At 43.2% G+C, this 72,089-nt stretch overlaps 1 protein-coding gene and 1 long non-coding RNA gene across 2 annotated transcripts; one reads left to right on the forward strand and one right to left on the reverse strand.

Annotated features, from left to right (window-relative positions):
* Positions 1-22,384: 22,384 nt before the first annotated feature.
* On the reverse strand, positions 22,385-25,918 carry LOC123161150 (uncharacterized). Its single transcript, XR_006480563.1, has 3 exons — positions 25,862-25,918; positions 25,699-25,763; positions 22,385-22,641 (listed from the first exon to the last, which is right to left on the reverse strand). It is a non-coding gene; the product is annotated as an uncharacterized lncRNA (long non-coding RNA).
* Positions 25,919-48,213: 22,295 nt separating this feature from the next.
* On the forward strand, positions 48,214-54,032 carry LOC123161797 (ethylene-responsive transcription factor ABI4-like). Its single transcript, XM_044579613.1, has 3 exons — positions 48,214-48,768; positions 51,698-51,706; positions 53,898-54,032. The coding sequence occupies exons 1-3, from the start codon at positions 48,214-48,216 to the stop codon at positions 54,030-54,032; spliced, it is 699 nt and encodes a 232-aa protein (XP_044435548.1).
* Positions 54,033-72,089: the final 18,057 nt, after the last annotated feature.

Consider the following 72,089-nt stretch of genomic DNA (forward strand, 5'->3'; position numbering starts at 1 on the left):
CCATGTACATTATATTGTTGCATCATGAAATTACTAGTGATTGTAGGTATTGTCCAATTGGGTTATTCCAGGTAATGATTGCAAATGTAGTCCATTCTAGTACTGACTCACATCTAAAGGTCTTTTACTTGCCTTGTGTATTGTGAGTCTCAGATAAGTTTAGAGGACAACCGATGATGTTCTTGAAAGGTTCAGCCCTATTGGGTATGTAGAAGTAACAAGATGTTTGAATTTGGCGCTAGGTTACTAGATAACATAGTTACTAGGTCAAATATTTTGCTAACCTTACACTAAATACCTAAAATTGCATCTTTCTTGTATCTTTTGCTTTCTTTGTCATAAGTTACATATGCCACTTTTGGCAATAGATTTGGTTGTTGCCACACAAACCAATTGTGTAAAACCCTAAAAGCTCAATTGCGGAAAGCTTCATACGTGTGGATACCGTTGCCAAACGAAGTCATTTAAATGGAAACCCTAGAAACCAAAAACTCATTTTCATGTGAAAAGCTTAGCACGCATTAAACGCATGTGCATTCGTGAGCAATATCCACATCTGATTTGTTACTTTGTCTTTATATCAGTACTAACCATGCATCCAACTAATTTATGACATGTGTAATTTTTGAACATTGTGCTTTCACACACACACACACACACACACACACACACACACACACACACACACACACACACACACACACACATGCACACACGCGCGCGGGGGCAAATATATACTTTGATGATTGAATACATTGCATAATACTATTGGCATCATATTTTCATACTGACACATATTCTACACTATTTTGGTTCTTCAAATTTAGCAGAATAGCGTATTAATAACAAAATTATTTATTTCCGGGAGAAAACATACTACTCAAACACAAAGGTGTTACAATTTTTAAAGTAAACCGAAGAATTATGAAATATTGCAAATTAAAATTGAAAGAAAGACAACACGGTCCTAACTTGTCTACCATATCGCGCAGACTAGTGAGCAATTAAGTAAATGTCTCTCATAAACTTTTGTCCTGTACCACTGCGTAGGAAGTTGCATTGTACACAAGTTTGGCATAATTGATCCCGAAACTCCATAATAGGAAACATTTTTCCAATAATGGTGGATAGATGAAATAAAAAGGAAAATAAAAGTAAATAAATTGCAGCAAGTATTTTTTGGGGTTGTAGTATATATAAAGTGAATGGACCCGGGGGAGGGCATAGTATTCACTAGAGGCATCTCTCTCATGAGCATAGTACGGTGAGTAAACAAATTATTGTTGGGCGATTGATAAAATAGCCCATAGTTATGACGATTCTTCATGGCATGGTCAATATATAGGCATTATGTCCGAGACAAGTAGACCCACATCCATCCGCATCAACTACTATTACTCCACCCCTTGACTGCTATCCAGCATGCATCTTAAGGTATTAAGTTCATAAGAAACAGAATAATGCTTGAAGCATGATGACATAATGTAGACAAAGCAAGACCAAATAATATGTTTGAGCCCGGTCATTTTACCCTTAGTAGCAACAATATAAATACATATCCTACAACTCCTCGTGTCACATAGTAGGGACACCGCAAGGTTGGACCTACTACCAAGCACCTCCCCCACTTAAGATAAAAAAATCTAATTGTCCAAATGATATAGATAGATCGGAGAGCAATACAAGGCTATAAAATCACACATAATAAATCTCATAAAAGACTAAATTATTTTCAATGAATAATCTGATCATAAACCCACAATTCATCGGATCCCAACAAACACACCACAAGAATTACATTGAATAGATCTCCGGAGAGATCATTGTGTTGAAGATCAGAGAGAGAAAGAACCATTTAGCTACTGCTATGGACCCGTAGGTCCTGTGGGAGCTACTCACACATCATCATGGAGGCAGCAAGGTTGATGAAGATGGCCTCCATGATCAATTCCCCCTCCTGTAGAGTACTGAGGGAGGCCTCCAGATGGGATCACAGAAGAACAGAAGCTTGTTGTGGCGATAAAAATGTTTCGGGTCTCGCCCTGGGGGTTTCTGGAATTTAGAAAAATTATAGCGTTGGAATTAGGTCAAATGGAGGTATGTGGGTCCCACAAGCTCATGTGGTGCCCCCCCCCCCGGCGCGCCCCTTGAGCTCGTGGCCCACCTGCAAGTCTTCTGGCCCTCCCCTGAAGCTTTTAGGGTCTCTTCTGGTCCATAAAAAATCACCATAAAGTTTCATCGTATTTGGACTTTGTTTGGTATGTTTTTTCTGCAAAACAGATAAATAGGCAAAAAATAGGAACCAGCACAGGGCACCGAGTTAACAGGTTAGTTCCTAAAAATGATATAAAAATGGAATAGAAAGCATACAAGATTGACTATATAATAGCATGAAGCAATCAAAAATTATAGATACATTAGTCTATCATCCACTGCTACTTGTGAAGTGTGATAGGTGTTGGGATTCGCCCGAAGAGGAAGAGTGATGTAGTATAGTAGCAGAAAGTATTCCCCTCAATAGAGAACCAAGGTTTATTGAACCAGTGGGAGATTCAGGCAAGCAAAGATAAATGGTACTGCACACACACACACACACACACACACACACACACACACACAAAGCAAATACTTAAACCCAACACGGGAAAGAGGGTCATTAGTCCCCTTGTACTCATTAATTGCAAGAACTAATTCTGGTAATGGTAGATAGATAAATTGCAAAACAAAATAAAATGAAATAAATTGCAGCAATATATTTAGAGTTTTAGTAATATGAAGTGAATGGACGCGGGAGCCATAGCTTTCACTAGAGGCATCTCTCTCATGAGCATAGTAATGCTGGATACACAAATTACTAATGGGCAGTTGATATAAAAGCGCATAGTTATGTTGTTATTTATGGCATGATCAGTACATAGGCATTACGTCCGTGACAAGTAGACCGAAGCGATTCTGCGTCTACTACTATTACTCCACTTAGAGAGCGCTTCTATGCTTGCCTCTCTAGGTATTAAGTTCATAACAAACAGAGTAATGCTTGAAGAATGATGGCATAATGTAGAAAAAATGAGATCAATCAATATGATTGAACCCCATCGTTTTACCCTTAGTCGCAACAATACAAATATGTGCCTCATTACCCCTTCTGTCATGACGTGAGGACACCGCAAGATCAAACCTATACTATGCACCACTTCCACTGAAGATAAATCAGTCGAGTTGGACAAACTAAATGGATAGATCGGAAAGCATTACATAGATGTAACAATCACACATAATAAATTTGAGAAAAGACTTAATTACTTTCAATGAATAATTTTATCATAAACCCAAAATTCGTCGGATCCCAACAAAAATGCACCATAAAACTATTACATCGGATCAATCTGCGAAGAGAACATTGTATTGAAGATCAGAGAGAGAGAGAGAGAGAGAGAGAGATCTAGCTACTGCTATGGACCCGCATGTCCTGTGAGGAACTACACACGCATCATCGGAGAGGTAACAAGGTTAATGTAGACGTCGTTCATGATCAATTCCCCCTCTAGCAGAGTACCGGAAAAGGCCTCCAGATGGGATCGCGGGAGAACAAAGACTTGCGATGGCGGAGTAATTATTTTGGGTCTCGATCTGTGGGTTTCCAACTATATGTGAATTTATAGGCCAAGAATTAGGTCAGTCAGAACAGCAGTGGTCCACAAGGGGGTAGGGCGCGCCCCCACCTTGTCGTCATCTCGTATGGCTTCTGGTCTTCTGTCAAAGCTTCCTGGGTCTCTTTGTGTCTAGGAAAAATAGTCAAAAACTTTTATCGTGTTTGGACTCTGTTTGATACTTATTTTCTATAAAACCAAAAACAAACAGAAAATGTCAATTGGCATTAGGTACTAGTTAATAGGTTAGTTCCCAAAAATGATGTAGAATGGTGTACAAAGCATACAAGATTGATAACATAATAGTATGAAATAATCAAAAATTATAGACATGTTGGAGACGTATCACCCACCTATAAGCCTTTTCCTGGTACTGATAGCATTTTAGTTTGTTAGGAGCATTCACCACTATAATAGAATAAGAGCCAAGGATCAAGGGCACGTGAAAATCATCAGATCCATACTTTCATAGTCATACCTTGCAATCAGGTTATTTTACTATGTCATAAACAAAGTTTCCTTGTAACCTTTAGACCTGAACTATAATGACCACTAACAAGCAATCAATGATGGCTTCACTAGTTTCAGTCTTGAAGGACGTATGAATGTTGATCTCTATCCAGATTTCTCGGGGTGTCGCATCTGCGAACTCCGGTACATAGGTGACTCTTAACATTACAATAAATATGAAATGGTCAAGAAAGTCTTATAGTAACTCTTGTAGGTGATCTCTACCAGTATTGTCGCGTCTTCAAGATATTAATTTGATTCAACAAGACGACGAGAAACATTGTAGAGTAGCAATCATTTATTACCATATTTAAAGTACAAAGTAATTTGTCGTGTTTTACATAAAAAAATTATTTACAATATATTAGGGCATTTTGTTGCTGTATACTATTCTTAGATTTTCATCCACCTGATTTTGGTTGTATCATAAAATTATTAGTTTGTAGTATTGCCCACTTGGGTTATTAAATAGATTTATGATTGCAAACTAAGTCATTTTCTTGTATGAGTCACATCTAGAGGACTTCTCATTTATCTGGTGTGGTGAGAGTCTAAGATAAGTCTAGAGGACAACCAAGGATGTTCCTGGAAGGTGGGGCCTCTTGGGAATGGAGAAGCATTTTAGATTTTTGTGCCATGATAAAGATAATATAGTAACTAGGTCAAAGTATATGCTAACCTTAGAGTACAAACCTGAAATTGCATCATTCTTGCATCTTATGCTTTGTTATCGTAAATAACACATTGCCAGTTTTGCCAATAGATTTGGTTTTTTAGCGCCAAAATCAATTGGATAGAAGCCCTAAATTGTTGACAGGAAGAGGTACTATAACACCCCCCCCCCAGACCCTAATTGTTTATTAAGTCAATTAACTTGCGATATCATCCATGCAGTAATAAAGCCCAAGGGAAATTAAGGATAATCCAACTTCCAAATTCAAATTTAAAATGCAAGTCGGAAATAATTTCTCCCATAACAGTTCAACCAAAAACATGTTCAGTAATATTACAAATAATCCTGTAATTATGTTAAGGAAACAACATCACCTTTTTCCCCAAAATGCCCCTACAGGCATTTAGAGTGGCTCAAGGCATCATTTAAATTGGGCATTTTAAAATAACGGAAATATTTATTTTTCCCAAATCATCCCAATTTGTGTGTGGTCTCAGAAAATCAATGTGTTCATTTGTTTTCCAAGTTCATTCATAGCAAAAATCGTTTGGTGGCCTTAACCTAAATAGTACAAAATAAGTTGATAAAATCACACAAAAAAGAAAAAGAAAAACAGAAAAGACCCACTGTAGCCCTCATCATCCAGACACATCCCGGAGCGTAGAAACCGATTCGCCCTCATCGATCCACGGCCACCGTGCTCCCCTGAGCCTCGCAAGGGTGTTGGGGAGTTGTGTCGTCTTCGCCTGCGTCCTTTCAGAGGAGTGGTTCGAGCTGGGGCACTCCACATCGCCGCCCTCGTCTTCGTCTTCTACCTCGGGCACCGATGATCGCCGTCATCGATTCATCGTCCCTAGCAGTTTCCGAGCCCACTAACATGCCCTACAATGTCGATGTGAACCCTCTCCTTTCGGCCTCTCACGCATGCTCTATCTAGCTCGTAGCCGTATCCGAACCTCGCCAGTCGCCACCGCCATGGCTGTTGCACACATAGACCCCGAGATCGCCCGCTTGCCCAGTCACGCCAAAGCTAACGATCTGCCTCATTTCGTCTGGTTCGGGCCAAAAACCCACACACATACCAGGCCGAGCGCTGCCGCCGCTCAGCTCCACTATCCGCTCACCTCCGTCCACCCCGTAGCCTCCCGTTTGTCTCTTCGGATGCGCAGGAGTGCCAGCTGCCTGTATGGCCAAGCGACGCGTCCATTCGGCCCCTGTAGCACCGCCCCGAGAGGACTTCGCTATAGGTAGAGGTCGCCGGCTGTTAACTCCGGATGGCTAACGTGGTGTCATTAGTTTATGCGCTAATGACCACCTATGAGTATGACTAGTGGCCCCTGTGCGCTTTACTAAGACGTGTTCAGTAATTTTGTTTAAAATGCCAGTTAATGATAGATGGGTCTCATTGGACCCCGTTGACCAGTCAACAGTCCCACTTGACTACTCACTGGGCAGTCAACTGTGCCCGCCCTATCAGCCTCTAGTGCCCCTTTGCTGGGTACACTTTTGGGTACCCATAGCAATTTCTCTATTTAATATTTTAAATTAAATATAATTCTAGAATATTCACAAACTCAATTAAACTTTGAAAATTCATATAAAATAATCTATAACTCAAATGAAAACAAATTATATATGACAAATGATCTTAAAAATATAACAAATCTTAATATGTCATCAACATGCATGACAAACCCCTCTAACATAATGAACCTTGACATTTTGCATCATGATTAACTAACCGAATAATACCTGGAGCTAGAAAAATATTGCATATATTCCCTCTTCTTTTAAAGGATTTAGTGGATGCATTAGAGCATATCATCATCACATGTTGCCCTATCATGCCTCTATGTTGCATTTGTCTGCATGTTATTTGTTGTTCCCACCCCTCTTCTTCCTTTCCGGTAGACCTCGAGATTACTATTGTCCCTGAGTATGAATACGTCGACCACGACCAGTCCTTGATCATTCTGATATCGGCTATTCTTTCTACTTGCATTAGAGTCGATTCAGATATGAATTATGAGTAGACCCTATTATACCGCATTGCTTGCTTTTGTTAAAATGGTGTTGATACTTTACATGCAATCCTATTATGCTGAGTATAGATATGTTAGAGTCTCATCAGTGGCCCTACACTCTTGTCTGTTTGCCATGATATACTATCGGGCCATGATCCCCTCTAGGCGATGATCATAGATATAGACTATATTATTGCAATACACATGATACGTTAAAGTTGGGCTGGCTCATAGAGTACACGCGAGTGATTCACTATGGAAGAACGACAGGGCAGACGGAGACCATCCAGAGGGAGGTGGCATGGGCCCTAGTCGATGTCCGCAGTTATTTCATAATAACAAGCTTAACAAGATTTAGGTATTTGATCTGAGACTGCCACTAGTATATACACACTAACTGCCTGTGGGATAATGGTTATGGGGACCTCGGCATCTTCAGTTCCTCCGAAAAGCTGTCAGATGTCATAGTTCAACGGGCTGATTGTTGAAGTGAGCGGGAACTGCCTGCTGTGTACAGAGGTGGCACTACTAGGAAAAACCTTACCAGTAGCGTGGGCGCCGGCGCTACTGCTATGGCGCTATAGCTAAATATTAGCAGTAACGTGTTTTCTACCCCACGCTGCAGATATGCTACTAGTAGCGCTACTTTCTCCACACACGCTACTACTATCGTATGTACTAGTAGCGCTGCTTTCTCCACCCCACGCTAAAGCTAATTAATTAAAAATTAAAAAAAATATTCAAATGCAGTATTCATGGATGGAAATTCAGATGCATTTGCTTCACCAACAATGATTAGTAGTAGCATCAACATAGCCTCTAATTCAGCATAGGAGTTGCAAGTAAGGGAAAATTACCACCTACACTAGCTAATAATCATCATAGCTAGTCATTACCACCAACATTGTCTAATCATCATAGCTACATAGTGTAGCACATCATCATCATCTTGAAATTCATTCTATCTAGCTAATCACTCCTACTGCTCTCTCTCAGGTAAAATAGCATAGAACATGTGGAGCGCTCCTGATTCACCATATTGAAGCATGCAGATGAACATGTCTCCTAATTGTGGGCTACGCTTCTGATTGCTGCCCCTAGTACTTCTCTGCGATCCTTCACAATTTTGTTCCAGTCTTTGACTACTAAGACTTGCTCGCTTCTAGAAATCCTGAATGCACTCATGGGCAATGTAGGAAGTCTTGGCCGTATGCTAACCATGGACATGCGACCTTTAGCTTCGATCCACTGAGGCACAACTATCATCAGGAGTCCCAGTTGAAGAACATCGTAGTAACATACTTAGCAATGAAGTTTAGCGTAAAAAATAATGTATGCAAAAGATGCACTAAGGACAAATAGTAAAAATCTTACCATCTTTCCTAAATAGATGTGACCGTAGTTCAGTACGAACACTATTGATTGCATGTTTTAAGTACTAAGATTTCTAAGTCCAGGAAAATAATTTCACTAGTGCAGAACCGGGCTATAGCACCGGTTCGTAAGGGCCTTTAGTGTCGGTTCTGTAACCGGCACTAAAGGGAGGGGGGACCTTTAGTAACCGGTTCGGCACGAACCGCCACTAAAGTGCCACCACGTGGCACGAGCCAGGGCCGGGTGCGGGGAGACCTTTAGCACCGGTTGGTAACACCAACTGGTACTAAATGTTTGGGGGGGTTTTGGTTTTATTTTTTATTTTTCCTTTAGTTTTGTGTTTTCAATTTAATTTAGAGATTTTTTTTACATTATAATTAGTTGTTAAATCATTACGTGAAAGTACCGCAGATTAGTTTCAACTGGATGCATGCATGGATCCTAGCTAAGTGATCAAAGTATATATGCCATATCCATATTACTTGATCACTTATATTAAGTGAGCAGGTAATATGGATATGGCATATACTTGATCACTTAGCTAGCTAGGATCCATCCAGTTGAAACTAATCTGCGGTTTCTTTCATAAATGATATAATAACTCATTATAGTCGTCATTGCCACTATTTAATCATCATAGTCATTACCGCTATCTAATCACCACCAATACTAGCTTAAAGAAGAAACATTCACTTTTGTACCAGAAGGAAAGATATCATCGAGTTCAACATAGTCATCATTATAAGCGTTCATATATAAGACCACAAAAGCAAATCACTCTTTGAGATTAAGTTCAGGACGAAGAACACAGACATGAAAGGACAAGTACTAAGAGCATGCTAATCACTCCTGCTGCTCGCTCTTGGGTAAAATAGCATAGAACATGTATAGCTCTCCTGATTCATCATATTGGAGCATGCAGATGAACCTGTCTCCTAATCGCGGGTTGCGCTTCTGATTGCTACCCCCTAGTACTTCTCTGCGACCGTGGACAATTTTGCTCCAGTCTTTCACTATTAAGCATTCCTCGCTATTAAAAATCCTGAATGCACTAAAGTGCATTGAAGGATGTCTTGGCCGTAAGCTAACTATTCTCATGTGACCTGTAGTCTGGATCCACTGAGGCACAACATTAATCGGGAGTCCTTGTTGTAGAACATCGTATAGTAACATACTTAGCAATGAAGTTTAGCTTAAAACATAATGTATGCAAAAGAAGCATTGAGGAAAAATAGTAGAAATCTTACCATCTTTCCTAAATAGATGTGACCATAGTTCAATACGGTCACTATTGTTGCACGTTTTGTGTACTAAGATTTTCAAATTCAAGAAAATAATTTCTCTTGACAGCATCAAGATCCTCAAGCCATGAAACATAATGACTTATCCTCTCGCAGTTTAGTTCAGCCCCGGGATAGTGGACGGTCCTGTCTACCAAGCGCTGGACATGTTTGCTTGAATGAAAATAAGTTGTCAATAGAAATTAGTTGTCAACTATTTTTAAACAATATCGAAGACATAAATATGGTTGAGAAACTCACATAATGGTAGAACTGGAGGCGTCTGCACATCGACCCAAATGTCTCTATTACCTTCAATATCATCTTCGGGACGAATATCAAAGGTGATAAACATATCAGGCTCAAATGCATAAGCCTTGCATAGTGCTTGCCAAGATTTGCATTCAAATAGGTGTAGGTGTCTTGATTGTATAATTTGACGTTGAAGGTATAACCATGCTCGGTCTTCAAGTAAACTCTCTTTACCTACATAGTTTTGTTAGAACTGAAACCTATCTTATCCAAAACAAAAATTCTTGCATGGCAGGGGATACGCTAGTAGAATAGTGAAAATTTAAAATAATAAGTTGAAGCAAATGAAGCATATATAAGTCATGCTTAATTATGAAAAAGATTTGTCGTTGTGACTTACTGTATCCACTTCGAAGGTCTTATCCAGCTTGATGCTGAAGCGTCTATCATCAACTAGGAAATTTTTGTCGCACAGGCCACGTTGGTCTTCGCAGTCTTCGCACATAATGAAATCGGTTTTATCGTCAGACGACATTTCTTATGTTCATAGGTGAAACATTAAACACTTATTAGTTATATTAATTCAACTAATTTGGTATAGTTGAATTAATTTGGCCAGGCCAGGCCAAGCCTTTAGTACCGGTTAAACTAGTTCTATTAATTCAATTAGCTAGTTCAACTAATTAATTCAACTAAGCACTTACTAAAAATATACCTAAATAAAGTAGCTCCTAATTCAACTAACTAGTTCAACTAATTCAACTAAACTAGTTCTATTAATTTTCTTACTAAAAATAAAGTAGCTAGTTCTATATACTAAAATTTTAATTAGATGATCAAATCTCATATACCTAAATTTAATATATATCTAATTCATCTAACATTAATATAAATTTATCTATAACTAAAAGTATAAAAAACTAACTCATCTAACATTATATAATTCATATAATCTAACAGTTATATAATCTAACATTTGACATTAAACATGTGTGTGTGTGTGTGTGCGTGTGTGCATGTGCACAGAGGCCTCCAGCGAGCGGCAGGGGGCCGGCCGGGCCGCGCGATCGATCTTACAGTGGGGGGGGGGCGGCGACTGCGAAGGGGGCGGCGCGGGGGCGGCGACGGGGCCGGGGGTGGCGCGACGGGGGCGGCGACGACAGCGACGGGGGCGGCGCACGGGCGGGGGCGGCGACTACGACAATGGGGGCGGCGCGGGGACGGGCGCGACGAATAGATGAAGATGATAACTGAAATTTCCGTAAGTGTTGCTTATATAGGGAGGCCTTTAGTACCGGTTGGATACAGGAACCGGTACGAAATGTCAAATTTGGCCAGGCCAAGTGGCGGGAAGCGACCCCCTTTAGTACCGGTTCGTGGCTCCACCCGGTACTAAAGACCCGCCCTTTAGTACCGGTTGGAGCCACGAACCGGTACTAAAGGGGGTGCACTCCCCTTGCGCGCTGCAAAATGTTTAGTCCCACCTCGCCGAGCGAAGGACAGCCGCACTGGTTTATAAACCCAGCCGCGGCTGCTCCTTCGAGCTCCTATCTAATGCATGCCTCTAGGCCTAACTTTGTCGTGCTGCCCTATGAGCCTACTGGGCCTTATGGGCTTTTTGCTGTATTTAGAGTTTTTTTTGTTTAATATTAGTGTGTTTTATCATTATATTCAAATTTGTAGTGATTTTTCAGTTCATTTTGTAGTGCTTTTCAATTTCATGGTGATTTAGCTCTAAAAACAAATCAGTAAATGCATGAAAAATAGCAAATTATGTCAAAAAGGATTGAAAGTTGATGATGTGGATTTGAATTGTGCATCTGAACGCAAAAAAAAGTTCGGAGTTGTAATAAGTTATTAAAATATTGAATAGCCGCTGTAACAGATGAGTTTTCGTCCGAAACCCTGATACTTTGAAAGAGATTGTCCAGTTTGTACATGAAGTGCATCCAGTTTTTGCCGTAACCCTCTCTACTTTTTTGCACATGTTATGCGGGTGAAATGATGATACCTTGCCAAGTTTTAACCTTTTCAGAGTTCATTTTGTAGTGCTTTTCAAGTTCACGGTAGTTTAGCTCTCAAAGCAAATTAGTAAATGCGTCAAAAATAGCAAATTATGTCACAAAGGATTGAAAGTTGATGACGTGGATTTGAATTGTGCATCTGAACGCAAAAAAAGTTCAGAGTTGTAATAATTTATTAAAATATTGAATAGCCGGTGTAACAGATGATCTCAGAGACCATTAGCCAGCTTATCGGACCAAACGAAAGCTGAAACACAAGGCATGTTAATTTCTCATACCACTCAGTACTCATTATAAATACCCCATATACACAAGTAAAGCACCAACCTGGTAACATCCAACATAAAGAAGTAATGCATAGTCGTTCGAACCGGCTCTTGTGTAAACATGTAAAAAATTTACATAAAAATACATTGATCAGTACCGCCTTTCAGCCAAAACACGCTACTGCTACAGAGAAATACATCAAAAATACATTGATCATCAATGATCTTTTTGTGTATAATCTGAATTTCCAATATGAGTCCTCACCGGTTTAGAAACTGGAGAAGACTCATATTGTGACCACAAATTCTACACATAGAGTTCAATGAAGACCAAGTGGTTGTGATAGTTTGAGAAGTACATATTTAAGGTGGTAAAAACTCTATTAGCGAAGCGACGTGGGACTAAAAAACCGCTGTCAACTAGGAACCTCTAGTACCGGTTTGTGGCACGAACTAGTACTAAAGGTGCTGGTGGGCCCCCAGCCTGACCACAGCCTGCAACTACCACTTTAGTACCGGTTCGTGGCGCGAACCGGTACTAAAGGGCGCCACGAACCGGTACTAATGATCTCCGCCCCCCTAGCCGTTGGGACCGGCACTAATGATCACATTAGTACCGGTTTTGTTACAAACCAGGACTAATGTGCTTCACATTAGGCCCTTTTTCTACTAGTGTTTGTCTTGACAGTATGAAGATCCTCAAGACATGAAACATAATGACTTATCTCCTCGCAGTTTAGTTCAGCCCCGGGACAGTAGTAGGTCATGTCTACCAAGCGCCGGACATGTTTGCTTGAATGGAAATAAGCTGTCAATAGAAATTAGTTGTCAACTATTTTTGAATAAACAATATCCAAGACATAAATATGGTTGAGAAACTTACATAAAGGTAGAACTGGAGGCGTCTGCACATCGACCCAGATGTCGATATTATCTTCAATATCATCTTCCGGACGAATATCAAAGGTGATAAGCATATCAGGCTCAAATGCATAAGCCTTGCATAGTGCTCTCCATTGTTTGCATTCAAAATGGGTGTAGGTGTCTGTATTGTATAATTTTGCGTGAAAACTATAACCATGCTCGGTCCTCAAGTTAACTCTTTTACCTTGTAGTTTCCATAGTACTGAAACCAATCTTATCCAAGACATATATTCTTGCATGGCAGAGGATACGCTAGTAGAATAGTAAAAAAATTAAATTATAAGTTGAAGCAAAAGAAGCAGAAGTCATTGCTTAATTACGAAAAAAGACTTGTTGTTGTGACTTACTCTATGCACTTCAAAGTTCTCATCCAGGTTGATGCTGAAGCGCCTACAACCAACTAGGTGAGGCCTGTCGCACAAGCCGGGCTCGTCTTCGTAGTATTCGCTCATACCGAATTCCCTTCGCTATCGTTATCATCAGACATTTTCTATGTTCATATAGTTGAAACAGACGTGCATTCAATAAGCAAAACTAAATCATAAAACGACTTAGTATTCAAATTAGCATGCATTCAATAAGAAAACTAAATCATCTCTTGCATCCGTACATCATTGAATATTATCACTAATACATCTCGAATAGTATCATACATATAACATCACTAATACAGCTAGAACCCTGGCGAACGACGGGTATCGGCGCGGGCAGTGGACACCCAAAAAGAAGGAACCATCACAGGATCATAGCTCCAGTGAGATCCCTGATGAACCATCCAGGTACTGTCGAACCTGCCCTCCAACGCAACCATGTAGCGACGGACGTGCTCATCCTCCTCGCTGACACGGTGAGATACCACCTCTGCGGTGGACGAAGCCCTCCCCACCATCACTGGCACACGCGACCGCCGCCAAATAAGCTCCGGGTCGACGACGGGCTGCCTCCTCACCAAGCTGCGCGCCCCGGAAGGTAGCACCTCCCAGTACCAGCCAGGCGGAGCCTAGTCCGGGACATGGCCCCTATAATCAAGCAAGCCTCGTCCGCCGAGTCGACGACGAGGATGCGGGCCAGGCATCATCGACGTCGAGAACAAATGCTTAATTATGAAAACAAAATTAATAAACACTTAGCAAAATTCGACATGACCTTTGCTAAAAGCAGGACATATCGAGCGCCTGAAATTTGCTATAACGTAAACGAATTGACATTCTGGCAAAACATTGGCCACTCGGAAAAATATGACATGTCCAAAACGTGACATGTTCAAAAGTTGACATGTCCACTGCAAATTTGCATATAACAGGAAAAATTGCTTTAACTAAAAAAATAACAGCAATTGCTTTAACTAAATAAATACCTAGAATTTGTTAACTACACCTAAAACAACTAAAACACCTAGAATTTTGTTAAATACACCTAAAACACCTAAATTCTATTAACTACACCTAATTAAAAATCTAGATAAATTAATTTCCTAATTTTAAAACCTAGCTAATTTAAAAACCTAGGGTTCATACAAATTAACTAGGGTTCACAAAACCTAATCTGTCCTAGCTAGGGTTCGATCATAACCTACATTATTCTAAGAACCTACATTTTTTCAACTATACAGGATTCAAAATAACTACTCTCTCATAATTATAACTAGGGATGGAGGGAGGAGGAGGAGGAAGGAGGGAGGAGTACCTCTTGGTGGAAGAGGGTCGGCGCGGGGGGAGCGGGGAAAGATGGCCGGCGCGGGGAAGGGCGGCCGGCGGGGGAGGATGGCCGGCGCGGGGGAGGGCGGCCGGCGGGGAAGGAGGGCCCGCGCGGGGGAGGGTGGCCGGCGTAGGACACGGGGGGTGGCAGCCGGAGCGGGGGATTGAGGGATCAAGTATGTGAGTGTGAGTGTGTGAGTGTGAGAGAGGGGGCGCGCGGGGGCCGGAGCAGGGAGGAAGCAGAGGTGGGCTTAGCAGCAGCGTGGGGGAGGAGGTCCAGCGCTATAGCTAAAGCTGCAACAGGGGGCCGAGTGCAAGGCCCATTAACAGCAGCGCTAGCCGAGAAATCACGCGCTACTGCTAACGTGCGCTTGCAGTGCTGGTTTTGTCCGGCGCTACTGCTAAGTAGCAGTAGCGTGGGGTATATAACCAACGCTACTGCTAAATGTCTACCTATAAGCATTTTCCTAGTAGTGTGGGCTTTGGTCCCTGGCCAGTCGCGCAACATGTAGGAATGCTTAGGGTGATCACCCGATGACCCCTTCGCGCTTTGGATGTAAACCGGCATGTTGACCTCCCTGGAGAGCCTAGGTAGGACTTCGGCATGTCAATTATCCGAGGCCAGGCATTATCCAGAAAAGTTTGTTCGGCCAAAGGTAATCGAGCGTATCGGATTATATGTGGTGCACCCCTGCAGAGAAGTTAGACTATTCGAATAGTCGTGTCCACGGTAACAGGATGACTTGGAGTTCTGTCTAGACCTCTTACAACTAAAACTGTATACTTGATAAAACACACTGAGATAACAAACAGGAATACCCAAAGATCGCCTTCCTGCAGGGAGACGAGGAAAGGATCTCTGGGCAGGTTATTGCTACATGTTTGTACAAGTTGGTACCATGTACGCTCCTCTCTTTTATTGTTGCAGGATGTTGTTAGTCTTCTTTAAGTTGAGCTTCTTCCCCTTCATTCTGGCATTCTATAATTCAGTCCAAAGATATAGCCCCGCTCGTTTGTTACTGATGCATATGATGTAAGTCTTGCGAGTACTTTGGATAAGTACTCGTCGTTGCTTTGCTACTCTTTTCATTCAACCCGGTTGCTGCAACAGCTGGTAACACCACTGATGCGGGTTACCCCGATGGTGCTTACTATGTGGAGTCCGACATCAAGGAGTAGTTCGGAGGTATCAAGCAGGAGGCAAGCGCCTTTTTGATCTATTGTCGTTATTTTGATCAGCCTTCTTAAGGAAAAACTTATTTAACTTCATCTGACCACCCGGACTTATGATGTTTGCCAACTAATGTATTATGGGCCTCGTGTCTCAGGCTTGTAATATAAAGATTTATGTTTAATTTGTGTCATAGAGTTGTTTTTGTGATATTAAAGTGAGTCACCATTCATGATCATGCATGATGTGTATATAATTAGTGCACGATTATAAACAGGGGCATCACAGTGCCTCTCTACCAAAGAGTAGCAGGATGATGTTAGTGAAGCCGGTGTTATGTGCCATTCTGATCCATGTGATTCTTGCTCTTGATATTCCCCCGACGACAAATGGCGGCAATGAACAAGATTTTCTGTGGATTTTTGCGGGGTGCCAAGGCGGAGGCCCGAGGAAGGAACTCTGCAGTGGCTTGGGGTGTGGTGTGTATGCTAAGATGGGCTAGTTGCTTGGTATACCTAACCAGGGCTAGCTTAGTATAGTGGCATAGACGATATGGCTATGGCTGCAGAGGACTGATGATTCCAAACCATGGGCAGAGACTTTTTGGGCTGTTTCGAAAGAGGCTAAGGCACTTTTTCAGGTGGCCACGAGATCGGAGATTAGTGACGGGAACAAAATGCTACTCCTCCATTCCAAATTACTCGTCGCTGAAATAGATGTATCTAAAACTAAAATACATCTAGATACATCCATACATGTGACAAGTAATTCGGAACGAAGGGAGTACTTTGGGAGGACAGATGGTTGGCTGGTATGCGCATACAGGAGTTGGTGCCTTCGCTGTATGACAGAATTACAAACAGGGTCAGATCGACCAGGAAGAGTTAACTATAGCCTTTTCGTTGCTCTGGTGGCCTTGATTCCGAAGAAGGATGGTGCAGCCAAAATCAGTGAGTTTAGACCAATTGTCCTAATCCACTCGATAGCGAAGTTGATGGCCAAGGTTCTTTCCATGCAGCTCTCCTGCGTCATTGACACCGTCATCTTGCCAGTCCTATCGGCATTCCTTGCCAAGAAGTACACGCACAATAGCTTCTTCTACGTCCAAAACAGGGTTAGATCCCTACACAGAAAGAAAACATCGTTGCTGTTGTTAAAACTAGATATCGCAAAGGGTTTCAACAACGTATCATGGAAATATCTACTCGAGCTCCTCCAAGCTCTACACAGGAAACCTTAATCATCTTTAATCAACGAGCTAGTCTAGTACAGTCTCACTAGGGACACGATATTTGTTTATGTATCCACACATGTATTTAAGTTTCCGGTCAATACAATTCTAATATGAATAAAGAAAATAATAATCATCAATTTATTATTGTCTCTAGGGCATATTTTCAACACTTTTACCCTGAATGTGCTTACGGTTCCCAGAAAGTTCTTCACCGAAGTGGACAAGATCAGACGTCGTTTTCTTTGGGCTCAGGACGAAGAGCTCACCAAGGGAAAATGTAAGGTCAGTTGGCAGGTGGTATGCACTCTGATCGACAACCGCGGCCTCAACATCCCAGACCCACTAGTAGAAAAACGGCTTTACGTGAGCCATATTAGTGTCGGTTCCAACGGCTAGGGTGTCGAGAATTGTTAGTCCCGATTCGTGTTGAACCTCTAGTACTAGTTCGTGACACGAATCGGGACTAAAGGGGTGGTGGTAGGCTGGTGTCTGGCTGGGGGCCCACGAGCCCCTTTAGTCCCGGTTCATGGACCATCGAGTCGGAACACCTCGATAGACATGGAGGGCTTGGGCGTCACATGAGCTAGCAGAGGCGAACACACTGCATGTCACATGAGACCAACCAAGGCTGCTTAGAGAGGAGCTCGACACGGTAGCCGTGGCGGGGCTTATAAACCGGTGCGAGCTCCTCTCAACAAGCGAGGTGGGACTAAACATCCACCGTGCCCCTCGCCTGGCAGCACACCACCTTTAGTCGCAGTTGGTGGCTCCAACTGCGACTAAAGGAGGAGGAGTTTAGTCACAGTTGGAGCCACCAACCGCGACTAAAGGCCTGGCTTCCCACCGTTTCGCCTGGCCAAAATTGACCTTTAGTCCCGGTTTGATGGCTCCAACCGGGACTAAAGGTGCCTCATAAGAAAAACTTACGAAATTTCAACATTTCCCTCTCCATTCCCATTGTAGACGCCGAACCCAGGACGTGCTCGCCTCTCTGACCTGAGCTCCGACGTCGCCCCCACCCGCCTTCACGAGCTCCTCGTCGCGCCGCCTGCCCCGACGCCGTCGCCGCCCCCGACGCGCCGCCCACGCCACCCAAAACAGTGCTAAAAAAACAGAAAAGACCCAATGTGCACTTGGGCCTTGCATGCACAGTGCACGGACCAGCCCGTCTCGCGTCGTCTTCCACCTCGCGTCATGCAGTCGACCGCACGCGCACCCGTGCCCGATGTTGTCGCTCGATGGATGCCATGACGTGGTCCCTGTAGCTCTGGAGAGGATAAGGAGGCCCCCGACGCCGCTGCCAAACCCTAGCTCCTTTTCCCCTTTCTCCTCGTCGTCCTCATCATCCAGACACACCCCGAGCATTGACACCGATGCGCCCTCGTCGATCCCACGGCGACCATGCTCCCTGAGCCTCGCAAGGGTGTTGGGTAGATGTGCCGTCTTCACCTGCGTCCTTTCAGAGGAGTGGTTCGAGCTGGGGCACTCCACATCGCCGCCATCGTCTTCGTCTTCTACCTCGGGCACCGATGATCGCCGTCATCGATTCACCGTCCCCAGCGGTTCCCGAGCCCACAACTTTCGGCCTCTCACACATGCTCTATCTTTTTTTTCGAAAAGGGGGATTCTCCGGCCTCTGCATCAGAACGATGCATACGGCCACATTTATTATAGAGTAAAATAGTTCAACAATGTCTTGCTGTCTGGAACAAAATGATAAGCTGGCTCACAAAGAGCAACAGAAACAAAGACCAAAAAGGCCCAAAAGCCACAACCGGCTAGCAAAATATAGATAGGTAAACTAATCGCCTATCCTATTACATGACCGACATCCAAACCGGTTGAAGATATCACGCGCTACCATCTCCCACCGGAGAGATCCAGTAACCAAACGCTCCCTGGCCTCCATCGGAGTGAGTAAGGACCACATACGGATTAGCGCAGTAGCCTGGAATAAGACCTGCAAAAAATGGATAGTTGATGTTCTGTTAAAAGCCAAATCATTTCTGCAATTCCAAATTGCCCGTAACAACACACATACTCCTACGCGAATTTGTCTGGCTGTTTCGGACTATATCCCAACAAGCCACGTTCCAAATAACGACCCGACCGAACTCGGAGGAGTAATGTTAAAGGCAATTTGCACCGAGCGCCACAGAACCCTCGCCAACGGGCAATCAAAATAGAGGTGCTTGATATTTTCATCCTGATCACAGAAACTATACCTATCTCGCCGCAAATGCTCTATCTAGCTCGCCGCCGTATCCGAAGCTCGACACCACCATGGCTGTTGCATATATAGACCTCGAGCTCGCCCGCTTGCCGAGTCACGCCAGTGCCATCCTAGAGCCCCTACAAAGCTAACGCGTTGTCTGGTTCGGGCCAAAAACCCACACCATACCAGCCCGAGCGCCGCCGCCGCCGCTCAGCTCCACCATCCGCTCACCTCCGTCCACCCCGTAGCCTCTCGTTTGTCCCTTCGGATGCGCGTGAGTGCTAGCTGCCCATATGGCCAAGCGGCGCGTCCATCCGGCCCCTGTAGCACCGTCCCGAGAGGACTTCTCTATAGATCGAGGTCACCGGCTATTAACTCCGGTCGGCTAACGTGGCGTCATTAGTTTAGGCGCTAATCCCCTCGCTAATGACCTCCTGTGATTATGACTAATGGCCTCGCGTGTTTTAATTAAACGTGTTCAGTACTACCTCCGTTTCAGTTTACAAGTCCTGCGCGTATACCTAGCTTGCCAATTTTATCACCCTAATCTAAACTATATAACACAAAAAATATACCTTTTGAAACTAGAAACTCCGTAGTTTATGTCGATATATTTTTTGTAACATATGACTTGTATTAGGTTGGTCAAATTGACGATCTAGGGGTACACGCACGCCCTGTAAACTATGAGAGAGGTAGTAATTTTGTTTAAAATGTCAGCCAATGATAGTTGTGTCCCACTGGACCCCGTTGACCAGTCAATAGTCCCACTTGACTACTGACTAAGCAGTCAACTGTGCCCGCCCTATCAGCCTCTGGTGCCCCTTTGCTAGTACACTTTTGGGTACCCATAGCAGTTTTCCTATTTAATATTTCATATTAAATATAATTCCAGAATATTCACAAATTCAATTAAACTCTGAAAATTCATATAAAATAATCTATAACTCATATGAAAACAAATTATATGTGACAAATGATCATAAAAATATAACAAATCTTAATATGTTAACCACATGCATGACAAACCCCTCTAACATAATGAACCTTGACATTTTGCATCATGATTAACTAACCGAATCATATCTGGAGCTAGAAAAATATTGCCAGATATATTCCCTCTTCTTTTAAAATTTTAGTGGATGCATTAGAGCATATCATCATCACATATTGCCCTATCATGCATTTGTGTTGCATTTGTCTGTTATTTGTCTATTCCCACCTCCTATTCTTCCTTTTTCGGTAGACCTGGACATTACTGTTGCCCCCGAGTACAAATACGTCGACGATGACCCGTCCTTAATCATTCTGATATCGGCTATTCTTTGTCTCCACTTCTTGCATTAGAGAGTCGGTTCAGATATGTATTATGAGTAGATCCTATTCTTCTGCATAGCCTGCTTTTCTCGCACGATACAGGCTAGAACAGCATCTTCAGCAGTGTTATTATGCGTTCTGGAGCACTAAATGGATAGCTAACTGGAGCACGTCGTGTACGACAGTGCTGCATGTGTCAGAATGAATAGATAGCACAGTACATGGTCACTCGCAAAAAAAAGCCACAGTACACGGTCAGGGGCGATAGACAAGTTGGCGCCGTGGTAAAAGTTGTGTCGGTGTGTGATTGGGCATTTAATCCGGGCGTGCGCTGCGGGATAAGGTCTATTTGAATTTTTTTTAAATACATGTCTGTTAGTTGGCTGATTATGAAAGTTCTATTAGAAAACGGGAGAAGCGTCACAAGAAAATCTTAGTGATAATGCACGAACAAAATTGTATAATATTGATTGGAATTTGGAAGTTTAAATGAATTTAATAATAGCATAAAAGGTGTTTCATGTTTACTCCCTCTATAAAGAAATATAAAAGCGTTTAGATCACTGAAGTGAATACTAACGAGACACTATGTGTGTTGTATCAGAAGTAACCTTGTGTGAGATATCGCAAAGTCTTGTCTTGGAAACATCCGCTTGCGTCCCTCTCGATGAGGTGGTGACTCGGATGAAACCTAGCGCGCCACCGGTCCCCTCGCCAGGAAGTTTTATCTTTTCATGATTACTAAAAAAATCCGATGAAAATTTCTTCGGGAAGCTTTTTATATGAGTAAAACATGGCATTGGAAAATGTTTAATTAATTCATTAGTGCTGAAATTAATTAATACATTACCTAATGCGAAACTGAGCAGGCAGCAATATAATAAACATATTGTGAGGAACAATAATCTGAATAGTACTGAACTGTTTTTAGTAACTTTAAGATGATAAGTTCAGTTGGGAAATAACTGATTTTTTTGTTCGGTAATCTTCATAGTACAAATACCAAAACACTTATTATAATAAACAAATTATACTGCATAGTACATGGACAAACCATTCCGCACAACAGTACTATTTCAGGTTTAATAATCTTCATAGACAAGTAAAGTGACAAAGTGGTAATGTGAAATTTTTGCTGGCCAATGAGTACAAATTCTGGAGCTACAACGACTAGATGCTGAAAGTCAAGGATGTGTGAGGGTTGGCAGCTCGCTGGTTTAATGCTTGAGAGCCCATGCCTCGGTTCAATGCCCTCCACTGCCTTGCATGCCATTTACTGCGCGTGTCAGGTGCAGAAGACACGGCAACACCGAATATTTATACGACTGGTTAAAATCCTTATACGGCTCATGCGTATTCAAACTGCACGAATCATGGGAGAACATGCGGTGTGGATACCAGCCGCGCGTGACTGCTTGTCCACTCGCGATTATTCGTGTTGTTTTTAGCTATTTTAAAGCTTAACTAGTTAGCGCTGTTTCACCTCTAATGCGATGAAAATTGAATCTTTTGTTTGTATCGTCAACTGCCCTAAAGATGTGCAAGTATTGATCTTCTGTTAACCTCTCTAATGGGTGGCTGATGGCTGGATGTGTTGATGAATCGATTGATGCATGCTTGATCTGTGCCGGTTCCCAGTTTTAAGGAGAATGAGTACAAATTCAGCAAGCATGATGCAGATTCTATTCTGGCAAACCGTCCACTATATTTTTAAAAGTTAAATCTGCTTTATTCATTAAACAACATGGCTACATCATTTACATGTAAGGAGATTATAGCCTCGTGAGCTAATTATATCTAGTTAATCTTTGGATCAGGAACGAAGTGGCTTGTTTTCACTTGGGCCACTCAGTGCCATTGGATCTTATTTGAACGGCAGATGGGTGCGCGCATGTTACGCCGTGACTGCCAAGAGGCAAGTCTCCTGATCCCGGTCCGTCTTTGTCGTGCCCCGCAGAGTGGCTTCAGGCACCAACATGTTGTCTACCCTGGAAAATGTTTGTAGTACAGTTTTTCTACTCCGTTTGGACCTGAAACATAAATTATATAAATACAAGTGTGAACAAAAAAGGCAAAAATACAAAGAGTTAAACCAACGATAAAACTATTGAATTAATGAGTTTGCGTTCCTAATATTGCCGCTCACCAAGCGTGTTAATAAAATTAAGTAGTTTAACTTAAATACATTTGTGGAGAATAATATTGAACTTTAGGAATTATTGGAGCATTAATACAAGTTCTCAACATGTTAGCATCATCTCTAAATCTTCTCCTTCCTTGGCAATTGCATCACTAATTTCTTCGGAGGAAGATTTGACAGTATCATGCCTCTGGATATATCTATGGAGGACAGAAGAGGCCCAATAATAATAGGGCGGCTCAAGCCTACAACTCAGTGTCCATCAAAACAAAACAAAAAATCAGGAGAGAAGGGACAGCAGGAAGCTTCGAGCTTCAGTTAGCCAAGAGCCAGCAGTGTTATCGAATCTTTTTTTTTCGACAAGACAAGGCAATATCTTCATCACAATGCCAAAGGATGTCGCCGACAAAGAGAAATATGGCAGATTAGACCAGACAAGCCAAAGGAGGATAATAAGAATGTTGCTCTAGGTATGTGGGTGAAGAGCAAGTGGGTTTTGAACAATCCATAGGTCTCAAGCCCTCTTTTCAGAGAATGTTGCGAGTCGACAAAAGGGAAATCAACGAACAGATGGTCGGAGATCTCAGGAGTGGAGCATCTTCCACAGCCCGAGCGGCGAGCACTGGGAGCAATGTTTGAGGTGAAGTGAGGATGTCTGATGACAGCAGCAGCAAAAAATATTGATATTACATTGAGCTCGATGCAAAGAAACCAGATAAGGAATTGCATGTATATCATACTCCATAGTCACATTTATAAGAAAACTACAGAAAACCGAAAACAGCCGCCTAGCTAAACAGATTTTCTCACAGAAAGTAGACATGGAAGAAACAGAGGGTGAGAGGGGTGTAGGCAGCATAAATAATTGGTCGGGCGTCACCACAAGGAGCACACAATCACAAATGGTTTCCCAGGCAAGAGAACCCGAGGAAGTACACCCCCAAAGCAGCCACGCACCTCACTACTCTCCAAATTGAGCTACAACTAGCAAACGTTATACCTAGTGAAGTTTATGAGCCAGGCCCACAAAACAAAGAACAGCACAAACAGAAAAGTGGCAGGGCAGACTGAGTTTTGCCAGCTAGCTATTACAGGAACCTATTTCCTGAATTATTTAAATATTGTAAACCTCATAGTGGAAGTGTATGGCTATTTCATCATAACAGTCATGATATGTACTACCCCAGCCCTCTGCAGGACCCGAAACTCCGTGAGCAAGAAAAGGCATGTTTCTAAACATATAATTTACTCCTAGTTAACTTCACAAATCTGAATCCTTTTGCATGTTACCACCAAACTCTGTACATAAGTACACTATACGAACATCTACACAAATAACTACAGCTTCTTTGTTCACACAGAAATATGATTCGACCATCTTCATGAGTTAAATCGCAAAGCAAGGTTCCTGCATATGAATATTGCACAGGAAAAAGAACAGGTGGATGGATTGGAGAATAGGTCAAATTCAAATTGCCGAAACATTGATCTAATCAACCAAATTTTACATTCTTAAAGCCTCCTGAAAGGCTAAGGGTATCTGTCTGTGTGCACCGTCAGGACGATGATGATGATGCATCCGGAACACAGCAATTCCAAAAGTTCATGTCAAAGCCTACCAAATATAGCACACTGATACAATGGGCCAGCCACTAACTTGTCTAAAATATGTAACTGGTGATTCGAGTGAAATTCTTTGTGCAATTTGTGTGGTTCATTTGTTCCTAGGTCTATCCCTCGGTGTTCAAAATCATAGCCGACACCTAGTATTCTTGCAAATGAAGGATAAACACTAAACCTTTGGTCAGAACATTTGACAGAACATTTGACGAGAAGAGACCAACAAGCCATAAATAAGTTCTACTGTACCAGAGAAACTGGTATGTCAACTTGCTCACAGAACATATAATTCGAAGGGGGTCAATGGCTCGATCAGGATGCACCTGATCAATTTTACTTACCATGTGAAGCCCATGTGGAGTACTGAAAGGCAAAAGGAAGCACTTATGCATTCATAGATGGAAAAAACAAATAAACATACAATATTGCTCTGATTGAATATTGACCTAAGATGGATCTCGTAGCAATAAGAACCTCCCACCAAAGAACTACCTGTACATCATACTCAAGCTAATGGTATTCAGAATTTCACAAATGAATCAAGCAGACAAACCCTGCAGTCAGCAGGCTGCAGCAATGATATTTAGATGATTGAAGAAGACATCCCTACAGTTACACCGTGTAAGGAAATTATGCTAAATGTAAAACAGTATACAAATACTAATTTGTGCAGAAAGTAGACATGCAGGAAGCAGAGGGCCTAAACAGCCTACCTCAACCAATTTTGTTACAGAAAGTAAAAGTAGACATGCAAGAAGCGGAGGGTGTATTCGGGAGGAACAGGGGGAAATAACTGGTCAAATTACACAGCAAAGCCAGACAAAGTTTTTGAGTCATACCCTCAAAACAATGAAAAGCAGAATCCTAAAAGTTTCAGACCGACTAAGTGAGTCTGTCAACTAACTATTGCAGAATCTACTCCGTAAATTTATTTAAATATAGTTATAAACACGGACAGGGGAAGCATATGGTGTACTTCATAATAACAGACATGATAACTAATAATCTTTCTCAGGTGGCATATGCTGCGCCTTATGGTTATGTTTGGTTGGTACCCAAAATCAGCCTTATAAAAAAATTGGCCATAGCCAAACAACTTATGCTTCTTTCAATGATTACAACTTTTTTTGGCAGGCCCGTACCAACTTGCCAACTCTATTTCATATTCTTGTCAACGTAGCAAAACCTCGGCCAAATTTTAGCTAGTGCCAAATATTTCGTAGGGTCAACTTAGGCTCAAACCAAACATAGACATACAAAAAAAGGAACAGTGGATTAAAAATAATTAGCATCTGATTTTAACAGAGCTGTTGAAACAGAGAAATACCTGAGTAAAACTGATATGAAGTTAGTTTGCACATGCAATGGTAAAACTAGCATACCACATCATTCCTGAACAGAAAACAGATAACAGAATCAAAGATTCAGCTAATGATGTTGTGACATGTAGCACCTCCCGATCAGAACAGTCATAAATGTGGAACACATACCTCTGAAAAAAATCTAATCAGTATTTGCTCTACCCAATGACAGGATGGATATCCAGGATATGTACAATGCCAAATGCAATCAGCACTAAATACACTTGGCAAGCACTGCAGTATTGCAGCTTTATGTGAGCTTTGTGCTTCGAATGAGGTATCGTGCAAGTTGTTTTTTCTTTTCACAGCACATCAACAAACTGAGTACAATCAATATCTTACTAGAGGGAGCTTACTAGAGGCTGATCCTCCTCCAGCCCCACCTGCATCGGTGCTCGCGCCCAGCACGATGTTCCTTGGATCCTTCCCAAATTCTGGGTATTTGAAGTTCAACGCTTGCCACTGGCTTGCATCCTTAGGGTTACTCAGCATCTTGTCTTTTTTATTTATCTCCGGATCATTTCCGTCATCTTCCCGCTTATTCTCCTCCCTATCCGCATGCCAGCGCAGGAGCTTTGCTACCTTAGGGTCCGCGAAATACCGCTGCAGACAAGGAGTGATCGGAAAGTACCACACCGATTTTCGAGGAGCTTTCTTCCTCCTCTTGTATCGAGTGACGCCGCACACCGGACATATGGTAGACTCCGCGTGCTCGTCCCGATAAATGATGCAATTGTTCATGCACACATGGTATTTCACGTGCTGTAAATCCAGAGGACACACGATTTTCTTCGCCTCCTCGAAACTGGTCGGGCACTTGTTCCCCTTGGGAAGACGTTCGTGCCAGAATGACATGTTCTCGTCGAAGTATGCGTCGGTCATTTTGTGTTTTACCTTCATCTCCAGAGCCATGAGCGTTACTTTCAGGCGGGTATCCTCGGGCCTGCATCCTTCATACAATGGAGTAACTGCGTCTATCTCCAGTTGATCCAGCTTGGCTTTCTCTCAGGCGGCAGCTCTTGCGTTATCCGTCTGCTTGAGAAGCAGCTCTTGAATATGAGGGTCCTGTACCCAGCCTCCATCGTCATCTGCTCCGGCATCTTCATCTTCATGATCATGCCCTTCATCTTGATCTTCCTCATCATCATGTACGACATTTTCTACATGATGACTGTGTACAGCATCACCGCCGTGATCATGTCCTGGAGATTCTTCGTCTTCTCGCCCGCCCTCGCCGCGGTGGTACTCAAACTAAGTCCTAAATTTCTATTCATACTTTAGTCAAATGAAACAAGCAGTATAATGATGAAGCATTTCAATAAATTCACAGCCAACAAGATGAGGAATCTATTATGTACTAAAAGCACAAAAGGTGAAAGAACAATATTCTAGAAAGTCCAGCAAAAATTAGAGACATCTATGCATTTCTGTACTTCATACTCAATTAACCATTAAACAACAGCCATTGGATCCCACAGCACCGCCTCCACTGCCGCCCAAGCTGGAAGTTTACTTTCCATTCCCCTTTGAAGCACCCGCCAGCGACACCCCACCGGTGCCATCATATCCTTTCATGCACATGCCGCTTCTGGCACGAGCACGTCTCGGCCTACAGCCAACGCGCGTGCACGCACCTGCTCCACAGCCACAGCAGCCGATCTGACGGATGGAGATCGTGGCGCATGCAGAAAGCTGCTTAAGCTCCTCAAGTAAACACCTAGGGGCTCCGTCTCGCCACCTGGCGTTCAAGAAACCAAAGTTGTCCGTCGTTCCCGTCACTCCTAGTGCTCCAACAGAAGGGACTGATGATAATTTCACCAAGCCGTGGTATTTCCCTGATTCTCCTACTGTTTTAGCCTCGGCTGTGCGCAATATGCACCGAGATCCCATAGTCGTGTGCCATCATAATCCAGAGGCAATCTGAATCTATATATCATTTAAGTTACAATGTATTTTCATTGTTGTTCTCATGTGTCGCTGCCATGTATTGGGTTTACTATGGTGTTGTTTATCACCATGTTGTTTCCTTCTACCAATCATGTAATCTGTTCACTCTTGTCTTGTGTTTTGTTTTCGTGTGGGTGCACTCTTTCTCTTATGTTACCATAATGTATTTTGAATGAAAATAATATAATCAGGTTAGTCCATTAGTTAATCAATATCTTGTTTGGTGTGGTGTTTGAGATAATTGATTTGAGGTGAAGGGAGAAAATATTTCTCAAACACCGATGTTGTTACATGTTTTGATGCAAAGCAAAGAAGTATGAAATATGCAAATTCCAAATTCAGGAAATCATACTCAAAGATCGAACGACCCTGAAAATCATAAAAGTCCATACTCATGTCATCCAAGCGTGAGGTTGTTGTAGTATATCATGAACAAAGTTTGTTGTAACCTTTATAACTGAACTACAAATGGCCACTAACATTCAAATCCCAGGCGGCTTCATTTGTTGATGTCATGAAGGCGGCATGAACGTTGATCTTTATCCAGATTTCTCGGGGGATCACGACACTGAATTTCGGTACATCGATCAGTCTTAACAGTATTAGATGTATCCAAATGTATAGAAAACTACAGTAATTAACTCGTGTGGTGATATCTAAAGTAGTGGAAGGTCTTCGGTATATTAATTTTATGTAATAAGAATAATCTTTAAAAATATATAGTAGCGATGATTGTACGACCATATTTGAAGTACAACGTTATTAGTTGTCTTAACATGAAATATTTTTGCATTCTGTTGTAGTACTTATCTCTTGATTTGCATTATAGCATATCTTATTTTCGTCCACGTACATGATCTTGTTACATCATGAAATTACTAGTGATTTTAGGTACTTTCCGATTGGTTTATTCGAGGGATTAGGATTGCAAACGTAGTTGATCTAATATGACCCACATCTAGATGTATTACACATGCCTTGTGTAAGGTTAGTCTAAGATAAGTTTAGAGGATAACCGATGATGTTCTTGAAAGATTCAGTCCTACTGGGTATGGAGGATCAAAAAGATGATTTTTCTCTCATTCCGTATAGTTGTTTTTTCCAGTTGAACCTCTCTGGTTCAATGCACTTTTTATAAAAAAAATGAAAAGCAATACAAATATGCAGCAGAATCCTGCCGTTTCCCTAAAAAAAGCAACAAGATGATTGAATTTTGCACCAGGTTACCAGATAACATAGCTACTAGGTCAAAATCGTTGCTAACCTTCCCCGCAAAAAAAAAAAGCTTTGCTATCTTGACACTCAATAATAAATTGCATCTTTCTTGTATCTCATGCTTTCTTTGTCAAAATTCACATGCCACTTTTGGCCACTTTTTGGCAATAAATTTGGTTGTTGCCACCCAAACCAATTGCGTAGAACCCTAAAACTCAATTGCAGAAAGCTTCACATGTGTGCATAGCGGTGCCAAACAAAGTCGTTTAGATAGAAACCCTATAACTCAAAACCCATTGTTGTGTGAAAAGCTTCGCAGACATTAAACCCATGTGCATTGGAGAGCGTTCTATGCACATCTGGTTTGTCAATTGTTCTTTATATCAGTACCAGCCTTGCATCCAACTAATTTATGACACGTGTAATTTTTGAATGGTTTGTCACACACACGCATGCACGCACACCCACACGCACGCAGGCACGCACGCGCGCGCGCACACACACACACAGCGGATTTATATTTGGAATACTATTGCCATCAAATGTTCGTATTGAAGCATAGTCTACTCTATTTTGGTTCTTCGAAGTTAGCAGCATAACGCATTATAACTTAAGTATTTATTGCCTGGAGAAATCAAATTACTCAAATACCTAGGTGTTTTTGTAAAGTAAAGGAATATGTATGAAATATTGCAAATTAAATTTCAGGAAAGACAAGTCCTAACTTATCTACCATATCGCGCAGACTCGTAAGCAACTAAGTAAATGTTTTTTAGGAAACAACAGGACTCTTCTGCATATTCTTAGTATTATGTTTTATAAAAAATACAACTAAGTAAATGTCTCTCTTAATTTTGTCCTACACTACTAAGCGGGAAGTTGCGTCATACACAACTTTGGCATAATTGATCCACAAACTCTATAAAGTATACACTACTACAAAATGAGCTAGCAGTGGTGGATGACAAGTATATGTGTGCCACCGAAACATTTAGCCCATGACTAACATGGTAAGAATTTATTAGTGGAGGGCGGCATGTTTTGCCCGCTAGTGCACATCCAATACCTGTTGTCAGCCCTCTTCTGTACCCACCCCTGTTGTCAGCCCTCTTTTGTACCCACCACTGTCTAGACGAAATAGCGGTGGCATGTACCTATCGGTGCCCGCCAATAATGTGCCCCACCTATAAGCCTTTTCCCAGTAGTGATAGCATTTTAATCTGTTATTAGGATTCACCACTATAATAGAATAAGATCCAAGAATCAAGCACCTAAATATCATCAAATTCCATACTCTCATACTTACAAATAGGTTGTTTTAATATAGATGAACAAGGTATGAAAGTTGATCCATATACATATTTCTCAGGGTGGTCGCATCCTTGAATTCTGGTACATCGGTCATTCTTAACATCACCAGAAATATGAAAATGATTGAAAAAACTTGTAGTATCTCCTATAAGGTAATATCTACATTACATTACGGTCTTGAAGATACTAATTTTATTCATCTCTGAGAGCCTTCTGTCACAATCTACCCAGCAACGGACGACTGGGAGGCTTTCTTCGCCCGACTGTAGAGATCATGCGCCTTGGTTCCACATGTCATGGACACACGCTGACTATAGAGATCACGCGCCCTTGGGCCACCCGTCATCGAGCTTCCAACTGGGTCGCCCGGTTGCGAGCCGTCCTGGCAGATCAGATGGCCCGGAGCCGCCCCACGAGGCTCCTGTCGCTAGCCAACTGGCAATGGATGGGCAGGAGCCTTTCCTCACCCTCGAAAAGCCTAGGAAGGCGCGCACTTTAGCATTCTTTATATAGGAATAATGGGTTAATTGATTCAACATGATTTACCGGAATCTTTATGATTTAAAAAATTGATAACGATCATTTTTGGACTATCCCCAATTATAGTTCATAACGTTTTTGCAGGCTCATCACAGTTTTTTTATGTTTGATGTATACAATGTAATAATGCGTCAATTCTCCATCATTATTTATGGGAATATTATGGAAGATGTTGTTTTTTCCTCTTTAACTTGACGAAGTAGTATGAAAATAATATTTATACCCATATTAGTTGTTATATTTTATTTTATTTTTGATATAATTAAATATGTATTGTCTATGAAGTGTTCTCATTCTTTTTGACAAGTACTATTGTATGTTATGGATTCTTGATGTGGCAAACAAATTGTATTCCTTTAGTGGTGCTGCTTAAGTGAGTACAATGTGATTAAGCCTTTTAAAATTGTACTCTATTGGACAATGTTATTTGTTCATCTTTTAGGAAGTGTTTACCATTATGGCTCATACAAATAAAATTATGAAAAATGATCCTAAAAAAGGCATGATTAAATTCTTTTCTACAATTGTGATATTTTATTTAACACAAAGATTGTATTGTTTACTTGCCATAATGAAAACATACAGGAAATCATAAAAAGAAGTTAACCATTTAAAAGTTTGATCACAATAATTAAAGATGGTGCCCTTGCATATGCGAGGAACACTTTGCAAGTGTCATCTAAAAGAATACTTGGTAATTATCTATTACCTTTGAGAAAAAAATCAATTTTTGTGGCTTCCTAAATCCTATATTCCTAAAAAGTTCATTCCCACTAAAAGCAAAGTATTCTTAAAAAGTTAGTCCTGACCACAAGCAATTCTCTCAACATGCGCAGCCCTCCACCTCAAAAAGTGTTCAATGTCAGCATTCACTATTTTTTAGCCATGCATCACATCAATTACCTTTAAGTCTTACAACATGCACTCACCAACCTCACCAAGACATGAATATTTGGCACATCACAATTAGTCATGTTCTTATCGAAGTCATGCATCTTAGAAAAACTCATGTCATTAGCATGCCATCTTATTGATGTGGTACAGAATACTAACTCAAACTGACAGTATATATTGATCGTTATGGTGTGGATTAAAGAGTGAAAATATGAATTGAAGAATGCAATACGTGCATACAAGTATTGGCTAGTGTGCCGGCTATCTGTAAATACTAAGGGCATCGAGGTGTCTTGGAGCAGCAAGCCATCCACGATGTACCCATTGATGTGCGGATGCATTGGCTTGTCCGAAATCCCACCAACTGGATGCAAACCAGGGGGAGGTGAGCAGGCTTACAAACCCCCACAACGTACTAGTTCTGCACCCCGGTCCAATCAAAATATTCTCTCGAGCACTCGCCATCTCCGGCGCAACTGCATCTCCACTCTCCACGCTACATTCAGGCCAGCCTAGAGGGGACGCGACCGGTCACTTGAGCCATCATTGAATGGGAGTGTTGGCTGAGTGCGCCACCCCCTTCACGTCATGGTCTCCACGCCTGTTCAATGCCAGAGAGACGTGACCGGATGGGGTGACGAGATGACTATCTACTGCATTGATGTCGGCTGTTCATCTATCTATGTGTCGACATTAAACAGACGTGATAGCCGAGAAACCCAGTCCAGTGTCTGCACTGAAACAACTTGATGTTTGGCTTGGTCGATGCCCTTTATTTATATGTGGCCGCACACAACATGATCCGCACCACACCATGTCCATTTCCGTTCCTCTGTGCACCACCTTTGCCATGACAAGCTCTAGAGCAAAGTGGGAGACCCTCTTGGCGGAGAAGAAGCATGAGTTGCCCAGGCTTGCGGCTGACTAGCAGCACTGTCATGTGTGACGAATAGAGGCTGCTTCGCCGGAGGTGAGAAACGACGACGTGACAATGAGCCGGCGCCCCCGCTCACACAAGTCCATGGCGAAACCACACTTCAACATCTTCATGACGGAGGAGCAGCCGACACCACCAGTGTTGATGTTTTGGCTGGCGCTGGAGGAGCAAGGCTACAACCTTTCCAACCTCCCGCATTACTGGCTGGCTGAGGGCCAAAATCTATGGGGACTTCGCAAGCGGGGAGGCCACGGCGGCCATGGCCTCGGAGAGGCTGAACTTCGTCGAACAACAGGTAGGGCTTTACGGGAGCACGTGCAGTGCTTGTGCCGGCTGCAACGCGGTAACAATGGAGGCGAGCACGACGGCTTAGGCGATCGCGAACGGGAACGGTTACATCGGCAGCTCCGCATCACCCGCGGTTCCCGTCGGGCCACAAGGACAACGAGTCTGGCCCATTCCACGTCCATCTTGGACCTCACATTGACCGACGACATCCAAGCAACGGAATTCGACAAGGAAGAGTAGGACATGGGAGAAGAAGGGGTCCGTATCCCATGTGGGCATGCTCGTGTCCCATTTCTTACTCTTCATCGCCGGTGAGCCACAACTTCACTTCGTGGAGCTCAGGCCCGGCAAAGATGCCGGACATGGGGAAGACGGGACATGGAACAAGGACGCCTCCACGCCTAGCGAAGATTTAGACTAGATTAACATTTTATGTTAAAAAATGTCATGTACACTTTTTAAAATGAAATATGCAAAAAATGTCATGAATTTAGACCGGTTTAAAGGATCATCCAGTTTGTTCAAATACCGTTTAAAGTATGACCGGACGTTTGATGGATAGGGTTGAATGGCCAACTCCTGTATCACTGTCCGTGGACAGATACTAATGTCCGTTTTATGGGATAGCGTTCAAGATACCCTAGAGCCTTTTTTCTTGAAAAACTCTAGAATGCTATAAGACTTTTTGGAGATACATTTACGGAAATGATAAAAAATACAAATACCGAATATTAATCTACAATCTGACTTGAGATGTTTTTTTATCCGAAAAAATACTTTCATTTATTTTGAAAATTACTTAAACCGTTAAATTCCTAACCTAGCAATGATGCTTAGCCACGTTGGAAAGAAATGCAATGGAAGAAAAGACAACACTCGTTTAAGAAAAGACAAACTTCACATGATATATGTGTAAGCAGCAGAAAAGTGTGGTTCCCATCAGCTAAGCACACGTAATCTAGGTCTGATCACCTCATCCTCATCCGGGGCATCGGACGATAAGCTAGACTGACGTGAAACGTGCCCGTAGCCGGCGCCTTTTAGGTATGAGAGCGCGCGCTCGGCCGAGGAGACGCATGCATCTGCGCGAGAACAGAAACGGCAAAGCGATGAAAGCAGTAAAATCAGCAATGCAAGCTGTACTAGTGTACTTAATCCCTTTGCGTACACGCTATGGTATATATCTTTTGTCGTGTTCCGTTCCAAGCAAGGACGCGCGAGAAAGCAGACGCCTGACCAGCAACGTGTATACGAGTATAAGCTACTCCCTCCGACCCATAATATAAGAACGTTTTAATACTAGTATCAAAAATGTTCTTATATTATGGGACGGAGGGAGTAGGAGATATACAACCAAAACAAAAGTGAAAAGTAACAATGCAAGCTTTACGTGCACGCCATCATATGCATTTTTTGTCGGTGTTCATAACCACTCTCCATTTCTGGTGAGGCGGCGTGGTTCCAGTGAAGCTGAAACGTACGTACGCGACGCACGGCATGATGCCGGCTAGGTAAGCTGCGCAAAACCCGCTATTAAAATCTATCGTCTTGCACACATCCGGCATCTACCTCAAAGGGCATCTGCCTCCGTTCGACTGTCGTGAAGGCCATGGCAGCCGCAGCAGCGGGTGAGAACAGCAAGTTAACTGTAGTGAGAAAGACGGGGGAGGGCAAGTTCACGGCAACGATCAAGCACCCGGTGACGAAGACACAGTTGTGGCTGGGGACGTACTCTTCCCCCGAGGTCACCGCGTGCGCCTACGACCTCGCGGCTAGGGAGCTGAAGGGCATAACGGCAAAGCTCAACTTCCCCTACCCTCCGCCGGCCATACTGGTTAAGGAGGTGATCGCTGCACCGAGGCACCGCAGCCATGGTCACGACACACCGCTCTTTGAAGTCGTTATAAGGGAATCATGGAACATCTCAACCAGCCCACTTGTCAGTAGGCATTGTTGCTATTTTTATGAGTAAGGAAGTTTTCATGTGAAAATCAAATAATGTTTACACAAGAACAGCAATAAGTACTCTCCACAAAACCAAGGAACTAAGAGAGAGAACAGTTGTACAAATCTGGGTGAAGGAATCAACCCGAATTTAAACAATTAATTGACCCCTTCACCATTCTATAACTTAAATTGGTGCTTAACTTGTTATATTACAACATGGGCAGATTCAGTGTCAGAATATGGTGCCCACAAATATTTGGAACGCAGTCCACAACCTAGTCCAGCACACATCTAGTCTTCATGTCTACTATAGTCAATATATAAATAAATCTAGACACTTCCACTGTAAAAAGTTAAAAACAGATGAAAACATGCGCAATACAACTAGGCCATGAGCAATTGAGAAAAACCTTAGTCATGAATTCAATGCCACTGGTGGCGGCAAAAGCGGCTGAGCGAGCATGCGGAACAATGGAGGGTTAGGTCTATGAGGTAGCGAGTGGAGTTCAGCAGCTGCAGGTGACATGAGGTCGTGTGTTGTCGCTTGGTGTGAGCTCACGGCTATTGTGTAAAACTATTGTTGAACTATCTGTATAATACTTTTGGTAAATTCTCATCCGATACGCCAGAATTATGGTGCATCAGGACTTCAATAACTATTTCGGTTTTAGAGGATACTATCTCCGTCTTAGAGGATAGCGTTGAAGATACGTTGGAGATACGTTTACGGAAATGAGAAAAATAGAAATACAGAATATTAATCTGACAATCAGACTTGATGTTTTCTTATCGGAATAAATAATTTAATTTATTTTGAAAATTACTTAATCCGTTAAATTCCTAACTTAGCAATGATGCTTAGCCACGTTGGAAAGAAATGCAATGGAAGAAAAGACAACATTCGTTTAAGAAAAGACAAACTTCACACAATATATGTATAAGCAGTAGAAAAGTGTGGTTCCCATCAGCTAAGCACACGTAATCTAGGTCTGATTACCTCATCCTCATCCGGGGCATCAGATGATAAGCTAGACTGACGTGTAACGTGCCCGTATCCGGCGCCTTTTAGGTACGAGAGCGCGCGCTCGGCCGAGGAGACGCATGCATCCGCGCGAGAACAGAAACGGCAAAGCGATGAAAGCAGTAAAATCAGCAATACATGTTGTACTAGTGTACTTGATACCTTTACGAAACCACATGCAGTGCTCCGCATCACCCACGGTTCCCATCGAGCCACAACGACCACGACTCCGGCCCGTCCACATCTATCGTGGACCTTACATCGATGGGCGACGTCCAAGCAATGGAATTCGACAAAGAAGAGTAGCACATGGGAGACGGATGCGCTCGTGTCCTTGCGGGCATGTCCGTGGCCCATGTCTTATTCTTTATGGCCGGCGACTACCAGCTTCACTTCCCGGAGCGCAGAACCGGCAAAGATGCTGGACATGGGGAAGACAGTACATGGAACATGGACGCCTCCACGGCTTGCGAAGATTTCGACTAAGTTAACATTTTATATTAAAAATGTCATGTACACTTTTGTTAAATGAAATATGTTAAAAATGTCATGAAATTGGTCCGGCTTAAATGATCGGTCAGTTTGTTCAAATACCATTTAAAATGTGACTAGATGTATGATGGATAGGGTTGGTTGGACACTAGCTAGGTCCGCTTTAGGGGATAGCATTGACGATACCCGAAAGCCTTTTTTCTAGAAAAACTCTACAATGCTACAAGACTTTCTGAAGATATGTTTATGGAAATGTTAAAAATAGAAATACCTAATATTAATCTAACAATCTGACTTTTTTTAGGGTGAATCTAACAATCTGACTTGAGATGTGTTTTTAACAGAAAATATAATTTAATTTATTTTGAAAATTCCGTAGACACTTAAATTTCTAACTTAACATTGATGCTTAACCACGTTGGAAAGAAATCATTAGAAGAAACAACAACGTCTGTTTAAGAAAAGACAAACTTCACACAATACATGTATAAGCAGCAGAAAAGTGTGGTTCAGGGCATGTACAATGGTGGCATATGGATACATATGCCCCATGACAAAAAGTAATTTGAGGCACCTACATTTATTTTTTCTCTCCAATGCAAGCTATCACTAGTGGGCCTCATTAAGAAATAGAAAATAAAGACTTTAGTACACATGTATCTCTACTTTTCACTTCAACCTTTTCAGCTTTTGTCACCGGACCACACTTTTTCTCTTCAAGCACCCACCTCCTGGAGAGGATCCCGCTTCCCTATCCAAACCTACTTTACGTCATATCCTATCCTACGTGGCATGTGAGGCATCACCTTGAGGCTATGTATTGTACATGCCCTCACATCAGCTAAGCGCACGTAATCTAGGTCTCTGTCCAATCTGGTGCATCAGATGATAGCTTTGCTGACGTGTAACGTGCCCGTATGTGGCGCTCTTCGACCGAGGACGCGCCATAGTAAAATCAGCAATGAAAGATGTACTAGTGTGCTTGACCCCTTTACGTACAGGCCATCGCATATATCTTTTGTCGTGTTAATCAGCGAGAAAGCAGTGTGTGTATAATAGTATAAGCTGGGAAAAATACAACCAAACAAAAGTGAAAAGGAACAATGCAAACTGCAAGGCGGTTCTATACGTGCACGCCATGATATATTTTTTTTTGTCAGTGTTAATAACCACACTCCGTTCATGGTGACGCGGCGAGGTTCAAGTGAGGCTGAAACGTACGTACGCGAGGTGATATCTGCACCGAGGCACCGCAGCCACGATCACAATGCACTGCTCTTTCAGGTCGTTACGTTGCCACCAGACCCCACAGCACCGCCTCAACCGTCGCCCAAGCTGGTAGTTTACTTTCCCTTCCCCTTTAAAGCGCAAGGCCGGCGACACCCCGCAGGTGCCTGCATACCTATTCCTGCACATGCCGCTTCCAGCATGAGCACGTCCCAGCCTGCAGCCGGCGCACACACCTGCTCCACATACACAACAGCCGATCTGACGGATGCAGATCGTGGCGCAGGCCGAAAGCTCCTTAAGCTCCTCAAGGGAACCCCTACATGATCTGTCTTGCCACCTCTGGTGTTCAAGAAACCCAAGCTATTCGTCGTTCCCGTCACTCCTAGTGCTCCAATAGAAGGGACTGATGACAATTTCGCCAAGCCGTGGTATTTTTCTGATTCTCCTGCTGTTTAGCCTCGGCTGTGCGTAATATGCACCGAGAGCCCATAGTCGTGCGCCATCATAATCCAGAGGCAATCTGAATTTATCTATCATATAAGTTTTAATTGCAAATGTATTTTCATTGTTATTCTCGTGTGTCACTGCCATGTAATGGTTTTACTGTGGTGTTGTTTATCATCATGTTGTTTGTTTTTACCCGTCACGTAATCTTTTCACTCTTGCCATGTGTTCTGTTTCGGTGTGGGGTGCACTCTTGTCTTATGTTACCATAATGTATTTTGAGTAGAAATCATGTAATCAGTTTACTCCATTAGTTAATAAATATGTTGTTTGGTGTGGCGTTTGAGATAATTGTTTTGAGGTGAAGAGAGAAAATATTGCTCAATCATCGGTGTTTTTACAATTTTTAGAGCAAAGAGAAGAAGTGTGAAATATGCAAATTCCAAATTCAGGAAATCAGGATCAAGGATGGAAGGATGCTGAAAAATCATCAAAGTCCATGCTCTCATGTCATCCAAGTGCACAGTTGATGTAGTATATCATGAACAAAGTTTGTTTTAACCTTTAGAACTGAACTAAAATGGCCACTGGCAATCAAATCCCTGACGGCTTCAGTAGTTTTTGTCTCGAGGGGGGCATGAACATTGATCTCTATCAAGATATCACGGGCGATCGCGGCCTTGAATTCTGGTATATCGATCGCTCTAGACAGTATTAGAAGTATCCAAATGTATAGAAAACTATAGTAACTCATGGCTGATGATATCTGTATATTAATTTAATTCAATAAGAATAATCTGAAAAAATGTAGAGCAGCAATCATTGCACGACCATATTTAATATAAAAAGTTATTAGTTGTCTTAACATGAAATATTTTTATAATAATATTTGGGGCATTGTGTTGTAGTACTTATCTCTTGGATTTGTAGTATGGATGTCATATAGTATATCCTTATTTTCTTCCATGTACATGAGCTTGTTGCATCATGAAATTACTAGTGATATTAGGTATCGTCCAATTGGGTTATTCCAGGGAATGATTGCTAATGTAGTCCATTCTAGTCTGACTCACCGACAACAACGGACTCGGCACCGACGACGACGAGCGGCGCGACCGTTCCTCATCACACCGGACGCAGACAGACGCGCCTCCCCTGGTTTCTCGTGGAACATGACGAGCCAGAGCAGGTACCTCCATCCTTCCCAATCCCTAGCCGCAGCTCTCTGAACTTCAGTAGTACGCATGTGATGGATCAATGGATGGATGGATCGATGGATGTAGTTATCTAGTTCGAACTTCCAGTACACATCTGATGGATGGATCAATGGATCGATGGATGTAGTCAGGTAGATGTATACAGACAGGTAGATGGATGGACGGATGTAGGGCCGAACTCCCACATCTACGTAGGGCTAGATGGATGGATGTATTATAGCCTGTACGGGTAGATGTAGCGGCGACGGATGGATGGATGGAGTTGTAGGGCAGAATGGATGGATGTATTATAGCCTGTACGGGTAGATGTAGCGGCGACGGATGGATGGATCATGGATGGATGGAGTTGTAGGGCAGAATGGATGGATAGATCAAAATTTTCATTGATTCCTTGTGTAATTAGTTTTCTGCTGTTGATGACCTAGTTGATGATCTACTTGTTGTAGCATAGCAGCTTGAAAAATACTCTACTTGCTGGAAAATTACATAGACTCCATGTCTAATTAGTTTATTGTTGTTGATGATTGACCGTTTGTTGTTTGCTGATGTATGCAGACAATGGACAAAGAAAAGGGGAAGGCGGGTGGGAAGAAGGAGAAACAAGGTCGTTGGACTCCATTATGAAGAGCAAGTTGCCGGTCTCGGGGATGCAGAAAGAGAATGGGAAGGGCAATGCAGTAGCTACTGTGCGGCTGCCAAGGAAGCTGGCAAATGATTCCAGCAATTTCCCAATCGCTGAGTTGTTGTATAGGGTAAAAAAGGAACCTCTGCTATGACGTCTCCCTGACCCCGCCGGCGCTGGGGTGCGTGCCGAAATCGCTGTTGCCTCCGGCTCCGCAAACTACTATGAGAGGGAGGCTACATCTTCCCAGGTATGTAGGTGCAAAATATATATTTGTGCAAGCTCGTGTATGTGCTGTTTTTCTTTTTGAGAGTCAAATTTATGTGTGCCCAAGCTCATATGTGCTGTTTTTGGTACCTAAATGTCGAATATATGTTCGTGCAAGCTCATGTGTGTGCTCTTTTTGGTACACAAATGTCAAATATATGTTTGTGCAAGCTCACCTAGGTGCTGTTTTTGCTATCGAAATGTCAAATATATATTTGTGCAAGCTCATGTATGTGCTGTTTTTGCTATCCAAAAGTCAAATAAATGTGTGTCCAAGCTCATGTGTGTGTGTGTGTGTGTTGTTTTGGTGTGCTAGGAAATGGAACATGATAAGCAAGCGGAGGAGGATCATGAGGAGGTGGAAGAGGATGAGTGTCCAAGCTCATGTGTGTGTGTGTTGTTTTGATGTGTTATGCTATACAAAATTTCTTTGTTTGGCTGTCAATATTTGATGTTTTGTTGTGTAAAGATCAAAGGAAGTTCTGTCCAAAATACAGTAAAAATGCTGCCCAATTCTTTCTCTAATCTGTTACATTGTTACAATTTTCGTAGAAGAACTCATAGAAGAAAGCTTATTTTTCATTACTATGACCATTTCTTAAAACAATAGATTGCTGGATGTTTCATTTTTAGCAATATAAATTGTTTGTTTTCCAAAATATGAGTTTAATTGCTGCAAAAGAATCAAGATTGTGGAGTATATACTGATATACATAGGTACAAAGGCTCTGGAGCAGCTGGCTTACGAGCCGGCTCGGTCTGAGCCGAGCCACACCTAAAATGAGCCGAGCCGCCTGAACTAGGCTCGTTGGCTGAGCGAGCCGAGCCGAGCCGAGCCGAGCCGCTTCAGAGCGAGCCAAAGCCAGGCTCGGATCAAGCTCGGCTCGGCTCGGCTCGTGTCCAGCCCTAGTGGAGAGACCAACCGGCATGGTCCACTCCTCACCGCGGTTCGACCCTGACCCCAAGGTTTGCTAAATCCTCCCCCGGCTCCTCGATAATCAACTTTTATTTAACGGAAATGTGGCCGGAGAACGGAGATATAGATTCGTTTGCTTAGCGGCAGCCCGCGGGTGGTTTGGTCCGCTGTGCTCTGGCCCGGGGCAGATCTGAGGCATGGCCGTGTGTGCCTGGGTCCGTGAGTTCACGAAGGTACGACAGGCGGCTCCACCCTGACGTATGTTGCCGGGGATCTGATCTGGGGCGCCAAAATTATTTCGCCGGCCGCTTTGACTGTCCGTCGCCTCTTGAACTTTTATTAGGATTTTCGTGGTACCGGTCGTGGAGCACACATAGTACTAGTTTCATCCTGTGGCTGATGGATTTTGGTTTCCGCTTTGCTTCCCTTCATGTGCTGATCTGTATAGCGGTGGTGTCATTTCTGGAGAAAAACTGTGTGCAAGCCTCGTGATATGTGTAAGCTTCTGTGGTTGTTTTTTGCTCTTGCGTCGCTGTCGTTGTCGTTGTCAAGCTTAAGGCTTAGACTGTACTGCTTTCTTTTTAGTCACTTGCTGCAACTAAATTGGGCAATTGGCCACTTCAGCCTTTTTGCTTATATTATATTTCTAGATTTGTATCAAGCGAACCACAGACTTATAAGTATGTTTGTTTTTGTGAAGGAAGAAGGCGACGGTTTTGAATCCAGCACAGGTGCCTGCTTTCGCGGCGGACGGCGGCGAGTGTTCGGTGGGCCTGCAATCCTCCCTCCCCCCGCTCTCTGATTTTCTTCCCAACGGCGCTAAATTTTTTCCCGTACTCGCCGAAATCAAAAAATGATTCGCAGAAATTTTTGGATGAGTTTGAAATCGGCGGATATCGAGACTTCTGTCGTTACTATATCATCAATTTGTAGTTGGTTTGTTGATACTAGTTTATTGGGATTGAAGTTTATTGAGTGTTTTGGGTGTTTTATTTGCTAGATTTGCTGCCTGTTTGTATTTCATCACCATGATTTTCGCCCCTGTATCACATTGGAAATGAAATTTGTATCGTCTCAGCACAAACTTTTATGGAGCTGGATTGAAATTGGCTGATGGATGCACTTTGTAGTTATCACGCTTTTTTCACCTCAGTTATCAGGCATGCCCTTGAGTTGTTACTCTGGCTTAGTTTAATTTGGACACATATTTTCCTCACATTATGTGCAGTAATTTATCCACTGCTAGTTATCGCCATATTTCATGTTTTATAGTTATCAGTCCTATTGCATCTTCTTAATCAGGTTTGTAGCCTCACAATTGTAGACCATTTGTCAGTTCATAGTGCTCAATGTCCTAATATTTCACCATGCTAGTTTTATTTTATTTTACCGTGATTGCTATTCTAATGTACCAAGGTCTGTAAGCTCTGGGATTTGTTTTTCAACTCGTCAGATATATAGTTGTTATCATATTTCTCCGTTGGAAATGGGCATGCCTGCTGTAGCAAAATTACTAGTCTCTTAATTTTCGTTCATGCCAAAAATTAATTTTATTTTTGTTAGTCAACGCGCATCACTGCAGTTCTTTTGTTGCTATGTGTTCACGATGTGTTTCTGCACTTTTGTTTTATGGCTATGGTCTGTACTTTGCATAATTACCATCACTATTTTGTAGTATTGCCTTGTTTGATGTATATAAACTCTCGCCAAGTATTAGCAAGTCTACCAACCGGTATGTGTTGTACTATTATTTACCTTTCCTCTTTTCTCGTTGATAATTTAGCACATTTTCGTTGATATTCCATAAGTAAATTTTGTTCATGACTATGACTGTCAAATTGTTGTTTCCAGGACAGTTGTGTATAAATTACGATGTAGTAGCAAATTTCACAAAGTTGTTTCTGGGTATTTTTCATCATGTACATTTGAAAGGGGTGGTACGATTTTTCTTGTGGTGTTTCTATACTTTAATTATGAAGGTTACTATGCCCTCTGGTATTTCTATATTTTTTTCAAAAAAAATTTGTGGGACATTTTTAACTGTATTCCTCCTCTTGTACGCGACAGGGCACAATGAAAAGGAAACGCAAAGGAGATGCAGCAATTCAGGAGGTAGCTTCTTTGATGAAGTTGAAGTCCCCTACAGATAGAAACAAGGCTTCTTTCAGCTTGCTTCCTGGCAAACAACTTGTTCATGAGTCATATACCAACGATAAGAGCCACGATGATGGTGACGATAACGATGGCTACTCCGATGATGATGGAGACTATCGAATTGTTTTTCGTGCTCAAGAAGGAGCCTATGATTCTTCAGGCAGTAGGGCAGCCTATGTAGACGTCCAAGACAGTGCTACAACAAATGCAAATGTGTTGTCCAGCGGAGCAGCAAATGATGAAGGCACGCCAACAAGTGTGAGGATTGAACATGTTGTCGAGTCGCAAATTATGCTTAGTGAACCTTTTCGCACGACATTAGTTGATGGAGGGGAAGGCATGCTTAGCCAGCCAGATATGGCAGACAAGCGGGTTGAGGTGGGCAAAGAATCTTCCTTCAAGGGCTATGGTGCTTCTCTTGTGAAGGCTTTGGATAAGACTTACACAAGACGCAAGAAATTCAAGGTATCTTCTCCGCCACCACCAGTTGCACCAATTGACTCTGCCATACTATCGGAAGCTTAAATGGATTACCATATCAAGATCATTGTCGTACAAGAGCTTGGTATTCGGTTCACCGATAAGGGCACCAGTGAGAGCATTCCACCCCTCAGTCAGCAGAAGCAATATTCACGCAGGTGAGCTCTCATTGTCTTTCCTTTTTCTTTTTAGCTTCATCATCACTGTATGGTAATTTTTGGAGTGATTCTATAGTAACTTGAGTAGTTTAACATTGATAACTTATAATTCTCATATTTACACTTTGTTTACTTTTGCTCAAGCCACTTTCTTTTTTTCTCGATAGGAGACCTAACAAGCAGGTTGATACGGCTAAGTAATCATCCAGATCAGCCCTCCCGATGAAGAACAGGAGGTGGCGGCGGCTTCATATCGTAAAACGCGATGATTACTTCTCTCTGTTTTTTGGATGAATAGGTATTTATAGAGTTGGAGTTAGGGTTGCCGGAGCTACCAGGAGCGCACAAGCCTGCCAGGCGCGCCCTAGGGGGGTGGGTGTGCCATGGTGGCCTCCCTCTCGTATTTCTCTTCGCCAGTATTATTTATATATTCTAAAAATATTCTCCGTAAAGTTTTAGCCCCATCCAAGAACTTTTATTTCCGTGCAAAAATAACACCATGGCAATTCTTCCCAAAAACATCATCAGTCCAGGTTAGTTCCATTCAAATCATGCAAATTATAGTTCAAAACAAGAGTAAAAGTGGTTGGAAAAGTAGATATGTTTGGGAAGTATTAGTGACCGGATGGGGCGACGAGGCGACTCTCTACCGCATTGAGACCGGCTACCCGTCTGTCTGCATGTCGACATTAAATAAGCGGGATAGCCGAGAAACCCACTTTGGTGCCTGCACTGAAATAACTCGATGTTTGGTTTAGTCGGTGCCTGGTATTTATATGTGGTCGCGCACAGCTTGATCCGGACCACGCCACGTCCATGTTAGTTCCTCCTTCGTGCACCAACTCTGCCATGTGAGCTCTATATCGAAGTGGGAGAACCTCTCGACGGAGCAGAAGCACCAGTTTGTCAGCCTTGCGGCCGACTAGCATCATTGTCATGCGCGACGGATAGAAGTCGGCTTGCCGAAGGTGAGAGATGACAACGATCCGGCACCCCCGCCAGTTCCAGTCCATGCATGCAACCGCACTTCAACATCGTCATGATGGACAAGCAGGCAGCACTGCCAGTGTCGATGTTTTGGCTGGCGCAGGAGGAGCCAGGCTCCTACCTCGCCCTCCTCACGCATCCCTGGCTGGCTGAGGACCAAATCTATGGTGGGTTCACGACCACAGCGGCCATGGCCTTGGAGTAGCCGATCTTTGTCGACGAGAAGGGAGCGTTCTGCGAGACCATGTGCAGCGCTTGCGTTGGCTGCAACGCAATCATGGTGGAGGCGGGCGTGGTAGCTTAGGTGATCACGAACGGGGACATTGGTAGCTCTGCATCACCCACAGTTCACGTGGGCCACAACGACCACGAGTCTAGCCCGTCCAAGTCTATCATGAACCTCACATCGACTAGCTATGTCCAAGCAGCGGAATTCGACAAGGAAGAGTAGGACATATGAGAGACGTAGGCGTCCGCATTCCATGTGGGCATATCTGTGTCCCATGTCTTATTCTGCCTCGCCGGTGACCCGTAGCTGAACATCGTAGAGCTCTGGCCTGGCAAAGATGTCGGACCTGAGAAAGACAGGATATGGAACACGAACGCTTCCACAATTGGCGAAGATTTAGACTAGGTTTACGTTTTATGTTAAAAATGTCATGTACACTTTTGTTAAATGAAATATATTAAAAATGTCTTGAAATTGGTCTTGTTTAAATGATCGTCTGGTTTGTTCAAATATGGCTTAAAATGTGTCCAGACATTTGATGGATAGGGTTGGATGGCCGGCTCCTGTGTTATTGTCGTGGATGGATACCATTTCTGTATGAGTGGATAGCGTTGAAGATACCCTAAAGCTTTTTTTTTCTTGAAAAACTCTACAATGCTACAAAACTTTTTGGAGATAAGTTTATGGGAATGATAAAAATAGAAATACCGAATACTAATCTAAAAATCTGACTTGAGATGTGTTTTTATCAGAAGAAATGACTTAATTTATTTTGAAAATTCCTTTAACCGTTAAATTTCTAACGTAACAATGATTTTTTTTTTGAAAGATCCATCTTGGCTGGCTTCAATAGTTTAGCAGAGAACAGACAGGTTACAAGAGTTGATCAAAAGATCAAAGACTAAGATAAGAGCAACACGGGACTAAAGGGAAAAGAGAAAGCCAAAAGGGGTAAAAATAATATCTCGCATCTAAATCCCCGAATGGGGTCTCTATAGCTTTGGCTCCCGCTAAATGCCACTGTTCCATGTTTCGCTGTATTAACTTAACAATGATGCTTAACCACGTTGGAAAGAAATGCATTAGAAGAAAAGACAACCATCGTTTAAGAAAAGACATACCTCACACAATATATGTATAAGCAGCAGAAAAGTGTGGTTCACACCAGCTAAGCGCACGTAATCTATGTCTCATCCCATATGGTGCATCAGATGATAGGCTAGGCTGACGTGTAACGTGCCTGTATCCGGCGCTTTTCGGCCGAGGACGCGCGCGAAATCACCAAAATCAGCAATGCAAGCTGTACTAGACTACTAGTGTACTTGATCCCTTCACGTACACGCCATGGCATATATCTTTTGTCGTGTTAATAACCTTTGCTTTTGGGTGGTGATCGTGTTAATCAGCAAGAAACTAGTCTCCTGGTAATAGAAACGGCGGAGCTGGAAAGCAGTGCGTGTATAACAGTATAAGCTAGGAGAAATACAACCAAACAAAAGTGAAAGGGCACTAATCTGCGCCGGCGCACCGGCCCAACCGTTCGGCCGGTCGCGTCAGGGCCGTTGGATTTGAGCCGCGTGGGCCATTGGATCTGGCGAAAAAAAAGGGTTTGCCCCGCAGCTTCTTCTTCCTCTCGCTGGAAATCACATCTCCCACTCGGCGCGTGCGTCCTCTCCCCTCCGGTGCCTGACCTCGTCGCCGGTCCCCACTCCCGCTGGCCGTCCTCGTCGCCGGTCCCCATCCTCGTCGGCTGTCCTCGTCGCCAGTCCCCATCTTCGCCGTCTGTCCTCGTCGCCGCCTTGACCCATGAAATAGCTGCGCCTGCGGTTGTAGCTCTCAGCAGCGACGGGTGAAGCTCAGGTTGCAGCTCCGCCGCTGTCCCTCGCCGCAGCCCTGTCGCCATGGCCACGCCCAGCCAATCTTTTCTCCTTCATCATCCAAGTGCAGATATATTTTGCTTCAACCATGGTTCATTTTTGCTACGACCGGTGACAGGAATCGCTACAACCATTCATGTCGACAGTCACGGCGCCGACCACGATTTGATTCAACCTTCGTCGGGTTTTGCCGGGAGTAGCAAGACGTGGCACCGGTTGTAGCTTTTCCCGTTGTCGATTGCAGCAAAAAATCGCGTGCAGCTCCTTGCCGTCAACCCGTCGTAGCCTCGCCGTCATAACCATTGTTGGCTCTAGCTTGAAGCTTTTTTCATGGTCGGTTGAAGCTTTTTTCGTAGCTGCTTCCAGCTTTTCCATGAGGATTGAAGCTTTTCTGTCATGCCTGTTGAAGCTTTGTTCTCCATCGGTTGGAACTTATACTAGGCCGGTTGAAGCTTTTTTCCATGTCCGTTTGCACCAATTCGTTGCCGTTGCCGTCGCAGGTTGCGGTCTTCCCCACATATGATGGATGTAGCAAAAATCCCGCCGGTAGTAGCAAAATCTTAGGACGGTTGCAACAAAAAAAGGCACCGCGCTAGTAGGTCGCAGACCCGCCGTGATGAATGTAGCAAAATCCGGCGCCGGTAGTAGCAAAAAAAGACGACGGTTGCAGCTTCTATCTCAGCTGGTTGTAGCTTTCAGGGGGGGGTCATCGTTGGAGTGGAGCTAGATGGATGGACGGAGTGCGCCATGAGGGGGGGGGGGGTAGGAGCACCGCCCCGGCGAGTGGGATCTGGTCTAGCCGGTTGGCTTTCATCGGCATGGCGTGTGCTTTGGTCGCTCGTGGAGAGAGAAAGAACTGGGGAGGAAGAAGAGCGGTTGGCAGATGGATAAGGCCGTAGATGCGTGGCTAGGAAAGAGGGAAAGAGGGTGTTGCATGTGGGCCTGGATGCGTGGACGAGCGACTTGGCGCAACAAGGAAAAACGGATCGCACGCCCCATGCGCGACCGGCGGAAGACTCAACCAGTGCGCCGGGTATAAACGCTTCCCAAAGTGAAAAGGAACAATGCAAGCTGTAAGGCGGTTCTATACGTGCACGCCATGATATATATTTTTTGTCAGTGTTAACAACCACTCCCTATTCATGGTGGGGCGGCGTGGTTCCAGTGAGGCTGAAATGTGCGTATGCGACGCATGGCTTGATGCCGAAGGCTGGGCTGCGCAAGACCCGCTGTTAAACCCCATCGTCTTGCACACATCAGGCATCCACCTCAAAGTGCATCCACCTCCGTTCGACTGTGGTATAGGCCATGGCAGCCGCAGCAGCGGGTGAGAACAGCAGGTTAACTAGGGTGAGAAAGAAGGGGGATGGCAAGTTCACCGCAGTTATGAAGCACCCGGTGACGAAGACACAGTTGTGGCTGGGGACGTACTCTTCCCCCGAGGTCACCGCGTGCGCCTACGACCTCGCGGCTAGGGAGCTAAAGGGCACAAAGGCAAAGCTCAACTTCCCCTACCCTCCGCCGGCCAAACTGGTAATGGAGGTGATTGTTGCACCGAGGCACCGCAGCCGCGGTCACGACGCACATGCACCACTCTTTCAGGTTGTTAAATTTTCACCGGACCCCACAGCACCGCCTCCACCACCGCCCAAGCTGGTAGTTTACTTTTCCTTCCACTTTGAAGCGCCCGCTAGAGACACCCCACCGGTGCCTGCATACCCGTTCCTGCACATCCCGCTTCCGGCACGTGCACGTCTCAGCCTGCAGCAGGTGCATGTGCACGCACCTGCTCCACAGCCACAACAGCCTATCCAACGGATGCAGATCATGGCGCAGACGGAAAGCTGCTTAAGCTCCTCAAGGGTCTTAGAGTAATTCTATAGGGATAGGAGAGGCTGTTTAACTTGTACCTCAATTCTATCTCTTCTTCTCCCGTATATCTCTCTGTAACGACCTATTTGGTCTATCTCTCTGATCTCTCTTGATTTCTCTCTGTAACTTGTGTACCAAGGCTTTTGCCCAATATATACAATACGGCCCGAGACAAAGGGTTCTATACTTCCCAAATACTTTCACATGGTAACAGAGCCTCTTCCTCATTAGATTCAAAGAGATCGCATCTAGCTACCTTTGCGACAGAGATCATGTCTACCACCTCCGCCATGTCACCCAGCACCATGGGCGCAATCACCACCACCTCCTCCTCCACCTTTGCCTCCCCATCCACAGCCACCCGTACCTTCCACGGATCGCCACCACGGGAGAAGCTGACAAGGGGGAACTCACTGCTATGGAAGGCCATCGTGCTGCCACAGATCAAGGGTGCTCAGATGGAGCACTACCTCGACGAGAAGAGCCCGCCACCGCCGGCCACTCTCACCATCACCAAGGACAGCAAAGAAGAGCAAGTCATCAACTTTGCACGAACTCTCTGGTATGCATAGCAGCAACAAGTTCAAGGGTACTTGATGTGTTCCTTTTCCCGCGAGATCCTTTCACAGGTTGGCACGCTCCAGAAGCCGGGCGAGGTGTGGCGCCCCATCAATGAAATGTTCGCTACTCAGAGCCAAGCACAGGCGATCAACATCCGCATCGATCTCACCAACCTAAAATTAAAAAGTAACATGGCCATGGCAGAGTACCTTGGCAAAATCAAGAGCCTCACCGATGAAGTTGCGTGCACCGCTGTGGCACTCTCCGATCCTGAGATCGTACGTCTCCAAGATCCTTGCTGTCCTCGACATGGATTACAATCCAGTCGTCTCTGCTCTTGCTCCATGGGTGGATCCCCTCACGGTTCCAAAGCTGCATAGCCAGCTGCTCAGCTTTGATGCCCGCCTCACCCTCCTCCATGGCGGCGATCTACGGCAATCTTCTGCATACTCCCCTTAACAGGGTCGCGGCCGTGGCCATGGTCACCAGGGCGCCAACCATGGTGGTGATCGCGGACGTGGCGCTTCTTCGGGCGATGGTGCCCGCTCTGGTGGTGGCTACGTCAACAACAATGAGGGTGGCGGCTACGGCACCAACAATGGGGATGGCGGCTTCAACTCCAACAATGGCCGCCTCAACTCTTCATCACGTGGCCACCCTCATTGTCAACTCTGCAAGAAGGCCGGTCATGAGGTCATTGATTGCTGGCATCGGTTTGATGAAAATTTTGTCCCGGATGCTCGTTTGGTTGTAGCCGCTATGCGCGAGCAAGGAGGGGATGGCATCTGGTATGTCGACTCTGGTGCTAGGGACCACGTCACCAATGAGCTAGAGCAACTTGCCCTTCGCGAGACGTATCACAGCAGCGACCAGATCCACACCGCTAGCGGCAGAGGTATGGATATTTGTCATATTGCTCAAGCTTCACTTAATTCCCCTAATCTTCAAAGTGATCTAGTTCTTAGGGATGTTCTCCATGTTCCACAAGCTGACAAAAATCTTTCCTCTATGTCTCGTTTAGCCACCGATAACAATGTCTTCTTTGAAACTCACCCTCGTTATTTTTTTCATCAAGGATCGGGCAACGAGGGCACTTCTCTACCACAGTAGATGCATTGGAGGACTCTACCCCATCTCACCTGAAGCACTTAGCCTCAAGCGTCATCACGTCTACTCCGTCATCACGCCCTCTTTGGCACGGTGGCATCAAAGATTAGGACATCCCTCATCAATCATAGTTAGGCAAGTAGGCAATAAAGACAATCTTCCTTTGTCACATAGTTCAAATAGTGAGTCTATTTGTGAAGCCTGTCAATGTGCCAAGAGCCATGAGCTTCCTTATCCTAAGTCCACTAGTGTGTCTCATGCTCCCTTAGAGCTTATTCTCAGTGATGTATGGGGTCATGCCAGAGATTCTTTTGGTAGAAAAAAAATACTATGTTAGTTTCATTGATGATTACAGCAAGTTTACATGGATTTATTTGCTTAAGTATAAATCTGAAGTCTTTTCCATCTTCCAAGAATTTCATAAACTTGTTGAGAGACAGTTTGACAGAAAAAAATTATCAGTCTAAAGTGACTGGGGAGGGGAGTATGAGAAACTTTACTCCTTTTTCCGTAGCATTGGGATTACCCACTATGTGTCTTGCCCTCATGCTCATCAGCAGAATGGCTCTGCTGAGCGCAAACACCATCATATCATTGAAGTTGGTCTCTCTCTCTTTTAGCTCATGCATCCATGCCCCTAAAGTATTGGGACGAGGCTTTTATCACAGCTACATATCTGATCAATCGCCTTCCCAGTAAGGTTATTATCAACTCCACTCCTTTAGAACGGTTGTATCATCAAAAGCCAGATTACAATTACCTCAAAAAAATTGAGTGTGCTTATTATCCCAATTTACGTCCATACAATCGTCACAAGCTTGAGTTTGGCTCCACACAATGTGTCTTTATTGGGTGCAGTAACCTTAATAAAGGATACAAGTGTTTTGAAATATCTACTGGACGCATTTATATCTCTCGTGATGTTATCTTTGATGAGACACTCTTTCCTTTTTCCACACTTCATCCCAATGCGGGAGCTTTGCTTCGTGCGGAAATAGCACTTCTACTAGACTATGCTACACTTCTTGATCACGGGGGTGAATTAACTGATCATGATCATGTGCAAAAATCCAAAGAAAATTGTGTTTCTAATGCCTTTTGTGCAGATTCCTGTCGTCATTTTATGTGCACCACATACAAAATAGGCACGGCCTCCAGTGCTGATTCGGCTGACAACGCACAATCCCAGACGGATCCACGGCAGACTGCAGCGCTGGGCGGCGCGAGATCCCACACTGATTCGTTGTTGCAGCGCACCCTGGTGGCCGACAGCACCGCAGACCAGGCGGACCCCACCAGTCCAGGCGCGTCGCGCCAACCGGCGCTCGCATGCCCCGCGACGCCCATCGGGCAAGGCGCGGGGGGTAGCGAGTTCGCGGCTGCCACGTCTCCAGGGGGCCCAGCAGCTGACCGCGTCGCGCCAACGCGGGACCCGCCAGTTGCTTCCGACTCGCGAGTCGATCGTGGCCGCGCGTCGGATGTGGAGCAGACCCAATCTTCCTTGGATCAGGAGCCTCATTAGCCTAGATCTTCTGCGGGCAACGTTGCAACAACAGGATCTTCTGCGCCTTCTTCACCTCTTCGTCGACACACAAGGTCTCAATCAGGTATTGTCAAGGAAAAACAATATAGTGATGGTACAATAAAGTATAATCCAACTAAGTGTGCTTTCCTTGCCACTACTGTGAACCTATTAATCTGCATGATGCTCTCGCTAACAAGGATTGGAAGGAAGCCATTGACAATGAATATAATGCACTTATAAAAAATCAGACTTGGCATCTAGTACCACCGCAACATGGTGCTAATGTGATTGATTGTAAGTGGGTATACAAGATTAAAAGAAAATCTGATGGAAGTATAGACAGGTATAAGGCAAGGTTGGTTGCAAAGGGTTTCAAGCAAAGGTTTGGAATTGATTATGATGATACCTTTAGCCCTGTTGTTAAAGCAACTACTATTCGTCTTGTTTTGTCCATTGCTATTTCCAGAGGTTGGAGCTTAAGACAGCTAGATGTTCAGAACGCGTTTCTTCATGGTGTTCTTGAGGAAGAAGTGTTCATGAGGCAACCACCAGGTTATAAAAATCACAGCACACCACACTATGTATGTAAGTTGGATAAAGCCGTATATGGTCTAAAGCAGGCTCCAAGAGCATGGTATTCTAGGTTGAGCATGCAGCTACAACATCTTGGGTTTACATCATCCAAGGCAGATACATCCTTGTTCTTTTATAGCAAAGGCAATATCACTATTTTTGTGCTTGTTTATGTTGATGATATAATTGTTGCTAGTTCATGTCAAGAGGCCACTGCTTGTTTGCTTAAGGATTTAAAACTTGAATTTGCTCTCAAGGATCTAGGTGATCTTCACTATTTTCTTGGCATGGAGGTAAAGCAAATTATAGATGGCATACTTCTTTCACAAGAGAAATATACAGCTGATGTTCTAAAGAGAGTGGGATTGGAGAATTGCAAACCTTTGAGCACACCAATCTCTACCTCAAAAAACTTACAGTTGACAGTGGAGAAGTTCTTGGCTCATAGGATGGAACAAATTACAGGAGCATTGTAGATGCTTTACAGTATCTGACACTTCCACGTCCTGATATCTCTTATTCAGTAAACAAGGTATGTCAATATTTGCATGCTCCTAGAACTACTCATTGGACAGTAGTTAAAAGAATTTTAAGGTATCTCCAGTATACTCAAGGGCTTGGACTTCAGATTGTCAAGTCTTCTTCCTTGCTTGTTACTGCATATTCTGATGCAGACTGGGCAGGGCGTGCTAATGATAGGAGATCTACTGGTGATTTTGCTGTGTTTATGGGATCAAATCTTGTGTCATGGAGCGCAAGAAAGCAAGCTATTGTCTCAAGGTCAAGTACAAAGGCTGAATATAAATCTTTGGCAAATTCTACAACTGAAGTGATGTGGATACAAACATTACTTTATGAACTTGGAATTAAAGCTCCACAAGCTGCAAGACTATGGTGTGACAATATTGGTGCAACTTATCTCTCAGCAAATCCTGTTTTTCATGCACGGACGAAACATATTGAAGTTGATTTTCATTTTGTCAGAGAGAGAGTAGCTCGAAAGCTGCTTGAAATTCAGTTTATCCCCACACGGGATCAACTTGCGGATGGGTTTACTAAACCTCTTAGTGAGAGAAGATTAGATGAGTTCATATACAATCTCAACCTTGGCAAAACTTCTTGAGGTTTAGATTGAGGGGGAGTATTAGAGTAATTGTATAGGGATAGGAGAGGCTGTTTAACTTGTACCTCAATTCTATCTCTTCTTCTCCCGTATCTCTCTGTAACGACATGTTTGGTCAATCTCTCTCTCTCTCTGTAACTTGTGTACCAAGGCTTTTTCCCAATATATACAATGCGGCCCGAGACAAAGGGTTCTACGCTTCCCAAATACTTTCACAAAGGGAACCGCTAGGGGCTTCCTCTCGCCACCTGGTGTTTCAAGAAACCCAAACAGTTCATCGTTCCCGTCACACCTAGTGCTCCAACAGAAGGAACTGCTGACAATTTAACCAAGTTGTGGTATTTCCCTGGTGCTCCTATTGTTTAGCCTCAGCCGTGCGCAATATGTACTGAGATCCCATAGTCATGTGCCATCATAATCCAGAGGCAATCTGAATCTATCTATCATATCAGTTTTAATTACAAATGTTTTGAATGTTGTTCTCATGTGTCGCTACCATGTAATAGGTGTATTGTTGTGTTGTTTATCATCATGTTGTTTGGTTTTACCAATCATGCAATCTGTTAACTCTTGTCTTGTGTTTTATTTTCGAGTGGGTGCACTGTTGTCTTATGTTACCATACTATATTTTGGGTATGAAACATTTAATCAGTCTACTCCATTAGTTAATCAATATGTTGTTTGGTGTGGAGTTTGAGATAATTGATTTGAGCTGAAGAGAGAAAATATAGCACAAACACCAATGTTGTTACAGTTTTTAATGCAAAGCGAAGAAGGATGAAATATGTGAGTTTCAAACTCAAGGATCAAATGATCCTAAAAAATCATAAAATTCCAAACTCTCATGTCATCCAAGCGCGCGGTTGTTGTAGTATATCATGAAAAAAGTTTTTTGTAACCTTTATAACTGAACTATAAATGGCCACTAACAATCAAATCCCCGTCCGCTTCACTAGTTTATGTCTCGAAGGCGGCATGAACATTTATCTCTATCCAGATTTCTCGGGGGATCACGGCCCTGAATTTCGGTACATCGATCAATAGTATTAGAAGTATCCAAATGTATAGAAAACTATAGTAACTCATGTATGGTGATATCTAAAGTAGTGGACTATCTTCGGTATATTAATTTTATTCAATAAGAATAATCTTAAAAAATGTGGAGTAGCAAACATATTTGAAGTACAAAGTTATTAGTTGTCTTAACACGAAACATTTTTATAGTAATATTTTGGGCACTATGTTGCAATTGCTATGTTGTAGTACTTATCTCTTGGATTTGCAGTATAGCATATCCTTATTTTCTTCCGGATGTACATGATCTTGACGCATCATGAAATTACTAGTGATTGTAGCTATTTTCCAATTGGGTTATTCATGGGGTTATGATTGCAAACGTAGTCCATTCTAGTATGACCCACATCTAGAGGTATTACATTTGCCTTGTGTAAGGTGAGTCTAAGATAAGTTTTGAGGACAACCGATGATGTTCTTGAAAGGTTCAGGCCTATTGGGTATGGAGAAGCAACAAGATGATTGAATTTGGCAGTAGGTTACCAGATAACATAGATACTAGGTCAAAATCTTTGCTAACCTTCCCCGCAAAAAAAAAGCTTTGCTAACTTTACACTAAATAATAAAATTGCATCTTTCTTGTATCTCATGCTTTCTTTGTCATAAACCAACATGTGCCACTTTTTGTCCACTTTTGGCAATAGATTTGGTTGTTGCCACCCAAACTAATTGTGTAGGACCCTAAACTCAATTGCAGAAAGCTTCACATGTGTGGATAGCGGTGCCAAACAAAGTCGTTTAGAAGAAACCCTAGAACTGAAAACTCATTGTTACGTGAAAAGCTTAGCAGAAATTAAAAGCATGTGCATTGGTGAGCATTCTATCCACATCTGGTTTGTTGCTTGTTCTTTATATCAGTACCAGCCTTGCATCTAACTTATTTATGACACGTGTAAGTTTTGATGGTTAAAAATCAAATTACTCAAGTACCGAGGTGTTACAGTTTGTAAAGTAAACGAATATGTATGAAATATTGTAAATTAAAATTTTCGGAAAGACAAGGTCCTACCTTATATACCTTATCGCGCAGACTCGTGAGCAACTAAGTAAATGGCTCTCTTAATTTTGTCCTACACCACTAAGCGTGAAGTTGCATTGTATACAACTTTGGCATAATTGATCCAGAAACTCTATAATAGTATACACTACTGCAAAACGACCTAGTGGTGGTGGTTGGCAACTATATTCCCGCCACTGAAACATTTAGCCCACGGCTAACACGGTAAGAATTTACAAGTGGCGGGTGGCATTTTTTGCCGGCCATTGCAGACCCAATACTTGTTGTGGGCCCTCTTTTGTACCCACCAAGGTGTCTGGCCGAAATAGTGGTGGCGTGTACCTAACGGTGCCCGCCACTAACGTGACCTATAAGCCATTTCCCAGTAGCGATAGCATTTTAATCTATTTGGAGCATTTACCACTATAATAGGAGCCAAGTGTCAAGCACCTAAAAATCTTCAAATTCCATACTCTCATAGTTACAATCAGGTTGTTTTAGTATATCATGAACAAGGTTCAAGCTTTAGATCTGAACTAAATTGACCACTGACAAGCAATCGATTATGGCTTCACTAGTTTCAGTCTTGAAGGCGGTATGGACGTTGATCTCTATCCATATTTATCGGGGTGGTTGCATCCTTGAATTCAGGTACATTGGTCACACTTAACATCCTGTAAGGTAATATCTACAGTACTGTATGGTCTTGAAGATACTAATTTTATTCAACAAGAACAATGAGAAACATTGTAGAGTAGCAATCACTTTATGACCATGTTAAAGTGACAATTTATCATATCTCAACAAACACACCAATGATTATATCAAACTGATCCAATCATGTCAGGCAGCTCATGGGAACATGGTATCGAAGATCCAAAAGAGAGAGAAACATCTAGCTACTAATATGGACCGAAAGGTCTTAATGGAACTACTCACACATAGTCATGGAGGCAGCAAGGTTGATGAAGAAGCCTCCTATAGAACTCCAGAACGGGCCTCCAGATTGGATCTTTGCTAAAAAGGAACTTGCGGCGGCCAAAAAATTCTTGTAACAATAAGATGTTTTCATATTTATAGGATTGTATGGCGGTTGAATCAACGTAAGGCAGTGTAGGTGGGACCCACACACCCTGGTGGTGTGCCACCTATCCATGTGGAGCCATGTGGCTCCTCTCGTTTTATCCCGAAGCTTGGTGGGTCCTTTGTTTCCCGAAAGAAAAATCATGTTAAATTGGCATTGTGTTTTGACATTCGAATATATTAATAAAACATGCAGAAAACAAGAACTCACACCGGGCATTAGATTAATAGGTTAGTGCAGAAAAATAATAGAAAATGCAATAAAAATGATAAATTATAGATACGTTTGGGACATATCAAAGATGTCGTGACAAAAATAAGTGGATATATTAGTGGAGGGGGCCAAATGTACCTGGCCTAACGAAAAGACACAAACGCCCATTGATCCTACCCGGGTTGTCGGTGCTAAATCCGGATGATCTCGGGTAGGGGGTCCCATGCTAGATGGTCTGACCTAGATGGTGACAAAGGAAAGTATGGACATGATATTCTACCCAGGTTCGAGCCCTCTTGCGGAGTTAAAACCCTACGTCATGCTTCTTATTATTAATAATTATGGGGTACAGAGTACAGATTGATCTACCTCGAGATTGTATGAGTATTACCTAAGCTCTAAACCTTGCAAAGGTGAATGTGTGTCTCTACAGACTAAACCACACAATTATATAGATGTTGGGGGTACCTAGGGTTTACAAATGGATGGTTACAATCTCTAGAGATAAGCATGCCAATGGAAACATGCTTAAAATAAACGCCAAGTCTTGAGGAGATCTGTGTCTTGATCGCGCCGAGGGCCAGGGTTAGTGTGGCCGCATCAACAGTCTTCAATGGGTCTTCAGCCTAGCCCATTATTGGCTGGCCGACCTGCTAAGTATCCTCTAATCCAGGACATCAACAGGGGTGGCCAACTAAAGAGACCAAAACAACCCGACATGAAGCAAACGATGCGGACAGCCGACACCTTCTTGGGAGCCAACACTTCAGACACAACCGAGCACCTGGTTGGCCCAAGCAAACTAGCAACAAAGCCACCGGCATGAGGGGTGATAGGGCATACACCCGCATGAGACCGGCTGGTGCGACCGACCTGGCCCGACTGGTCCAACCCAACTGTTCGAGCAGCGAGCGTAAGCATCAAGCAAGCCGGCACAAATGGAAAGTCGCACGCCCCAGCTGTAGCGACCTAACGAGCCTGGTGGAGGCGAAGATGACGACATGCGGGTGTAGTTACCCTATTACGTGTGGGCGTGACGCAAGACGCTGCATGATGTCGCCCCGACAGAGCCTTCGGTCCACCCATCGGGACACCTCGGTAGGCACGGAGGGCTTGGGCGTCACACGATCTAGCACAAGCGACCACACTGCACATCTCCGTTATAGCAACTAATCTAGCAAGCAGGGGCAAAGACACCGACAAGAGAATCCGGCAAGGCCGTCAGGCGCAGGCATGGGCACGACACGAGATGCCGCATGACAGTGGACTTAGGCATGTGCTTGTGTGGTCCACTTGCTATGGACCGTCCTGGTGGGGCGCATGTGTCCAAGCCATCCGTGCCAAAGTCCGCCGGTGACGGTCTCAGTACACCCGTCATGTACATGAACCGACTATAGCGATCACGCGCCTGCAGTCCACCTGTCATGGACATGCGCTAACGGTAGCCATCGCATGCCCTCGGTCCGCCCGTCATCGACCTTCCAGCTGGGTCATCCAGGTGCGATCCGTGTGGTCAGATCGGATAGCTCGCCTTGCCTGTTAGAGCCTCCTACCGCAATCCACCAGGCAACGGACGGCTGGGATGCTTTCTTCGCCCGACTGTAGAGATCACGCACACTCGTTCCACACTCACGGGCGGTCACATGCTGACTATAACGATTGCGCACCCTCCGGCCACCCGTCATCAACCTTCCAGCTAGTTTGCCCGAGTGTGAGCCGACCAGGCAGATCGGGCAGCCCGGGTGCAAGCCCACTGCCAACGGACGGCCAAGAGCCTCTCTTCGCCCTTGAATAGCCCAGGAAGGTGGGCATTCCGGCATCCTTTATAGGAGTAATGAGTTAATTCATTCGAAAGGATTGACCAAAAACTTTTTGATTTAAAGAATTGATCAAGATCATTTTTTAACCATCCTCCATTTATAGTTCATAACGTTTTTGCAGGTTCATGGCAGTTGTTTATGTTTGATGTACACAGTGGAATAATGCGTCAATTCTCCATCATTATTTACAGGAATATTATGGAAGATGTTGTTTTCTCTCTATAACTTGACGAATCAGTAAGAAAATATTCTTTATACCCATATTAGTTGTAATATTTAATTTTATTTTTGATATGTATTGTCTAGGAAGTATTCTTGTTTTTTTTTCACAAGTACTATTGTATGTTTTGGCTTCTTGATGTGGCAAACAAACTATATACCTTAGAGTGGTGCTTCTTAAATTAATGAGTACAATGTGATTAGCATTTTAATATTATACTATGGCACAATGTTATTTGTTCATCTTCTATGAAGTGTTTACCATTATGGCTCATACAAATAAAATTACCAATTCTTGATCCTAAAAAAGGCATAATTAAATTCTTTTCAATAATTTTTATATTTAATTCAACACAAAAATGATAGTGTTTACTAGCCCATTATGCAATCATCGAGGAAATCATAAAAAAGTTAATCATTTCAAAGTTTGAGCATACTAAAGATGGTGCCCTCGCATTTGCGAGGGACACTTTGTGATTGTCATCGAAAAGAAAACATGGTAATAATCTATTACCTTTGCGATAAATTCACATTTATTTATCTTCCTAAATCTTATACTGTTAAAAAGTTCATCCCCACTACAAGCAAAATATTCTTAAAAAGTCTTGTACCTCAGCAAGTGTGTCATGCCAGCGTTCACTAGCACTATTTTTCAGCCATGCATCACATCCACTTTTTCAGCCATGCATCACATCCACAACCCTTAACTCTTACAACATGCACTCAGCTACCTCACCAAGTCATGCATGTTTGCCACATCATAATTAGTCATGTGCTTATCGAAGACATGCATCTTAGAAAAACTCATGTCATTAGCATGCCATCTTATTCATGTGGTATGGAATATTAACTCGAACTGACGGCAGATGTCTATCGTTAGGATAGATTAAATAGTGAAAATGTGAATACAGGTATCGGCTGGTGTACCGACTATCTGTAAATACTAAGGGCACCGAGGCGTCTGAGCGCTGTAAGCCATCCAACATTATACCCATCGGTGTGAGGACGCGTCCACTTATGTGAAATCCCGAAAACCAGATGCAAAGCAGGGGGAGGTTGGCAGGCTTTCCAACCGCCGCCACGCACCCGTTCGACACCCCGGTCCCACCCAAATAATCTCTCGAGCACGTGCCATCTCCGGCGCAACTCCACCTCCACTCTTCACATTGCATTCATGCCAACCTAGAGGGGACGCGGCCCGTCACTAGAGCCAGCATTGAATGGGAGCGCTGGCTGAGAGCGTCGCCCCCATCACATCCCGGTCTCCACACCTGTTCAATGCCGGAGACATTTGACCCGACAGAGCGAGGAGACGACTATCTACCGCATTGAAGCCAACTCCCCGTCTATCCGCATGTTTACATTAAACAGGCAGGATAGCCGAGAAAACTACTTTGGTGCCCACACTGAAACAACTCGACGTTTGGTTTGTTCAATGCCCGGTATTTATACGTGGCCGCGCACAGCATGAACCACACCACACCACATCCATTTCCGTTCCTCCTCTGTGCACCACCTCTACAACGGTGACCTCTAGAGTGAAGTGGGAGAGCCTCTAGGCGAAGCAGAAGCATGTGTTGGCAAAGCCTGGCGGCCGGCTAGCAACAATGTCATGCGCGACGGATAGAGTCCGGTATGTCGGAGGTGAGAGACGACGACGTAACGATGAGCGACGCCCACACCCATGTCGGTCAATGCGCGCAGCCGCACTTCAACATTGTCAGGATGGAGGAGCAGTTGACACCGCCAGGGTCGATGTTTCGGCTGGCGCAGGAAGAGCAAGGCGACAATCTCGCCCTCCTCGCGCATCACCGGCTGGCTGACGGCCAAATCTACGGTGAGCTCGCGAGCGAGGAGGCCACAGCGGCCATGGCCTCGAAGGACCCAAACTTCGTCGTCCGGCTGGGAGCGCTCTACGAGACCACGGGCAGCGCTCGCGCCGGCTGCAATGCAATCATGGTGGAGGCGATCGCGAACAGGAACATCGACATCTCTGCATTACCCACGGTTCACATCAGGCCACAACAACCACGAGTCTGGCCCGTCCACGTCTATCATGGACCTCACATCGACCTTATGTCTGTGTCCCATGTCTTACTGTTCCTCGCCGGCAAATCGCAGCTTCACTTGCGGAGCTTAGGCCCGGCAAAGATGCCTGATATGGAGAAGACAGGACATGGAACACGGACGCCTCCATGGCTGGTGAAGATTTCGACTAGGTTAACATTTTATGTTTAAAAAATGTCATGCACACTTAAATGAAATATGTTAAAAATGTCATGATATTGTCAGGTTTAAATGATCGTCTGGTTTGTTCAAATAATATTTAAAATGTGTCTGGACGTTCGATGGATAGGGTTGGATGGCCGGCTCCTATATCACTGTCGTGGACGGATACTATGTCCGTTCTAGGGGATAGCGTTGAAGATATCCTAAAGCCTTTTTTCTTGAAAATCTCTACAATGATACAATACTTTTGGAGATACCTTTACAGACATGATAAAAATAGAAATACCAAATATTAATCTAACAATCTGACTTAAGATGTGTTTCCATCAGAAAAAATAATTTATTTTATTTTGCAAATTTCTGAAACCGTTAAATTCCTAACTTAACGATGATGCTTAACCACGTTGGAAAGAAATGCATGGAAGAAAAGACAACCTTCGTTTAAGAAAAGACAAACTTCACACAATATATGTATAAGCAGCAGAAAAGTGTGGCCCACATCAGTTTTTTTTAGTGGATTCACATCAGCTAAGCGCATCGTAATCTAGAAAGGGCCGACTGAGAGAGCTGTGAGCAACAAAGTGTGGTTCATATCAGGAAAGCAGTCGCCTCACAATAGATGAATAGAACGGCCGAGCGAGAGAGCTGTGAGCAACAACGTGTATAACAGTATAAGCTAGGAGAAATACAACTAAACAAAAGTGAAAAGGAACAATGCAAGCTGTAAGGCGTGGTTCTTTACGTGCACGCCATCACATACATATATTCTGTCAGTGTTAATAACCACTCCCCGTTCCTGGTGACGGCGGCGTGATTCCAGTGAAGCTGAAACATACGTTACACGACCCACGGGTGGGCTGCGCAAGACCCGCTATTAAACCCCCATCGTCTTCCACACATCAGGCATCCACCTCAAAGCGCATCCACCTCCGTTCTTCGAGTGTGGTAGAGGCCATGGCAGCCGCAGCGGCGGGTGAGAACAGCAGGTTAACTCGAGTGAGAAAGAAGGGGGTGGGCAAGTTCACCTCATCTATCAAGCACCCGGTGACGAAGAAGTTGTTGTGGCTGGGGATGTACCTGTCCCCAGAGGTCGCCGCGTGTGCCTCTGACCTCCCACTAGGGAGCTGAAGGGCACAAAGGCAAAGCTCAACTTCCCCTACCCTCCGCTGGCCAAATTGGTTAAGGAGGTGATTGCTGCACCGAGGCACCACAGCCATGGTCACGACGCACCGCTCTTTCAGGTCGTTATAACCAGACCCCACAGGACCGCCTCCACCGCCGGCCAAGCTGGTAGTTTACTTTCCATTTCCCTTAACCTTTGAAGCGCTGGCCCGCGACACCCCACCGGTGCCTGCATACCCGTTCCTGCACATCCCGCTTCCGGCACGAGCACGTCTCAGCCTGCAGCCGGCACACATGCACGCACCTGCTCCACAGCCACAGCAGCCGATCCGACGGATGCAGATCATGGCACAGGCGGAAAGTTGTTTAAGCTCCTCAAGGGAACCCCTAGGGGCTCGTCTCGCCACCTGGTGTTCAAGATAACCGAGTTGTTCGTTGTTCCCGTCACTCATAATACTCCAAAAGAAGGGACTGGTGACAATTTCACCAAGCCGTGGTATTTCCCTGATTCTCCTGCTGTTTAGCCTCGGTCGTGCGCAATATGCACCAGGATCCCATAGTCGTGTGCCATCATAATCCTATGCAATCTGAATCTATCTATCATATTAGTTTTAATTACAAATGTATTTTCACTGTTGTTCTTGTGTGTCGCTACCATGTAATGGGTTTACTGTGGTGTTGTTTATCATCATGTTGTTTGTTTTTACCAATCATGTAAACTTTTCAATCTTGTCGTGTGTTTTGTTTTTGGTGTGGGTGCACTTTTGATTTATGTTAGCATAATGTATTTTAAGTAGAAATCATGTGATCAGTTTACGCCATTAGTTAATCAATATGTTGTTTAGTGTGGCATTTGAGATAATTATTTTGAGGTGAAGAGAGAAAATATTGTTCAATCACCAGTGTTGTTACAATTTTTAGTGCAAAGAGAAGAAGTATGAAATATGCAAATTCCAAATTCAGGAAATCAGGGTAAAGGATCGAAGGACGCTGAAAAATAATCAAAGTCCATACTCTGATGTCATCCAAGCACACGGTTGTTGTAGTATATCATGAACAAAGTTTGTTGTAACCTTTAAAACTGAACTAAAATGGCCAGTGAATATCAAATCCCTGACGGCTTCAGTAGTTTCTGTCCCGAGGGCGGCATGAACATTGATGTCTATCAAGATATCTCAGGCGATCGCGGCCTTGAATTCTGGTACAACGATCGCTCTTAACAGTATTAGAAGTATCCAAATGTATAGAAAACTATAGTCACTCATGGCTGATGATATTTGTATATTAATTTTATTTAATACGAGTAAGCCGAAAAAATGTGGAGCAGGAATCATTGCACGACCATATTTGAAGTACAAAGTTATTAGTTGTCTTAACATGAAATATTTTTATAATAATATTTGGGGCATTGTATTGTAGTACTTATCTCTTGGATTAGCAGTATGCATGTCGTATAGCATATCCTTATTTTTCTTCCATGTACATTATATTGTTGCATCATGAAATTACTAGTGATTGTAGGTATTGTCCAATTGGGTTATTCCAGGTAATGATTGCAAATGTAGTCCATTCTAGTACTGACTCACATCTAAAGGTCTTTTACTTGCCTTGTGTATTGTGAGTCTCAGATAAGTTTAGAGGACAACCGATGATGTTCTTGAAAGGTTCAGCCCTATTGGGTATGTAGAAGTAACAAGATGTTTGAATTTGGCGCTAGGTTACTAGATAACATAGTTACTAGGTCAAATATTTTGCTAACCTTACACTAAATACCTAAAATTGCATCTTTCTTGTATCTTTTGCTTTCTTTGTCATAAGTTACATATGCCACTTTTGGCAATAGATTTGGTTGTTGCCACACAAACCAATTGTGTAAAACCCTAAAAGCTCAATTGCGGAAAGCTTCATACGTGTGGATACCGTTGCCAAACGAAGTCATTTAATGGAAACCCTAGAAACCAAAAACTCATTTTCATGTGAAAAGCTTAGCACGCATTAAACGCATGTGCATTCGTGAGCAATATCCACATCTGATTTGTTGCTTTGTCTTTATATCAGTACTAACCATGCATCCAACTAATTTATGACATGTGTAATTTTGAACATTGTGCTTTCACACACACACACACACACCATACACACACACCACACACACACACACACACACACACACACACACCACATGCACACGCGCGCGCGGGGCAAATATATACTTTGATGATTGAATACATTGCATAATACTATTGGCATCATATTTTCATACTGACACATATTCTACACTATTTTGGTTCTTCAAATTTAGCATAATAGCGTACTAATAACAAAATTATTTATTTCCGGGAGAAAACATACTACTCAAACACAAAGGTGTTACAATTTTTAAAGTAAACCAAAGAATTATGAAATATTGCAAATTAAAATTGAAAGAAAGACAACACGTCCTAACTTGTCTACCATATCGCGCAGACTAGTGAGCAACTAAGTAAATGTCTCTCATAAACTTTTGTCCTACCACTGCGTAGGAAGTTGCATTGTACACAAGTTTGGCATAATTGATCCCGAAACTCCATAATAGGAAACATTTTTCCAATAATGGTGGATAGATGAAATAAAAAGGAAAATAAAAGTAAATAAATTGCAGCAAGTATTTTTGGGGTTGTAGTATATATAAAGTGAATGGACCCGGGGGAGGGCATAGTATTCACTAGAGGCATCTCTCTCATGAGCATAGTACGGTGAGTAAACAAATTATTGTTGGGCGATTGATAAAATAGCCCATAGTTATGACGATTCTTCATGGGCATGGTCAATATATAGGCATTATGTCCGAGACAAGTAGACCCACATCCATCCGCATCAACTACTATTACTCCACCCCTTGACTGCTATCCAGCATGCATCTTAAGGTATTAAGTTCATAAGAAACAGAATAATGCTTGAAGCATGATGACATAATGTAGACAAAGCAAGACCAAATAATATGTTTGAGCCCGGTCATTTTACCCTTAGTAAGCAACAATATAAATACATATCCTACAACTCCTCGTGTCACATAGTAGGGACACCGCAAGGTTGGACCTACTACCAAGCACCTCCCCCACTTAAGATAAAAAAATCTAATTGTCCAAATGATATAGATAGATTGGAGAGCAATACAAGGCTATAAAAATCACACATAATAAATCTCAATAAAGACTAAATTATTTTTCAATGAATAATCTGATCAATAAACCCACAATTCCATCGGATCCCAACAAACACACCACAAGAATTAACATTGAATAGATCTCCGGAGAGAATCATTGTGTTGAAGATCAGAGAGAGAAAGAATCCATTTTATGCTACTGCTGTATGGGATGGACCCGTAGGTCCTGTGGGAGTCTACTCACAATCATCTATTATGGAAGGCAGCAGAAGGTTGATGAAGATGGCCTCCATGAATCAAATTCCCCCCCCCCTTGTATGAGTAACTGAGGGAGGCCTCTCAGGAATGGGATCAACAGAAAGAACAGAAGCTTGTTGTGGGCGATATAATAATGTTCGGGTTCTTGCCCTGCGGGGTTTCTGGAATTTAGGAAAAATTTATAGCATTGGAATTGGTCAGAATGGAGGTATGTGGGTCCCACAAGCTTCATGTGGTGCCCCCCCCGTCGGCGTGCCCCCTTGAGCTCGTGCCCGACTCTGCCAAGTCTTTCTGGCCCTCGGCGGCTGAAGCCTTTTAGGGTCTCTTCTGGTCCCATGTAAAAATCACCAATAAAGTTTCGATCGTATTTGGATGGAACTTTGTTTGGTATGTTTTTTCTGCAAAACAGATAAATAGGCAAAAAAAATAGGAACCAGCACAGGGCACCGAGTTAACAGGTTAGTTCCTAAAAATGATATAAAAATGGAATAGAAAGCATACAAGATTGACTATATAATAGCATGAAGCAATCAAAAATTATAGATACATTAGTCTATCATCCACTGCTACTTGTGAAGTGTGATAGGTGTTGGGATTCGCCCGAAGAGGAAGAGTGATGTAGTATAGTAGCAGAAAGTATTCCCCTCAGTAGAGAACCAAGGTTTATTGAACCAGTGGGAGATTTAGGCAAGCAAAGATAAATGGTACTGCACACACACACACACACACACACACACACACCACACACAAAGCAAATACTTACACCCAACACGGGAAAGAGGGTCATTAGTCCCCTTGTACTCATTAATTGCAAGAACTAATTCTGGTAATGAGATAGATAAATTGCAAAACAAAATAAAATGAAATAAATTGCAGCAATATATTTAGAGTTTTAGTAATATGAAGTGAATGGACGCGGGAGCCATAGCTTTCACTAGAGGCATCTCTCTCATGAGCATAGTAATGCTGGATACACAAATTACTAATGGGCAGTTGATATAAAAGCGCATAGTTATGTTGTTATTTATGGCATGATCAGTACATAGGCATTACGTCCGTGACAAGTAGACCGAAGCGATTCTGCATCTACTACTATTACTCCACTTAGAGAGCGCTTCTATGCTTGCCTCTCTAGGTATTAAGTTCATAAACAAACAGAGTAATGCTTGAAGAATGATGGCATAATGTAGAAAAAATGAGATCAATCAATATGATTGAACCCCATCGTTTTACCCTTAGTCGCAACAATACAAATATGTGCCTCATTACCCCTTCTGTCATGACGTGAGGACACCGCAAGATCAAACCTATACTATGCACCACTTCCACTGAAGATAAATCAGTCGAGTTGGACAAACTAAATGGATAGATCGGAAAGCATTACATAGATGTAACAATCACACATAATAAATTTGAGAAAAGACTTAATTACTTTCAATGAATAATTTTATCATAAACCCAAAATTCGTCGGATCCCAACAAAAATGCACCATAAAACTATTACATCGGATCAATCTGCGAAGAGAACATTGTATTGAAGATCAGAGAGAGAGAGAGAGAGAGAGATCTAGCTACTGCTATGGACCCGCATGTCCTGTGAGGAACTACACACGCATCATCGGAGAGGTAACAAGGTTAATGTAGACGTCGTTCATGATCAATTCCCCCTCTAGCAGAGTACCGGAAAAGGCCTCCAGATGGGATCGCGGGAGAACAGAGACTTGCGATGGCGGAGTAATTATTTTGGGTGTCGATCTGTGGGTTTCCAACTATATGTGAATTTATAGGCCAAGAATTAGGTCAGTCAGAACAGCAGTGGTCCACAAGGGGGTAGGGCGCGCCCCCACCTTGTCGTCATCTCGTATGGCTTCTGGTCTTATGTCAAAGCTTCCTGGGTCTCTTTGTGTCTAGGAAAAATAGTCAAAAACTTTTATCGTGTTTGGACTCTGTTTGATACTTATTTTCTATAAAACGAAAAACAAACAGAAAATGTCAATTGGCATTAGGTACTAGTTAATAGGTTAGTTCCCAAAAATGATGTAGAATGGTGTACAAAGCATACAAGATTGATAACATAATAGTATGAAATAATCAAAAATTATAGACATGTTGGAGACGTATCACCCACCTATAAGCCTTTTCCTGGTACTGATAGCATTTTAGTTTGTTAGGAGCATTCACCACTATAATAGAATAAGAGCCAAGGATCAAGGGCACGTGAAAATCATCAGATTCCATACTTTCATAGTCATACCTTACAATCAGGTTATTTTACTATGTCATAAACAAAGTTTCCTTGTAACCTTTAGACCTGAACTATAATGACCACTAACAAGCAATCAATGATGGCTTCACTAGTTTCAGTCTTGAAGGACGTATGAATGTTGATCTCTATCCAGATTTCTCGGGGTGGTCGCATCTGCGAACTCCGGTACATAGGTGACTCTTAACATTACAATAAATATGAAATGGTCAAGAAGTCTTATAGTAACTCTTGTAGGCTGATCTCTACAGTATTGTACGGTCTTCAAGATATTAATTTGATTCAACAAGACGACGAGAAACATTGTAGAGTAGCAATCATTTTATTACCATATTTAAAGTACAAAGTAATTTGTCGTGTTTACATGAAAAAAATTATTTACAATATATTAGGGCATTTTGTTGCTGTACTTATCTCTTGGATTTTCATCCACCTGATTTGGTTGTATCATAAAATTATTAGTTTGTAGGTATTGCCCACTTGGGTTATTAAATAGATTTATGATTGCAAACTAAGTCATTTCTTGTATGAGTCACATCTAGAGGACTTCCATTTATCTGGTGTGGTGAGAGTCTAAGATAAGTCTAGAGGACAACCAAGGATGTTCCTGGAAGGTGGGGCCTCTTGGGAATGGAGAAGCATTTTAGATTTTTGTGCCATGATAATAGATAATATAGTAACTAGGTCAAAGTATATGCTAACCTTAGAGTACAAACATGAAATTGCATCATTCTTGCATCTTATGCTTTGTTTATCGTAAATAATACATGCCAGTTTTGCCAATAGATTTGGTTTTTAGCGCCAAAATCAATTGGATAGAAGCCCTAAATTGTTGACATGAAGAGGTACCTATAACACCCTCCCAGACGCTAATTGTTTATTAAGTCAATTAACTTGCGATATCATCTTGACTAATAAAGCCCAAGGGAAATTAAGGAATAATCCAACTTCAAATTCAAATTTAAAATGCAAGTCGGAAAATAATTTCTCCAGACAATCAACCAAAAAATGTTAGTAATATTACAAATAATCCTGTAATTATGTTAAGGAAACAACATCAGCTTTTTTCCCAAAATGCCCCTAGCAGCATTTAGAGTGGATCAGCATCATTTAAATTGGGCATTTTAAAATAACGAAATATTTATGTTTTCCCAAATATTCCCAAATTTTGTGTGTGGTCTCAGAATAATGTGTTCGATTTGTTTTCCAAGTTTCATTCATAGCAAAAATCGTTTGGTGCCTTAACTAAATACTCCCTCCGTCCCAAAATTCTTGTCTTATATTTGCCTAGATACGGATGTATCTAATACTAAAACATGACTTGATATATCCGTATTTGGACAAATCTAAGACAAGAATTTTGGGACGGAGGGAGTACAAAATAGTGATTAAAAGCACACAAAAAAGAAAAAGAAAAACAGAAAAGACCCACTGTGCACTTGGGCCTTGCGTACAATGTGCACGGCCCAGCCCGTCTCGCGCCGTCTTCCACCTCGCGTCACGCAGTCGACCGCGCGCGCACCCGCGCCTAATGTTGCCGCTCGATGGATGCCACGACGTGGTCCCTGTAGCCCTCATCATCCAGACACATCCCGAGCGTAGAAACCGATTCGCCCTCATCGATCCCACGGCCACCGTGCTCCCTGAGCCTCGCAAGGGTGTTGGGGAGTTGTGTCGTCTTCGCCTGCGTCCTTTCAGAGGAGTGGTTCGAGCTGGGGCACTCCACATCGCCGCCATCGTCTTCGTCTTCTACCTCGGGCACCGATGATCGCCGTCATCGATTCACCGTCCCTAGCGGTTTCCGAGCCACTAACATGCCCTACAATGTCGATGTGAACCCTCTCCTTTCGGCCTCTCACGCGTGCTCTATCTAGCTCGCAGCCGTATCCGAAGCTCGCCAGTCGCCACCGCCATGGCTGTTGCACACATAGACCCCGAGATCGCCCGCTTGCCCAGTCATGCCAAAGCTAACGATCTGCCTCATTTCGTCTGGTTCGGGCCAAAAACCCACACCCATACCAGGCCGAGCGCTGCCGCCGCTCAGCTCCACTATCCGCTCACCTCCGTCCACCCCATAGCCTCCCGTTTGTCTCTTCGGATGCGTGGGAGTGCCAGCTGCCTGTATGGCCAAGCGACGCGTCCATTCGGCCCCTGTAGCACCGCCCCGAGAGGACTTCGCTATAGGTCGAGGTCGCCGGCTGTTAACTCCGGATGGCTAACGTGGCGTCATTAGTTTATGCGCTAATGACCACCTATGAGTATGACTAGTGGCCCCTGTGCGCTTTACTAAAACGTGTTCAGTAATTTTGTTTAAAATGCCAGTTAATGATAGATGGGTCTCATTGGACCCCGTTGCCCAGTCAACAGTCCCACTTGACTACTCACTGGGCAGTCAACTGTGCCCGCCCTATCAGCCTCTAGTGCCCCTTTGCTGGGTACACTTTTGGGTACCCATAGCAATTTCTCTATTTAATATTTTAAATTAAATATAATTCTAGAATATTCACAAACTCAATTAAACTTTGAAATTTCATATAAAATAATCTATAACTGAAATGAAAACAAATTATATATGACAAATGATCATAAAAATATAACAAATCTTAATATGTCATCCACATGCATGACAAACCCCTCTAACATAATGAACCTTGACATTTAACATCATGATTAACTAACCGAATAATACCTGGAGCTAGAAAAATATTGCATATATTCCCTCTTCTTTTAAAGGATTTAGTGGATGCATTAGAGCATATCATCATCACATGTTGCCCTATCATGCCTCTATGTTGCATTTGTCTGCATGTTATTTGGTTGTTCCCACCCCCTCTTCTTCCTTTCCGGTAGACCTCGAGATTACTATTGTCCCTGAGTATGAATACGTCGACCACGACCCGTCCTTGATCATTCTGATATCGGCTATTCTTTCTACTTGCATTAGAGTCGATTCAGATATGAATTATGAGTAGACCCTATTATACCGCATAGCTTGCTTTTGTTAAAATGGTGTTGATACTTTACATGCAATCCTATTATGCTGAGTATAGATATGTTAGAGTCTCATCAGTGGCCCTACACTCTTGTCTGTTTGCCATGATATACTATCGGGCCATGATCCCCTCTAGGCAATGATCATAGATATACACTGTACTATTGCAATACACATGATACGTTAAAGTTGGGCTGGCTCATAGAGTACACGCGAGTGATTCACTATGGAAGAACAACAGGGCAGACGGAGAGCATCCAGAGGGAGGTGGCATGGGCCCTAGTCGATGTCCGCAGTTATTTCATAATAACAAGCTTAACCAGATTTAGGTATTTGATCTGAGACTGCCACTAGTATATACACACTAACTGCTTGTGGGATAATGGTTATGGGGATCTCGGCATCTTCAGTTCCTCCGAAAAGCTGTCAGATGTCATAGTTCAACGGGCTGATTGTTGAAGTGAGCGGGAACTGCCTGCTGTGTACGGAGGTGGCACTACTAGGAAAAACCTTACCAGTAGCATGGGCGCCGGCGCTACTGCTATGGCGTTATAGCTACATATTAGCAGTAACGTGTTTTCTACCCCATGCTGCAGATATGCTACTAGTAGCGCTACTTTCTCCACACACGCTACTACTATCGTATGTACTAGTAGCGCTGCTTTCTCCACCCCACGCTACAGCTAATTAATTAAAAATTAAAAAAATATTCAAATGCAGTATTCATGGATGGAAATTCAGATGCATTTGCTTCACCAACAATGATTAGTAGTAGCATCAACATAGCCTCTAATTCAGCATAGGAGTTGCAAGTAAGGGAAAATTACCACCTACACTAGCTAATAATCATCATAGCTAGTCATTACCACCAACATTGTCTAATCATCATAGCTACATAGTGTAGCACATCATCATCATCTTGAAATTCATTCTAGCTAGCTAATCACTCCTACTGCTCTCTCTCAGGTAAAATATCATAGAACATGTGGAGCGCTCCTGATTCATCA

Source organism: Triticum aestivum, chromosome 7B, assembly GCF_018294505.1.
Source record: "Triticum aestivum cultivar Chinese Spring chromosome 7B, IWGSC CS RefSeq v2.1, whole genome shotgun sequence".
NCBI classification, from domain to species: Eukaryota; Viridiplantae; Streptophyta; class Magnoliopsida; order Poales; family Poaceae; genus Triticum; species Triticum aestivum.

Bases quoted from the DNA above. Each gene is read 5' to 3' on its own strand.
- LOC123161797 (XM_044579613.1), top strand. From the start codon at position 48,214: ATGGCAGCCGCAGCAGCGGGTGAGAACAGCAGGTTAACTAGGGTGAGA.